This window comes from Lepidochelys kempii, chromosome 5, assembly GCF_965140265.1.
Source record: "Lepidochelys kempii isolate rLepKem1 chromosome 5, rLepKem1.hap2, whole genome shotgun sequence".
Lineage (NCBI taxonomy): Eukaryota > Metazoa > Chordata > Testudines > Cheloniidae > Lepidochelys > Lepidochelys kempii.
Window position 1 is genome coordinate 65,727,266 of NC_133260.1, and position 60,948 is coordinate 65,788,213.

A 60,948-nucleotide genomic window follows, 5' to 3' on the forward strand; every position below is an offset into this window, starting at 1 on the left:
AAACAGATCTACATGCAAACTATTTTTTTAAATAGACAGCTTAATTACAGTTTATAAACAATAGAGTGTTCAGACACCATGTTTATTATTTCATTTCTCTACAATTTAAACAGTGAACTGAAATCTGCTTAGTAAAAAGATCAAGAAGCTAATTACTAAAAGGTACTTGAAGGAAGAACATAGATATTATTTTACATCATGCATTTACAAAGGTACAGTTAGACTGCCAGTCTATCACTTCCGCTGAATAAGATAGTTACTGAACTAGGGTTAGATATAGAAAAAGGAAACATATAGTATATGTGTAGGCAGGCTAAATGCCAGATGATGAATAATGATTTCTCAGAAGGTTCTTTAACAAGCTATAAAATTACAGTAATTTACGAATGAGTGTGTTTTGCATCTACTCAGTACAATTTTGATGTAGTCAAGCCTCATCTATTGCCTCAGATACACACCTCCATTTGTTCCCAGCCAGGAATACACAAATAATGTATATAAACCAAATGGAGGGGAAGTATTTTAATAGATACCAGCCAATTTTCCAATAAAAATGGGCAGTAGAGGTATCCATAAAACCTGGTCACTACCCATATTTCATATTCTGGAAATAACTAACCCTTTGACTGCACATGGTCTCTTCAAGACAGTTTGGTTTACCTGGTTGTCCTTTAAAAGGATCACATCCATGCAGGCTACTCTCACAAAGCTCTATGTTTGTTTAGGTATAATACCCACTCTGTAACAGCTGAACCCAAAGAGGATTTAATTAACCGGATTCATTTCCTGGTGTCTTCAGTGCATACATTAATTCTATGAAAATATTACCTTGATTTATGTGTCTGGTTTATTATTTTCTGTTTTAAAATTCCTGAGAGAACTCTTGTCAATATTTTGACACCTTCTGTAGCCCCTGGTGTCCCTCTGTTTGTAGGACTGGGGCCATTTAGTATCTTTGGTTTCCCTAACTTGGATATAAACCATCTCCCAGTTAAAATAATCAGAAATAAATGGTAAATGTAATAATACTTTACACTTATATTGTACCTTCCTTTCAAAGATTTCCAAACTCTAGCTTATGCTCAAATAAATTGGTTAGTCTCTAAGGTGCCACAAGTACTCCTTTTCTTTTCTCAAACTCGTAAAAGAAATTAATGAATTCACCTTCACAACACCCATGTGGGAGGCAGTACACACACAAATCCCTTGTGTATAAACTCAGATAATCTTTATTCATGCAAGAAACTTGGGCAGAAACTAGTAGCTACATGCCTTGCACACAGTAGTAGAATAACAAACCCCAAATACATGGTTTCCATCATCAGCACCCCACAATAAAAATTGTTTCAGCACCCCTGCCTGCACAGCCTGCTAATCTGAACTCTCACTTCTGCAAACACCCACAGTCCCTTAGTTCCTTCAAGAGCAATTGTTGTTACTATTTATTAATGTACGCAGAGCTAGATTGTGGCTTCACTTATGCAGCAGTACGAAACAGTGATGGAGTATAGACACTAATGTTAACCCAAAGTGTTCAAAAATCATGAGTTTGACTTTCAAATCATGAAATTGAAAACAAACTGGGGTCCTTTTTATTTGTTGTTTAGGTATTGAGCCTTTAGGTCATTGGTGGGCAACCTGTCAGGGTAATTCACTGGCGAGCCGCGAAACAGTTTGTTTACATTTGCACGGCCGCCCGCAGCTCCCAGTGGCTGCAGTACTGCTTTAGGGTAAACACATATCAGGTTTTCCAGCTTTTCTCCACAACTATGAGAGTTAGAAACTTACTATTTTTAAAAGTTGGAAGCTGAGATGCTCACATAATCACAGGATTCAAGGCACTGGGGCTTTGAGGAAAAACATCAAATATCACAAAACTCATGTTAACATTGTGACAACACTGCATGAGCTTCTTTACTGTATTGAGCTGGTTATCTGGATTGGGTGCACTAGCATGGGGATGAGAGAAGCCTTCGCAGGGCTGCTGCATCCCCATGCACTGATGCAAGGCTCCACCACCTGTCCCCAAACACATTGACTAGCTACACTGGTATACTGGGACTAGTATGCTACTCCAGCTATAGGCCGTTGTGAAGAGTTCATCCCCCAAAGAGCAGTGGGAAACTGGGAAGCAGATTGTGATTCTGAGTCACCATCTGGACTGCTCCTGGGGCAGTGCAACAGCATGCTGCATCCTGTGCCTTTCATTAATCTCTCAATGAACATTCAGAACATGAGGATAACAGTTTGTAAATACAGTCATGTCTTAAATTTACAGATAAAGAAACAAGTGGGATTCAGAAGTGCCTGAGCAAGTTAGAAGCACAAATCCCATTGATCTGCAAAGTAACTCACTCTGCATTTTTTAAAATCCCACGCACTGAATTTTATAGCTGAGGAAGTTCAGAATGGTTAATACTTAGACTGCAAGTTCCTTGAGTCAAGGGCCTTTCATTGTTAGATATTTGCACAGTTCTTAGCACAATGGGGCGCTGGCCCCTATGTGCTGCTACAATCCAAATAAATAATAATAAAATTCATAATAATAATGTCAACAGTTCACCCTTGGTTACACAGGACATAGGGAGAGCTGGGAACAGAACCCAGATGACCTGTGTCTCCATTCACTGTTTTAACCCAAAGTACACTGTGGCAAGAACCTTTCAAACAGTCGAGTACGCTCTGCTTGTAGTAAGCTCTGGGGACACTCTGAAAATACAATCAACACATTAAGTTGTACATAGATACAACAACCCTAGAAAGAGTTAGATACAAAGGTCAACACTCCACCAGAGTCTACCTCCTGCAATCACAAGAAATTGACAACGGGTGTTGTGCCAGCCTAATCGCACTGGAAGAGCCTTTCCTAATCAGTGCTGAAGTGGAAGGTACATTTCCCCCCCCACACAGCCCCCGTCCCCAGACCCTGCCAGTGTCTAAATCTAATGACTAGTTTGCCACATGGAAGCAATATCTCATTCTCCTTCTTTACCCAGCAATGAGTAGGTGGTCCAATGAATTTTAGATCCACATTTTAGAACACTTATGCTAAAATCCATCAGCATTTTCATTGACCACTCTATTGTGTTTAATTTTTTTTTTAATGATCTGCGTCACTCAAGGTATTAGGAATATTTCATTTTTGGTGTCATTAGCAATTTTTTCTATCTTCCAGGTGCAGGCCTTCTCTAGATCATTCATTAATAAACAAATTGGAGCTGTCAGCATTTCTACTGCAGAGTCACGTTTTCATAGACGTATAGATCAGACTTAAAATTTAATTCCGTTTTTAACTTGTCAAACAAAGATTCAGTCTTCCAGTGCTTTTCAGTTGTCTTTAATTATACAAGTGCACAAAGCTATACAAATGTTTAAATAATTTTACAGCAACAGATCTTATTGGCATATTATGAGCCAACTCTCCTCCCTTCCGTAGCCAGCTCTCACATTCCTGTCTCTAAATAAAAACACATTTTAATAGGCCCATAAATTAACATAGGCTCCCATTCTCCACCTCCAGACTGTGAGAAAGCATGCCATTTGCCTTGACAATCATTCATGACTTGAAATATCTTGTGACAAAATTAGGTGGCACATACAGAATAGCAAGGATGATTTTTTAATTAAGACAACATGAAGAAAAGTGGATTCTGCAATGCAGTAATAAAACTTGTATCTCTGAAAACTAGGCTTTCATCAGCCATTCTTAGTATAACTTTTCAAAGCTGTTGTTCTTATAGGAACACTAAATCCACTAAATCCTCTCCTCCTTAAAGGCTTTGGGAGGTCAATGGGGCTTTCTAGCTAACATAATAGCCAAAACCTTGTGCTTCCTCCAGCTCCAAAAATTGAGTCTAATTCTTTAAGAATGTTTCCCTCTGCATTAAGGGACTCTTAATTCTTAAATCTAGAACAGGGCCAAATTTATGAAGTTATATGAGTGATGAATTAGCCCAGTATTGTGGACTTGGGAAGGAGGTTAATGTTGAGTATATTTTTTCTCCAGTTTCCTGGACTAATTCCAGATTTTCTTCCGAATAACAAAAGAATGCATCCATCAGATGGTTAAGAGAGGATGATGATTCATTCTAATTCAGAAATGAGCTTGTGCTCAAACAATGCAACAGTAATAGTGTTTTCTATATGCAGAGTTCTGGAGACATGTTACACAGAGATTATAGACATACCATAAAGCCATAGCATTCTGAATGGCCCTGCATCCAAGCACAAGTAATAATAACAACAACTTGCATTGTACCTTTTCTAGTAAAGGAATCCAAAGTGCGTTACACATGAATCACTAACTCATCACTGAAATGCAGTCATTTCAAGGGTGGAACACAGCAGCCATTCTCCGCCAACTGTACTACACAACCATTGCATGTCAGTACCTCATCAAAAACAAATGTTCTTTTTGATGAAAGACATCATAGAAATATTAGGTGCTTACAGTGGAAATGGAGATAGTGTAAAATTGCTACTGCTGCAAAAAAAAAGTCCTCTTGGTAATTATTTTTATTTTGAACAGGAATATATTGCAGCAGTGCTCTAAAATTGCATAAAAATAAATATTTCTCAAAATTAAATTACTTAGCTGTTTTTCTTGGGGGAAATCTTCATATTTTCATCTGCCCAGGATATTACCCCTATTTTTTCCAATTGTTCTCTGTGGCCCAGTGCCATCTTGTGCACACTGCAAATATCTAATATGAAAAACATGAAGGAGGCTAGAGAGAGGCCTTGAGACAGGAAGAATCCAGGAGTTCTGTGATTAAAACACGGAATATGGTATCATCCATTGTGTTGTTGAATGATGTGATAGTTAAATAGAAGCACATCACTGAAACCTGAGACTCCCTGTGTCCTCAAAAATATTAAATATGCAGTATTACACTTTGACTCCTAGGTCTCATATTGCAGCCACCATTCCTTTGGCAAAGAACAACTGGCACTCAGCTTCTTAATCATCCGGACGGTTTGCAATTAACCAGACACTCCCTCCCACCTACTTCCCCTGTGGCTGAGTGCATTGCATCTGGTATACTTCCAACCTCTGCTGCTGGCCACTTTTATAGTAGCACTTTGTTAAGAATAAGTAATGGAATAGAATATTGTCCAAGGAGAGTGCCAAAGTATTTATGGACAAGAGTTGCTGAGGTCAAGCCAAGATGCTTATCATCTAAGACGTGGAAAGACTGATCCCGCTACAGTGTTCTATGGAATCCTTTGGGTCATTATGACGAAATATGCATTTCTTTATACTTGATGAGAATAATGTGTTTATGTTTATTACGTGGGCAGTGGAGGACTTAATATTCATTTCCTTGCTCTTAAGTGCTTGGGTTTTGTAAATGATGTAAAAGGTAAATATGTTGTTGGTATTTTGTAACATTAACTCATTTTTAAAGACATCTTTTGGGGTTGGGATTTCTAGAGTTATTTATTTACATATTTCCCTTTGTGTAGGTAAATAATGATAGTATTAAAATTTGAAATAAATGGGATGAATGGATCATTAGCTTGTTAAATTCGAGAAGTGAGTCATGCTGACCAAATCTAATAATGGCTCCTGATGAGCTCTGCCTTGTTCAATATGCCTCTGACAATATATGTACAATCACTATGTGACCAACTTAGCCACGCACATGTGTCCAGCTCAGCAGATGGAAAAGCACTGCTAAAGTAAGCTAAAAATGTACCTATTAATGTGTCACACATACTGCAATGTTTTTCATCTGCAGATCTCAAAGCACTTTACAAACACAAGTCAGTATCATTAACTCAGTTTCACAACTGGCTTAACAAGTACAGATATCTGAAACAATTTTAAATGAGAGACATTGTGCCTTAGTGGATCAGGAATGGGCATATCAGATCAGGGTTCTGATTCTGCTTCTACCACCAACTTCCTATATAACTTTTGGCAAGTCACTTAAATGCTGTTCCTCAGTTACACAATTGTATTTGTACTGCAAGAGCACATAAGGGCCCCAATCATAGATCAGGATCCCACCGTGCTAGGCACTATACAAACCCAGAACAAAAAGACAGTCCTTGCCCCCAAACCCTTAAAAGAGAATTTGTTGATTTCTAAGCTGCAATCAGACAATAGCAGGTAACTTGCTTCCACCGTACAAACATAGGGACTTGTTCGAAGTCCATTGAGGTCATGGAAGTTTCTCGTAGACGTCTGAGCCAAAGGCTGTTGAAATCATTGGAAAAACTCCCATTGACTTCATGAGGTCGTGTGTGTGTGTGTGTGTGTGTGTGTGTGTATGTACATTTGGTCAGAGCACATTACCTGCCATTGTCTGACTGCAATTAGAAACAAATAAAGATTCTCTTTTACTTAGATTGTAAAGGCTGCAGGGCAGGGACTGTATGTTTGTTCTGTGTTTTGTACTATGCCTAGCACAATGGGATCCTGATCCATGATTGGAGCCCTGTGATGGGGTACACAAACCCCATACTACGCCTGAAGGGTTTAAAAGGCAATTCTGGACCCAGGTAGCCCCACATTTCTGAGCATGCTCTGGTTGGGGAACAAGTTAACAAGCTCCAGAAGCTCAGGCAAAGGGTGGTGGACAAGCTGCAGGAGAGATGAATCCCTTCTCTGGGAAGTCAGACAGAAGGTTGAGCCTGAGAGGACCATAGATTGGGTAAGGCCCCCAGCAGTGCCTTTTTCAAACACCCCTCCTGGCCCCATTGAGAATCAGTAGGTCCCATAGGGCTCTGCTCATCTGGATATTTTGGGAAGCTATTGACTGTTTGGACTATAGCGGCCATGCGCGACTTTCCCCTCTGGTGTTATCTGGACCAGTGATCTGCTAGGTCACTCCAATCCTTGCCTCTGGGAGCCAGCCTTATCCTGTTCAGCTGTGAGAACCCCCACTCCTGAGCTGTTCACACACAGCCTCTGACATGTAAGCTGCTTGGATTGTGCTACTGAATGACATTAGCCAATACCTCCGGTCCCAGACACAACCCTAGGATCCTCCGTCTTGCAGTGTCCAGTTATGCCCACTGGACGCTGCAACCTTATATGAGTTCATCAATTTAACAAAGAAATTGATATGCACCGGGCTTGTTATCCCAAGGGGAATCTCTGACACACTTCAAACCAAACACACTGCTTCAGGTAGAATAAACAGATTTATTACAAAGTTAGACTTTAAGTGATATTAAGTGATAGGCAAAAAGTCAGAGTGGTTACCAAAATAAAATAAAATATAAGCACGCAGTCTAAACTCTCAACCCTATTAGGCTGAGCAACATCTAGATTAAGCAGTTTTTCTTACCCCACTGGATAGTGCAGCCCTTAATATACAGGTTTGTTCCTTAAACCTGGGCCAGTCTCCTCTGTTGCAGTCTTGTCTTCTTCTCATTGTCTTAGGTGCTTGCAACAAAGGTGGGGGCAGGAGAAGGGCCCAGTATGTGCCCACTCTGTTTTATACCCTCAGTCCATGTGCTTGGGGAGCACAAGTCCAGGCATGTCTGGGGGCCATTGCTGAGTCGCCTCTCTCCAGGGGACACTGAGCAATTCCCCTGGTGTGGCCTCATGCAGGTGAGTCATTGCACTGTAGCTCCCTTGCTGGACAATGGCTGTTGATGGGTTGTTTGACACCCTGCCTGGGTGTTGGTTAGTTTCCTTGCTGTTGCCTCTGGGGAGCTAGTATCTGACTGATTCCCTGACTTACAGCATGTTTTAATGACCACCATACAACACAATTCTCATAACTTCATATGCATTAATGATACACATATATGGATAGAGAAATGACTTTCAGCAGATCATAACTTTTCCCCTGGTACCTTACAAGGCATGCTTTATATGTGAGATCATGATTATATGAAAATGAGGAATATGGGGGTAACAGTACGCTCCCCAAGGTCACACCATGCCACAAACTGGAGGAGCACATAGCTAGGCAGTGGCCCAGGGTGGCAGATTTAGGCTCTCTGCAGGGCCTTGGGCTGGGACTCCGTGGAAAGGTAATTGGTGAAAGAACTAACTATTGCGAATATTAGAGAGACAAGGGGGGTGAGACAATATCTTGCACTGGACCAACTTCGAGCTTACTGTGAATATGTTGATAGTAAATAAGGGAGAGAGAAACTAACTAAACTAACTATTGTGGGTATGTTATAGTAAAGTAGTCAGGAAACACCTTGAACTGATAGGCAAGCCTTACACAATCTGCAAAAGTGATTGATGGGTACGCAAAACAAAGCAATTGGTCTTTACATGCAAGAAGTGTGGCTGTTAGTAGCTAGGTATGTAAACTGTGTGGTGTGTGACATGAACGAGAATTGTGGTATCACCCTGTACTCAGCCTCCTGCAACTGGGCCTGACCAGCATGGACAAAAAGCTGTTATGTGCCTAAGAAAGTAACCTGAGTGATTTGCTGGAATCACACAGAGTTTTCTGGATCCCAGAGAACTGGATGAAGTGTTCTTCCATAACTGGATGACTTGTTCTGGATAAGCCAAGAGGAAAGGTCTCAGAGGAAATCCCAACAGCTCCCTTAAGGGCAAAGGCCCAGATGCAGCTGGAGGTCAAAACACTCCTGGCCTAACCTCTACAGTGCCTCCCCCTAGAGACAAGGAGCTGGAAGTCAGGTGTGCTAACTACTAAGCCACCCAGCCGTCCGAGCCCCCAGAGCAGTGCTACTGTAACTCAAGCCGCTAACCTGAGTTACTGTGCCTTTACTGCTAGTATGGTCAGTCATGCTACAAATTAAGTCAATAGCAAAAGTCTCTCTTTGATATTAGTGGAGGCATTATCAGGACCATAGTTCTCGTTGAATTAGTGGGAGGAAGTTTGGACACCGAACTATCCACACACAAAAAATATGAATAATGTTGCATAAATAACATCTATTTTCTTCAACTATAGCTGGTGCGTGTTCCTGGAGATGTAACTACATGGAAAGCTTAAAGGGGTAGTAAAAAGCAGGTTAACTATGGTAGAGAGGCAATGAAATGTTAAACAAAGGTCATTTTCAAATCAGGTTAAATGACCTGTAATTCAAAAACATGTTGTTAAGTTTTCTTCAACTGTTGCGGGTCCATTCGCCTTTCCTTTCAGTCAGTCTGGCAATTTTCAAAACAAATCTGTTTTTCAAGCCAAAGATATAAGGAAGACAAAACCTCTAAAATATTAAACCCTTTATTGAGATTATAAAGATGCCACTTGAACACCTTTATTGCTGTTTAGTAGTTGATGTCATATTAAGAAGATATTAGTAAAATGATGCCAGACTAAATAGAGGATAGTAAAAAACTTGTGCTTTTGGAAATGCAAATTTTAAATTAAAGCTGTAGAGAATCAATGGGCCACATATATAGGAATCAGTCAAGCCTCATACATACACTGTGAGGAACAGAACTTAACACCTAGCACTAAAACATAATAAAATATAGGATACACATTCATGTAAACCTGCACCTACTTTCTCCACCTGCAAAATATTTGGGAGTTCAGAGATGTTCAGTTATACAATTTCTCAATAAGTCCATAAGGAATCATACCTCTGACAAGAGATTTCAGAGTGGGAAATCTCACACACTTCAGAGACACCATGAAGTATAGGCACAAGAAACTGGGAAGTCTGCCATTGTATACAACAGTAAAAAAGCCTGCCTGTTCCTCATCTTAAAAGATTTGACAGAAGTACTATAAGCAAGTTTTGAGTGCATAGCATTGTACTTGTGAAAAAGATAGGTGCCTTACTTGCTGCTCTACAAGAAAAGGTCAAAGCAGAAGGTCAACTCATTATGACTGTGTTAAATACAAATGTTATCATTTTGTCTTGTTTATTTTACCTCTCAGAATAAAAGACACCGCCACCTGAAGTAATCCTCAGTATATCCACAGAAATGGGAAGGCAGGCTATTTAGAGCTAGCTCCTTCTTAGCTGCTCAGAAGAAGAATAAAGAATGAAGCAAAGAGATATGGTGTGGCTACCAGTCAGATTCACCATTTTATTTATTCTCCTTCTGCAGAAAGGGAAGAAGTAGTGAAGGCAGTTGCAGCTCTTCTCACTGAGAAAAATAAAACAAGGTTTACATGAGGTGAAGTAGCCTGAAGAAAAACTGCTAACACTATTCCAGTCCCTAGCAAAAGTCACTTGTGTTACAGTAGTCTGAATAAAGAAAAGGAGTACTTGTGGCACCTTAGAGACTAACCAATTTATTTGAGCATGAGCTTTCGTGAGCTACAGCTCACTTCATCGGATGCATACCGTGGAAACTGCAGCAGACTTTATATATACACAGAGAATATGAAACAATACCTCCTCCCACCCCACTGTCCTGGAATTTCAGGCTTACTATGACATTAGAATTGGAAATTAATCAGTAAAACTAACCCATTTGTCGTGTATTTCACATTTATGACGCTGAATCTTTAAGGTTAGCAGTGCAAATTTTTTTAAAGGAATTTAGTGCTGGGAAGATGCAATCATGATGGCCCTGGAGACAGATTCTCTGTTTTTCCACAACACAGTATCCCACAATGTACCTCAATCCTTGTCCTGGATGAACTACCTCTATGGGTTACAGAATAATTCAGTCTCTATATTTTATTATCCAAGATGAGGCAGTGATATGTGCAGATACAGATCTGGATCAGGTTTAAGATGAGGCTTAGTGTTTGGGCTTGAAGCCAGATCAGGAATATGGTTAGATGCATAGGCACATAAATCTGGGGAGCTGTTGTCACAAGATTTCAGCTAAAAATAACAGCCTGTGGAATGGTGGAAATCTCACAAGTTCAGACAAAAATGAATGCTGCATAAGGAGTGTATTCCCATCAAACAACAAAGAGGTTTAAGTTTGCTCAGAACTTTGGCCCTGCATCAGCAAAGCATTTAAACAAATGCTTAAGTATAACGTGATGGGTTGGACCCCACCACCCCTGTCCAGGATGCCACTTGATGTGCGGAGGTTCCACTCAGCCATCCGGCCCTGCCAGCCTGGGTTTCCCTTGCACTGGGTTGCTGTGCCAGGCTCTCAAGACCCTTTCCAGCACACACCCAGGCAAGACCACACCCAGCTGCAGACACAGACTTCAATCAGATCTGTGTGAGAGGATTCAGCCAGCACTCACGTGCACACCCACTGTGGAGAGGTAAAACCCCAGATAATATTGTCTTGCGCTATATAAAAAAGATCTAAACAGCGCAAACTCATAAAAATTTGCCCTCTCCCTCAATGGGAAGAGAGATATGCACAGCTCCTTGCCTCCCCCGCCCCCCACCCCAGATATGAATTGCACAAACTGGGTTATGTTATAAACCAGAAAAGAATGAGAAGAAATAAGTTTATTAACTACAGAAGACAGATTTTAAATGAGTATAAGGGATAGCAAACCAGATTACTAAGCAAATAAAATAAAACACTCATATAAACTTAAGATCTTAAAGAGACTGTCTTCAGGAAGTAATTTCTCACCTAAATGTTATTTTAGGCAAGTTGCAGAGTTTCTGTAGCTTACAGTTCCAGTTATCTTTTCTTATAGACTGGACCCCTATCTCAGTCTGGACTCACCCCTGCCTTTCCTTCAGGTTAGTTCCTTTGTCTCTTCAGGTACTTTCTTCTTGGGTAGACAATGGAGGAGAGTCCTAAAAGCCTTCCTTCCCAGCCTTAAATAGCATTTACATAAGGCAGGAAGCCTTTGTTTCCAGTGGAAAAGTACCAGCAGTGACTAAGGTGGGACTTACTACCTGACATCATCAGATGAGCCTGCCATGTTAAAGCAACATCCCGGGAAACTCCTCAGGATGGTGGGAGATTAGTATCTCCAAAGTTCCATTGTCCTTTAAATGGCTCATTCAGGACATTTGCTTACTGTCTGGTGGGCATTTCCCCAAGTACACACACAATTGTAATTACAGGTTTCAGAGTAGCAGCTGTGTTAGTCTGTATTCGCAAAAAGAAAAGGAGTACATAGTCAATATTCCTAACTTCAGATACAGAAATGATACATGCATGCAAGTTGGATAATTACATTCAGTAAATTATAACCTTTCCAATGATATCTTACATGAGCCATCTTTCATGAAGTATATCTTAGTTATGCCATATTCATATTTTAAGCATATTTCTATGAAGAATATGGAGTGTCACGCCACAGTAAGCATGTGTATAAGTTTGTACTTTTCTGAATGGAGATGGACTTAAGCATGTGCTTAAGTGCTTTCCTGAATCATGGCCTGATGGGAAACCAACCCAGAGGCTTCCTATGTTTTAGTGGCATGTGATCGATGCCCACAAATAATATCTGTTGTCTACTGAAAGATTTGTGACTGTCACCTTGGCTTCTGAATAATGGATAATGAGTGTAGTAATTTATGCAAAGTAGTTGAGGACAAGTATAACAAGATTTATTTTGAGAATGCTTAACAATCAAAATAAATTGAAAGAATTGTCTGTAGCATAATGCTTGTATTATAGCTCAGAGCGTACATTGATGGCATTTCCAAAGTACTGCCATTTATCCCCAAGGTTCTTTATAGCTTATACTGAGTATTCATGTCTTCTCTCTGTGGTGGTCACTACCATTTTAAAACAATGGACTGCACTTAACATGCTTGTATTATTTGTGAGTACTGGGACATAGGTCTAGGCCCATCCAAAGCTAAAGGCCCCCCCCTCTCAAACTGAAGGGGAAGAGCCATTAGACCCAGGCCACAACTAAATTCTGGGGACAAATGAAAAAAACAGAGAAAGGAGTGAGGTCAAAGGTTGAAAATCAGGATTCCAGAGGGGAACACTAAGCAGAGAACCTCAGATGGTACCCACTCCTCCTCAAAGGCATCTAAGGAGTCCATGGACACTGCCCAGAGAAACTCTGCCCAGAGGCATGATTGGATAAAGGACCAGAAATAGGCCTTACAGTCACAGAGCAACCCCCATCCAGCTTCCTCCTCCTGGAATGAAGGATGGTCATCTTGGCCAGTGCCCAGAGGAGATTGATGACAGTCTCGCGATTTTGTGGGGCCACGGATAAGGTGGGCATAAATAAGGAGGTGAGGGTAGAAATGCAGCCAGAACCTCAGTAAGAGATTCTAGTGGAGCCGTAAGAAGGGCTGCAACCTGATGCACCCTACATAGATGGGCTCCAGGGTCCCTTTCTCACTACAGAAGAAACAGGTGTCAGGGGAGTTTGTGAACTATGCCAGGTGAATGTCCATGTTATCGCTCCTTAGAGGAGCTGCCAATTAATATGTGGCCAGGAAGATTCACGGGGCAGGGGTAAGGAGGTCTGGAGGGCCAGATAAGGGGTCAGTGGGAAGCACAACCCTGCAGTACCCTCTCGAGGAAAGCAAAAGAAGCAGGAGGCAAGGTTGTCCTCACCTCTTGAAGCACTTGACAGGAAACGCACAGGATGGGCAGCCCTATGGGCTGGCCAAGCATCATGGGGCCTGCCCAGTCCCTCTGACCATAGTCCAGGAGCTCTCCAACTCTGGTGGCACCAGGCAGGACCATGCTCTGCCATACCAAGGTGGACTCCACGACCATCACACTAAAGTGTGGATTGTGTAGCAGGGGTTCTGCGAGATCATCCTCCTCAATGGCCACTATGAACCTTGTCGCAGAAACTAGCTTCCAGATCCTGAGGAGGTCCTGATAGAAGACCAGCAATTTGGAGAGGTTTTGGGGGAGGCCTCTTAGGTGAAGATAAAAGAGCTCCCAGTTACAATGGACCCCTTGGAGGCAGGTGGAGAAAGGCATGCACCAGCATGCTCTGTTCTGGACTACCTGCACTGTAAAGCAGTACCTGCAGGGCCTGGAAATGTATCAGGCTGCAGATGCAGACCATGCCCTGTCTGCCCTCCCACAGAATGAGGCTCCAAGTACCCAGAGATCCAGTTCAGCCCCTGCTGGCCAGGTTCCCAGGGGCAGGCTCACGATGCTGAACCAGTACCAGAACATGGATAGGACCAGCTGGTTGAGGACCAGCACCCTCTCCTGAAGTGAAAGACACTGGAGCAGCCCCATCCACCTGGGTCTCTAGGTCAATCCAATTCTCCAGCTGTGGGGGATCAGTGGCAGAAAGGTACATGCCAAGATAGAGCAGTGGACCTGTGCCCCACTAGATTGTTCAGAACAGAGGTGGGAGGGAGCCCATCTGTCAAACACCCCCGACCATTAGACCAGAGCTCCTGACCCAGTTGACCCAGGTGACACATTACATACTTGTGCTGCTTTAATTCTGGGATCATTCAAATGAGGGATAATAATACTTAATGATGTTGTGGATAAGCCTGTTATAAAAAGAGAAAGAGACCTGTGGCAAAGCAGAAAAAATACCCACCAGCATGTAAGGGGTTAAAGAGAGCATTTGGGCCCAGCTAGCCCCACCCCATTATACCTGCAACCAATGCCAGGCCTGCAGGGGAGAGAAAAGGAGGGAGCCTGGCACAATTCAGGGCTGACTGGCAAAGAGGCAGGAGCTAGCTACCACCCTATGTGAGGGAAGGATCAATAGCCTGGCAGCCAAGGCAGCCACTGGGAACCAAGTACTGTCTTCCTGGCCAAGAGAGGCCTAGGACTACCCAGCCTAAGAGGGACTGGGGTGCCTGAAGCACAGAGACCTTGCGGTGTTCTGACCCCACCAAACTTACAGTTGCCCTACCTGGAGGAAGCTGGGACCACAGCAGGATGCCCCCCAGGGTCCACGATGGGGCACTGATAGAGACAAGTCACTTGGACTATAGGGGACATGCCCCAAATTGAAGGGGCAACAGTAGGAAGTAGTCCATGGCAGTGGACATAGACTCCCTGCTGGTAGCTGCCCTGTTCAAGGATTGATTTACACAGGGCCTTGGGCTAGGATCCCCTACCCCACTCCCGCCTTAAAGACTGAGGCACTTTGACCATAGAAGCAGGGGGCAGGAAGTCAAGCACTCCAACTACTAGGCCAACTGCCCCTCCAAGCCTCCCTGTTACAAGGCCCCACAAAGTTCAGAGGTAGGGGCAAAAAGTCTGATATTTGGGTCCATATCTAGTATTACCTTATATATTTGATATACCAAAAGAGATATCAAATATTATCATACTAGATAGAGGTAGAAGTGATATAGCCCTGTCATAAATATAAAGGGAAGGGTAAACCCCTTGGAAATCCCTCCTGGCCAGGGGAAAGCTCCTCTCACCTGTAAAGGGTTAAGAAGCTAAAGGTAACCTCGCTGGCACCTGACCAAAATGACCAATGAGGAGACAAGATACTTTCAAAAGCTGGGAGGAGGGAGAGAAACAAAGGGTCTGGGTCTGTCTGTAGTCGTCTTGGCCAGGGACAGAACAGGAATGGAGTCTTAGAACTTTTAGTAAGTAATCTAGCTAGGTATGTGTTAGATTATGATTTCTTTAAATGGCTGAGAAAAGAATTGTGCTGAATAGAATAACTATTTCTGTCTGTGTATCTTTTTTGTAACTTAAGGTTTTGCCTAGAGGGGTTCTCTATGTTTTTGAATCTAATTACCCTGTAAGATATCTACCATCCTGATTTTACAGGGGGGATTTCTTTATTTCTATTTACTTCTATTTTTTATTAAAAGTCTTCTTGTAAAACACTGAATGCTTTTTCATTGTTCTCAGATCCAAGGGTTTGGGTCTGTGGTCACCTATGCAAATTGGTGAGGCTTTTTATCCAACATTTCCCAGGAAAGGGGGGGTGCAAGTGTTGGGAGGATTGTTCATTGTTCTTAAGATCCAAGGGTCTGGGTCTGTAGTCACCTAGGCAAATTGGTGAGGCTTTTTACCAAACCTTGTCCAGGAAGTGGGGTGCAAGGTTTTGGGAAGTATTTTGGGAGGAAGGACGCGTCCAAACAGCTCTTCCCCAGTAACCAGTATTAGTTTGGTGGTGGTAGCGGCCAGTCCAAGGATAACGGGGGTAATATTTTGTACCTTGGGGAAGTTTTGACCTAAGCTGGTAAAGATAAGCTTAGGAGGTTTTTCATGCAGGTCCCCACATCTGTACCCTAGAGTTCAGAGTGGGGGAGGAACCGTGACAACATGCTTCCTCTCTTTTTCCCTCTCCTCCTCCACATGCTTCCTTGCCTCCATTTCCCTCTTGTGGGCAGCCTCTTGGTGTTGTTCTGCCTCCCTTTCTTGTTCCTTCTTCAGCTGCATGAGTTCTATCTGTCTTTCATGTTCCCTTTGTTTTTCCTCAGCCTGAAATTTGGCTAATTCCAGCTGTAGTCGAGCTGAGGATTTGGCCATTCTAACCTCTCTGTTTTTAACTAACTTTACACCTGAGGTTTAGAAATAAACAAACAAAACTTGGCTGTAAAATTTTGCTGTGCTGGAATAGAATACCTATTCTCTGATAGTGATTGTCAGCCTACAGAAAAAGACAATTCCCTTGTCTCTGCTCTGGGCCCAAATTAAAGCAAAAACCCTCCAACTACTTGGAAACCTGCTTACCCAGCCCAAAGGAAAAAAAAAATTTCTTTTCAAACCTGTGCTCCTTGTAAAACAAAAAAAAAAAAAAAAAAATCAAAATCCTAAAAAAAACCCTGCCACTTTTGTCTCCAGGCAAATGGGTAGAGCACACCCCCCCTATTTACTTTTAGGAAGAAAAGAAAAAAAAACCTCTGGGTTGGAAGACTGTGAATTTCCCTGCAGGAGTTAAGTACCCTGCCTCCAGGCAAAGAAAACCTGCAATTCACAAGATAATCCCCTTTTGTCTCTGCTTGGCCACAAAGCAGAGAGAAACCAAGCTGCTTTCAGTTTCAAAGCTGCTTTCTGGACTTTCTTTCCAAAGAAAAAAAAATTTCCTTTTTAAAATCTGTATTTCTAGTTCAAAAAATCTCAACTGGATCTCAAATGATTTCAGGTTAATCCCACCACTGTGCCACCATGTCAAGGTTCCTCCCCCACTCTGAACTCTAGGGTACAGATGTGGGGACCTGCATGAAAAACCTCCTAAGCTTATCTTTACCAGCATAGAATCATAGAATCATAGAATATCAGGGTTGGAAGGGACCCAAGAAGGTCATCTAGTCCAACCCCCTGCTCAAAGCAGGACCAATTCCCAGTTAAATCATCCCAGCCAGGGCTTTGTCAAGCCTGACCTTAAAAACCTCTAAGGAAGGAGATTCTACCACCTCCCTAGGTAACGCATTCCAGTGTTTCACCACCCTCTTAGTGAAAAAGTTTTTCCTAATATCCAATCTAAACCTCCCCCACTGCAACTTGAGACCATTACTCCTCGTTCTGTCATCTGCTACCATTGAGAACAGTCTAGAGCCATCCTCTTTGGAACCCCCTTTCAGGTAGTTGAAAGCAGCTATCAAATCCCCCCTCATTCTTCTCTTCTGCAGGCTAAACAATCCCAGCTCCCTCAGCCTCTCCTCATAACTCATGTGTTCCAGACCCCTAATCATTTTTGTTGCCCTTCGCTGGACTCTCTCCAATTTATCCACAGCTTAGGTCAAAACTTCCCCAAGGTACAAAATATTACCCCCGTTATCCTTGGACTGGCCGCTACCACCACCAAACTAATACTGGTTACTGGGGAAGAGCTGTTTGGACGCGTCCTTCCTCCCAAAATACTTCCCAAAACCTTGCACCCCACTTCCTGGACAAGGTTTGGTAAAAAGCCTCACCAATTTGCCTAGGTGACTACAGACCCAGACCCTTGGATCTTAAGAACAATGAACAATCCTCCCAACACTTGCACCCCCCCTTTCCTGGGAAATGTTGGATAAAAAGCCTCACCAATTTGCATAGGTGACCACAGACCCAAACCCTTGGATCTGAGAACAATGAAAAAGCATTCAGTGTTTTACAAGAAGACTTTTAATAAAAAATAGAAGTAAATAGAAATAAAGAAATCCCCCCTGTAAAATCAGGATGGTAGATATCTTACAGGGTAATTAGATTCAAAAACATAGAGAACCCCTCTAGGCAAAACCTTAAGTTACAAAAAAGATACACAGACAGAAATAGTTATTCTATTCAGCACAATTCTTTTCTCAGCCATTTAAAGAAATCATAATCTAACACATACCTAGCTAGATTACTTACTAAAAGTTCTAAGACTCCATTCCTGTTCTGTCCCTGGCCAAGACGACTACAGACAGACCCAGACCCTTTGTTTCTCTCCCTCCTCCCAGCTTTTGAAAGTATCTTGTCTCCTCATTGGTCATTTTGGTCAGGTGCCAGCGAGGTTACCTTTAGCTTCTTAACCCTTTACAGGTGAGAGGAGCTTTCCCCTGGCCAGGAGGGATTTCAAAGGGGTTTACCCTTCCCTTTATATTTATGACACATGTGAAGGAGGAGAAGGAAAAAGAGAGGAAGCATGTGGAGGAGATGGAGAGGATAAAGGCCCAGCAGAATATACCAACAAACCCTAGCAATCCTTCTCCAGGTACCACTTCCCATCCCAGAAAGTTCCCCACCTACAAGGCAGGTGATGATACTGAGGCCTTCTTAGAAAACTTCGAAAGGGCCTGCCTTGGGTACAACATCTCTACTGACCAATACATGGTAGAGCTGAGGCCGCAGCTCAGTGGACCCTTAGCTGAGGTGGCAGCTGAAATGCCTAAAGAACACATGAACAAGTATGAACTGTTTAAATCCAAGGCGAGAGTCAGAATGGGGATAACACCCGAGCAGTCTCGTCGGAGGTTCAGAGCCCTAAGGTGGAAACCAGACACGTCATTTACCCGACATGCCTACCACATTGTAAAACATTGGGATGCCTGGATATCAGGAGCAAGTGTTGAATCTCCAGTAAATTTGCCCTTCCTAATGCAAATGGAACAATTCTTAGAGGGTGTTCCTGAGGAAATAGAAAGATACATCCTAGATGGGAAACCCAAAACTGTAATTGAGGCAGGAGAGATTGGAGCCAGATGTGTGGAGGTGGCAGAGAAGAAGAAAACTGGTCGCAGTTGGAGCGGAGACCAGAAGGGACCACCCCAGACCACACCCTATTACCGGGGGCCACCCAAAGCCCCACCTACCTCCCAAAGAACCCTCCAGACCCCTTATCGTCCCACCACCCCGTTCTCCAGCAACCCTCCTCGCCCCAGTGACCCGTCAGCTGGACGATGTTTTAAATGTAACGAGCTGGGGCATGTAAAGGCCAACTGCCCCAAGAACCCCAACATCTTACAGTTCATTGCACCGGAATCACACCAGAGGTCCACAGGCCCAGATACCTCCCAGATACCCTTGGAGCGGAGGGAAACTGTGAGTGTGGGCGGGAAGAAGGTCACCGCGTGGAGGGACACCGGAGCACAAGTGTCAGCTATCCATACTTCCTTAGTGGACCCCAATTTAATCAACCCAGAGATCCAAGTGACGATTCAACCCTTCAAGTCCAACTCTTTCAATTTGCCTACAGCCAAGTTGCCTGTCCAGTACAAGGGCTGGTCAGGAATGTGGACTTTTGCAGTCTATGATGATTATCCCATCCCCATGCTGTTGGGGGAAGACTTGGCCAATCATGTGAAGCAGGCCAAGAGGGTAGGAATGGTCACCCGCAGCCAGGCTAAACAAGCCGTGAGGCCTAGCTCTGTTCCGGAAACTTCTATCAGGACCCGGTCAGAGGTGATGGACCTGGACCCCAGGCCAATGTCTGCAACAGCAGTAGTGGATCCAGTCCCAGAGACCCAGACGGAACCAGTCCCAGAACCGGAACCGGCCGAACAACCAACACCAGACACCGTGTCAGCACTGAATCCAGTACTTGCAACCTCAACACCAGAGGGCCCCACCGAACCTGAACTGGCAGCAGCCGATAACCCTACACAAGAGGCTCAGCCGGAGCCTGAATCCCAACATAGTGCACCAGCGGAGAGCGGTTCACAGTCAACAGAAACAGCTCCATCCCCTATATCGCTTCCAGAGGGACCAAGCCTAGGTCCACAATCCCATGAGGAACTGATGTCTCCAACATCAAGGGAACAGTTCCAGACCGAACAGGAAGCAGATGAAAGCCTCCAGAGAGCTTGGACGGCGGCACGAAGCAACCCACCGCCTCTCAGCTCTTCTAATCGATCCAGGTTTGTTGTAGAAAGAGGACTTTTATACAAGGAAACTCTTTCTGGTGGACACCAGGAAGACTGGCATGCTCAGAGACAGTTGGTAGTTCCAACTAAATACCGGGCCAAGCTCTTGAGCTTAGCCCATGATCACCCTAGTGGCCATGCTGGGGTGAACAGGACCAAAGACCGTTTGGGGGGATCATTCCACTGGGAGGGAATGGGCAAGGATGTTTCTACCTATGTCCAGTCTTGTGAGGTGTGCCAAAGAGTGGGAAAACCCCAAGACCAGGTCAAAGCCCCTCTCCAGCCACTCCCCATCATTGAAGTTCCATTTCAGCGAGTAGCTGTGGATATTCTGGGTCCTTTTCCGAAAAAGACAGCCAGAGGAAAGCAGTACATACTGACTTTCATGGATTTTGCCACCCGATGGCCGGAAGCAGTAGCTCTAAGCAACACCAGGGCTAAAAGTGTGTGCCAGGCACTAGCAGACATTTTTTCCAGGGTAGGTTGGCCCTCCGACATCCTCACAGATGCAGGGACTAATTTCCTGGCAGGAACTATGAAAAACCTTTGGGAAGCTCATGGGGTAAATCACTTGGTTGCCACTCCTTACCACCATCAAACAAATGGCATGGTGGAGAAGTTTAATGGAACTTTGGGGGCCATGATACGTAAATTCGTAAATGAGCACTCCAATGATTGGGACCTAGTATTGCAGCAGTTGCTCTTTGCCTACAGAGCTGTACCACATCCCAGTTTAGGGTTTTCCCCATTTGAACTTGTATATGGCCGTGAGGTTAAGGGGCCATTGCAGTTGGTGAAGCAGCAATGGGAGGGATTTACACCTTCTCCAGGAACTAACATTCTGGACTTTGTAACCAACCTACAAAACACCCTCCGAACCTCTTTAGCCCTTGCTAGAGAAAACTTACAGGATGCTCAAAAAGAGCAAAAAGCCTGGTATGATAAACATGCCAGAGAGCGTTCCTTCAAAGTAGGAGACCAGGTCATGGTCTTAAAGGCGCTCCAGGCCCATAAAATGGAAGCATCGTGGGAAGGGCCATTCACGGTCCAGGAGCGCCTGGGAGCTGTTAATTATCTCATAGCATTCCCCACCTCCAACCGAAAGCCTAAGGTGTACCATATTAATTCTCTAAAGCCCTTTTATTCCGGAGAATTAAAGGTTTGTCAGTTTACAGCCCAGGGAGGAGACGACGCTGAGTGGCCTGAAGGTGTTTACTACGAAGGGAAATGTGCTGGTGGTGTGGAAGAGGTGAACCTCTCCATGACCCTTGGGCGTATGCAGCGACAGCAGATCCAGGAGCTGTGCACTAGCTACGCGCCAACGTTCTCAGCCACCCCAGGACTGACTGAACGGGCATACCACTCCATTGACACAGGTAATGCTCACCCAATTAGGGTCCAACCTTACCGGGTGTCTCCTCAAGCTAAAACTGCTATAGAACGGGAGATCCAGGATATGTTACAGATGGGTGTAATCCGCCCCTCTGAAAGTGCATGGGCATCTCCAGTGGTTCTAGTTCCCAAACCAGATGGGGAAATACGTTTTTGCGTGGACTACCGTAAGCTAAATGCTGTAACTCGCCCAGACAACTATCCCATGCCACGCACAGATGAACTATTAGAGAAACTGGGACGGGCCCAGTTCATCTCTACCTTGGACTTAACCAAGGGGTACTGGCAGGTACCGCTAGATGAATCTGCCAAGGAAAGGTCAGCCTTCATCACACATCTCGGGCTGTATGAATTTAATGTACTCCCTTTCGGGCTGCGAAATGCACCCGCCACTTTCCAAAGACTTGTAGATGGTCTCCTAGCGGGATTAGGAGAATATGCAGTCGCCTACCTTGACGATGTGGCCATATTTTCGGATTCCTGGGCAGACCACCTGGAACATCTACAAAAAGTCCTTGAGCGCATAAGGGAGGCAGGACTAACTGTTAAGGCTAAGAAGTGTCAAATAGGCCTAAACAGAGTGACTTACCTTGGACACCAGGTAGGTCAAGGAACTATCAGCCCCCTACAGGCCAAAGTGGATGCTATCCAAAAGTGGCCTGTCCCAAAGTCAAAGAAACAGGTTCAATCCTTCTTAGGCTTGGCCGGTTATTACAGACGATTTGTACCGCACTACAGCCAAATCGCTGCCCCACTGACAGACCTAACCAAAAAGAAACAGCCAAATGCTGTTCAGTGGACCGGAAAGTGTCAGAAGGCCTTTAGCAAGCTTAAAGCGACACTCATGTCTGACCCTGTACTAAGGGCCCCAGACTTTGACAAACCGTTCCTAGTAACCACAGATGCATCCGAGCGTGGTGTGGGAGCAGTTTTAATGCAGAAAGGACCTGATCAAGAATTCCACCCTGTAGTGTTTCTCAGCAAAAAACTGTCTGAGAGGGAAAGCAACTGGTCAGTCACTGAAAAAGAATGTTATGCCATTGTCTACGCTCTGGCAAAGCTACGCCCATATGTTTGGGGACGGCGTTTCCACCTGCAAACCGACCATGCTGCACTAAAGTGGCTTCACACCGTCAAAGAAACTAACAAAAAACTTCTTCGGTGGAGTTTAGCTCTCCAAGATTTTGATTTCGACATCCAACACATCTCAGGAGCTTCTAACAAAGTGGCTGATGCACTCTCCCGTGAAAGTTTCCCAGAATCAACTGGTTAAAATCGTCCTTGAGATGTGGAAAATATTGTTAGTCTTTATGTACTTGGTAGTATATTTAGAGATGCATGTGTCTTATTAACTCTGTTTTCCTAGAGCTCCAGGAAGAAATCCCAGCCAGTGTTTCACCCTAGCTGAGATTTGGGGGGCGTGTCATAAATATAAAGGGAAGGGTAAACCCCTTTGAAATCCCTCCTGGCCAGGGGAAAGCTCCTCTCACCTGTAAAGGGTTAAGAAGCTAAAGGTAACCTCGCTGGCACCTGACCAAAATGACCAATGAGGAGACAAGATACTTTCAAAAGCTGGGAGGAGGGAGAGAAACAAAGGGTCTGGGTCTGTCTGTAGTCGTCTTGGCCAGGGACAGAACAGGAATGGAGTCTTAGAACTTTTAGTAAGTAATCTAGCTAGGTATGTGTTAGATTATGATTTCTTTAAATGGCTGAGAAAAGAATTGTGCTGAATAGAATAACTATTTCTGTCTGTGTATCTTTTTTGTAACTTAAGGTTTTGCCTAGAGGGGTTCTCTATGTTTTTGAATCTAATTACCCTGTAAGATATCTACCATCCTGATTTTACAGGGGGGATTTCTTTATTTCTATTTACTTCTATTTTTTATTAAAAGTCTTCTTGTAAAACACTGAATGCTTTTTCATTGTTCTCAGATCCAAGGGTTTGGGTCTGTGGTCACCTATGCAAATTGGTGAGGCTTTTTATCCAACATTTCCCAGGAAAGGGGGGGTGCAAGTGTTGGGAGGATTGTTCATTGTTCTTAAGATCCAAGGGTCTGGGTCTGTAGTCACCTAGGCAAATTGGTGAGGCTTTTTACCAAACCTTGTCCAGGAAGTGGGGTGCAAGGTTTTGGGAAGTATTTTGGGGGGAAGGATGCATCCAAACAGCTCTTCCCCAGTAACCAGTATTAGTTTGGTGGTGGTAGCGGCCAGTCCAAGGATAACGGGGGTAATATTTTGTACCTTGGGGAAGTTTTGACCTAAGCTGGTAAAGATAAGCTTAGGAGGTTTTTCATGCAGGTCCCCACATCTGTACCCTAGAGTTCAGAGTGGGGGAGGAACCTTGACAAGCCCCATAATTTATCTTTACAGAGAGTAAAGACAGAAGAAATAAAGAAACTAACGGCAGAGACAGAGGGCATGGCTACACTTGCAGATGTAGAGCGTTTTGAGTTAAACCCGCCTTTGGAGAGCGCAGTAGGGAAAGTGCTGCAGTCTGACCACACTGAGAGTTGCAAGCGCACTGGCGTGGTCACATTTGCGGCACTTGCAGCGGCATTGGGAGCAGTACATTATGGACAGCTATCCCACAGAGCACCTCTTTCCATTCCAGCACTGTGGCCTGTAGAAAGGGGGCAGGGGTTGTGGAGCATTCTGGGTCCTGTCCCAATGCCCCGTGATGCATCGGTTCACATCCCAGCACTCCCTGTGCTTCCGTCCACGTTTGGTGCCATCTTTCAAAGTTTTTTGTACTGCGCAATCTGTCTTCCCTTTCAGTCTGCGGGAATGGAGCCCAAACTGCTGAGGAGTATGCTGACGAGTCTCGCCAGCACACCACGTTTGGCAATCGAGTTATTCTTATGATCCAAAGTGACAGTGAGGGCTCCGATGATATCGACTCGAGTAACGCATATGACATGAGTTTTCTTGTGGCATTCACGGACATACTCACCACTGTGGAACGCTGCTTTTGGGCTCGAGAAACAAGCACTGAGTGGTGGAATGACATCGTCATGCAAGTCTGGGATGACAGGCAGTGGCTGCAGAACTTTTGGATGAGAAAAGCCACTTTCATGGGACTGTGTGAGCTCATCCCCACTCTGCGACGGAAGGACATGAGATTGAGAGCTGCCCTGACGGTGGAGAAGCAGGTGGCTATTGCAATCTAGAAGCTGGCAACTCCAGACAGCTACTGATCGGTCGCTAACCAGTTTGGAGTGAGAAAGTCGACCATTGGAATCGTGTTGATGTAAGTTTGCAGGGCCATTAATCATATCTTGCTCAGAAGAACCATGACTCTGGGTAACGTGCATGACATTGTGGATGGCTTTGCACAAATGGGTTTCCCTAACTGTGGAGGGGCGATAGATGGCACGCATATTCCAATTCTGGCACCAGCCCACCTATTCTCTGGGTATGTTAATCGGAAGGGGATCACCGTGGGCATTTCATTGACATTAACGCAGGCTGGCCTGGAAAGGTGCATGACGCACACATCTTTCAGAATGCTGGCCTGTTCAGGAAGCTGCAAGCTGGAACCTTTTTCCCAGACCAGAAGATCGCCATAGGGGAAGTTAAAATGCCCATTGTGATCCTTGGAGATCACGCTTACCCTTTAATGCCATGGCTCATGAAACCCTACACAGGGAGCCTTGACAGCAGAAAGGAACAGTTCAACAACAGGCTGAGCCGGTGCAGAATGACTGTGGATGGTGCTTTGGGCCGTTTAAAGGGCCACTGGCATTCTCTGTATGGGAAGCTGGACCTGGCCGATGACAGCATCCCCATGGTTATATCCGCGTGCTGTACCCTCCGTGATGCTTATCAGCCAATCCTTGCTTTGCTGCCGGAGCACTGCGCTTTTGTGCTGGCGCTCCTTATTCTGCTAGCGGATCCTCCTTTTACTGTCCCGCCACTCCTGCACTTTTTGATTTTCATTACTTGAATGCTGCATTACTTCATGCAACGTCTTCTTTGTTTCTACGTGGCCTCTTTCTGATTCTTTGGAGTCTTTCGGCCTGTGGTAACATGGACGGCTGAGATCTCAAGGTTACATCTGTAAAGGCAAAATGCAACACTTAACAGAGGCAGCATTGTTCACACCAGACAGAGCAATGATTCCGCCATACTTAAAGGCAAGCAGTCTACACAATAGCATAATTTGCCCATCCCAAAGTGAGCACACATAACCCATGGGAGCCCCGTGGTGAGTAAGCACAGGATCAAGAGTGACTGATTGTTTCACGGCTGTACTGTCCTCTGGGTTTCTGTGCCTTGGGGAGAGCCAACAGCAGCAGATGGCCCCTATACTGAACACTGTCCCTAAATTTTCCATAGGAGTTCGTCCTGGAAGATATCTCGCTGCTAAGGGTGACCTGGGAAGCAAGGGAGGGTCTTCTACTGCAATGCAGCTTCTGCCCTGGCCCATATGCAGCTTGCCTGTGTGCAGCAATGGTCCCCCGGCCCCTCACGGCACAGTGGAGCAAATAAGTTAGCCTTTCTGGGTGTCAGGGTTCCTTCCCCACTCTGAACTCTAGGGTACAGATGTGGGGACCCACATGAAAGACCCTCTAAGATTATTCTTACCAGCTTAGGTTAAAAACTTCCCCAAGGTACAAACTTTGCCTTGTCCTTGAACAGTATGCTGCCACCACCAAGCGTTTTAAACAAAGAACATGGAAAGAGACCACGTGGAGATGTCTTCCCCACAAAATATCCCCGCAAGCCCTACACTCCCTTTCCTAGGGAAGGCTTGATAATAATCCTCACCAACTGGTACAGGTGAACACAGACCCAAACCCTTGGATCTTAAGAACAATGAAAAATCAATCAGGTTCTTAAAAGAAGAATTTTAATTAAAGAAAAGGTAAAAGAATCACCTCTGTAAAATCAGGATGGAAAATACTTTACAGGGTATTCAGATTCAAAACACAGAGGATCCCCCTCTGGACAAAACCTTAAGGTTACAGAAAACAGGAATAAACCTCCCTATTAACACAGGGAAAATTCACATAAAACAAAAGTTAAACTAATCCGCCTTGCCTGGCTTACCTATACTGGTAGCTATATTGGAGACTTGGATTAGGATGAGTTGCAGAAGATGGATTAATGTCTGGCCTCTCTCTGTCCCAAGAGAGAACAACCACGTAAACAAAGAGCACAAACAAAAGCCTTTCCCCCGCCCCAAGATTTGAAAGTATCTTGTCCTCTTATTGGTCATTTGGGTCAAGTGCCAGCCAGGTTAGCTGAGCTTCTTAACCCTTTACAGGTAACAGGATGTTGCCTCTGGCCAGGAGGGATTTGGTTACCCTTCTCTTTATATTTATGACACTGGGACAAGGACCGCAGTGACTCTCCTGAGAAACCTGCGAAAGCGCATTGCCCAAGTTCTGGATGAGACCTTTGAAGAGATCACTGAGGCTGATTACCGCGGTGTGAGAGAGCACATCAATGTCCTATTCTGCATCTAGGCATGCATGCAGCCCTAACCCTCCTCGCCCCAAGAGCCCACACTGAATAACTTCCTACCCAAAATAAAAGCTGCTTACCCGGAACCTCCTCCGGTGTTTATCCTTCCCCAAGCACCCGCCGCTGAGACTGGCTACCTTCCTCCTGGCTTGAGAACAGCTCCTGGCTGCATGCATCTAGGGATTCTAGGGTGTCTTCCTCCACCTCAGCACCCTCGCTCCCGCTTACCTTCTCCTCCTCCTCCTCCTGCCTTGTTGAACTGGGCTCTGAAGTGTCCATGGTGGTACTCGGAGTGGAGGTGGGGTTGCCCCCAAGTATCGCGTCCAGCTCTTTGTAGAAATGGCAGGTCGCAGGGGCAGCACTGGAGCAGTTGTTTGCCTTGTGAGCTTAGCGGTAGGCATTCTGCAGTTCCTTCAATTTAATCCTGGCACCTTTCCATCATGTCCCTTGATATCTGCCCGAAAGTATCGTAATTCCTACGGCTGGAGCACAGCTGGGACTGGACAGCTTCCTCCCCACAAACACTGATGAGGTCCAGCACCTCGCCATTGCTCCATACTGAGGATCACCTGGCGCGTGGAGGCATGGTCACCTGGAAAGATGTGCTGAGAGCACTCCACACCTGGCTGAGCAAACAGGAAGGGGATTTTCAAAATTCCCAGAGAATTTGAAGGGCAGGTCTGACGGTTGGTCACCTGAGTGCAGGGCAGTAGAGTTCAAAGTGATGACCAGAGTGGCTAGAACAGGCATTGTGAGACACTTCTGGAGGCCGATCAGAGTGCACTAACACACCAGGTCTTCCACACTGGCACCATGGCACTCCAGCGGGGTCGCACCAAACGTTATTCCACTTGCCGAGGTGGAGTACCAGGAGCACTCTAGCCGCGGAGTCAGAGCACTCTATGTGCCTTGCCAGTGTGGATGGGTAGTGAGCTAGCCCACCCGAAGCTCCTTTAATGTGCTCTAATTCGCAAGTGTAACCAAGCCCAGAGCTGACTTTCTCAATAACAACAAAAGAGGGGAGGAAAAGACGTGACTGCTCACTGAATTCCTCAAAGCACTATAAACAAGTGCAGCCTCATATAGAATAATTTTAAAATATAGTAACAAAATAAATGATGGGGTTTTCACACAAAACAAATCACACTAAAAAAAAAGAGGAAAGGAGTACGAGGAAAAGAAATCATATACCAGGGAGCTCTGTTGATTAGGAAGTGGGCAATTTAATTTCTTGAAGCGTATAAAACTCCAGCATGAATTAATTTGCTTCATGCAGAGCCCTACTGTTTTCTCTTCTGTCCTCAATCACTGTTTATTTCATAATATCGCCACTCACCTGTCTTCTTTGAGTATTTAATTTCAGCAGGATTTTCTTTTCACAAGGTTGTTTGTACAGCTAAGCCTTACTCTGCATGTAATATGTATACACATTACTTTGGCCCATAGGAGCACTGGGAGTATTTCAAGTCTGAAACAATATTGTTCCAATAATCAACCTTCTTATTGAACAAATCATTTCACTGACTTTTAATGAGCTAGCATGCCGTCTCAGGGCCTGATCCTCTTTTCCTGTTGGAGTCACAACTCTCATTGTCTTCAGAGGGGGTACTGGGTGAATAAGGAATGGAAAATTAAGATCCATATGAAACCAGGGCTCGTGTATGTAGGATGCAGTACTAAATGCCATGGGAGGAGTCTAGAGGACTAGACTGTGCTTTTAGGTTGAGGTGGCAGGAATCCTTTAGTGCTAGATAGGTATAGAGGCACACTAACACAGGCAGAGCACTAGAAGGCGCTGTGCTTTGGAGAGGTGTGAGGAGCATAAACTTACTATGGGGAATTAGTCAGGCTTTGGGCTGACTGGCTGGCATCTACCCCAGGTCTGCAAAAGTTCTGAAACCTACATTGCTTATTGACAGAAAATGTCAACATATAAGTCAAATTTCCTGCTGAAGCTAACAGTGTTCCTGCTTGGTCACCAGGTATGGGAGGATTATAGAGCAGATCTAGCTCAGCATCCCCAGGAGGCTGAAAGCTAGCTTCCACAGCACCACCTTGCAGCCTGGCATAGGGACGTGTTCTGCAGATGGGGGGGTTGTGCAGGAGTAATAGCTGCAGTGTCCGGCACTCTGGGTATTCTCACAGTCAGCTGGTGAATATTACATCAGCCCCCAGGCTGCTTTAACCTACATCCAAAACTGGAGCTGAACAACGAAGTAGACAACTGACTATCTGATAGTCCCAAAGCTGGCACAAGGTGAGCACAAGTCTGGTCCAAAGTACTTTTTATCCTTTATTTTACACAAGATGGATAACACTTTAAAATTGACCAATAAATTGTATAATGCCCAGGCTTCCATGGTAAAGGCTTTATGTAAATTGCCAGCACTTGAATGACAATGGCTTCAGAAGCAGAAGTTGAAAAGAACCACAGAGTCACCCTTTTCCAAGGTGTCATGTGTTCTCCTTCCATGAATGGCCAGATTAGCTGGTAGAGGCAGAGTGGGTGATAGGGCCATGGCCCTCTCTGAGACAGGAGGGTAGGTAGTACCAATAGTGACATTATTTTACAGAAGTGCTTGAACCTGAGCCAGCACAAGGGAGTCAAATCAAGTGTGCACGAAGAGGAGGAATGCTCTAGTAAACCTGCTCCCAGCTCCATTCCAGCCAGGTTAAATGAGAGCTGCTCCATTTCTTAGCACCACCTTTGCATACACACAAATAAAAATAGGATGTAATTATGAAACGAAACACCGTGTATCATAATGCACGTGCACAAGGGAATAAAATTAAGTTTGCACAAGCAACCTTAATTCTGACAGGCCCTAACTTTTGAGTGCTTGACTTTGCAATCTGGATGTCCTTTGAATATAGATTTTTAAAAAATGTAATTATATATAATCTTTTAAAAATATAATCACTGCTGATGAATTATCTGCCAGATCCATTTCTAATTCTCTACTAGAAGGTTAATTCTGAATTTCAGAATTCTTTTTCAGCCAACAAACCTAGCAATTATGATGGATGCATTTGTTTCACACTGAAAATGAGGTCTATGAATAAACAGTTGGTTATATTAGAAGTTATGACATGGCACAGGAGTAGTTTTACCCTTTGGTCACCTTGCTTGTTTTATTCTCAAAATGGAAAGAGGAAGAATAATTCACTTGAGCAATGCAGCCATTAGGAGTCCACAGCAAGTGCCAGAAAAGGATTAACAAACTCCCATAAATTAGCACATTAACTATAAGATTTCGTGGGTAAAAAAAACCCACTTCCTCAGATGGATGGATGCACTTCTTCACTTTCCATGCATCTGAAAAAGTGGGGTTTTTTTACCCACGGAAGCCCAAATAAATCTGTTAGTCTTTAAGGTGCCACCAGACTCCTCCTTGTTTTTGTGGATACAGACTAACACGGCTACCCCTCTGATACAAATTAACTATATCTGCCTAAAGGAGAACCCTTGTAGAAATAGCATAATATGCCTGTAAGGATGTTTTCAGGCCTATCAATAGGCCTGTAGGGTACCTTATTAACCTAGCAAAGCAGACAGCCACTGACTGCTGTAGCAGACGAAAACCATATCTAACTTCAGAGTTGAAATCCTAAGATCAGGTTTATTTCAGCATAGGTACAAAGGGCCATACCCCAGTGATCAATTGTGATATGTCAGGCCAATGATTCGGCTGAGTATATACAGACAAAGGCTGCTTATAAACAAAGGCAATGACTTAAGTCTCCATAAACCCTTTTATACCCAAGATGACACCATGCTTTTTATAAACATCATTCTCCTTTGGTTTGTTACATAATGATAATTAATAACAGTTCTGACCAAATATAAGATTCTGTATTATGTACCAGTTTATATAGCTTGTTTATTAACAATAACAGAACTATCATTCTTAATATTTGACAGGGACTTTGGGGACTTTCTTTGTTTATCCTGATTATATCTGGCGAGTTCATTATAACCTCTCATTAACTTCATCCTTGTCCTGTACCTACATCCAAGGACATTTCCAAAACTGAGTAACTGGATACTTAGTGAGCCAAAGCCTAGTAAGCCAAATAGCTTTATTTACACTCCTTACCAAAAAGGGTTATTCAAAAGCCATCCTAAAAATTAGGCCAACATAACATTGGTTATGCACTTGCTTATATAGTGCTAGCTATAATATGATATATATGATCCATTAAATACATGATTAAATACACTTAGGCCCTTACCATTTTACCTGAAGTAAGTTCACCTAATCACTGTCTCACTGTCCTTACAATGTCTCAGGATGATCCTAAATAGCAGGTGAGCATCTTCTTGCCATCTGCTGGCTTCCTAACTCTAGAGCCCTTGAGGAAGTCACTAATGTAATGGTACACAGAATGAGTAATTATGTTGCATTAATCAAGGACCACACAAAAAGAGATAAAAAGAAAAGGAGTACTTGTGGCACCTTAAAGACTAACCAATTTATTTGAGCATGAGCTTTCGTGAGCTACAGCTCACTTCATCGGATGCATATCGTGGAAACTGCAGCAGACTTTATATACACACAGAGAATATGAAACAATACCTCCTCCCACCCCACTGTCCTGCTGGTAATAGCTTATCTAAAGTGATTATCAGGTTGGGCCATTTCCAGCACAAATCCAGGTTTTCTCACCCTCCACCCCCCCACACAAATTCACTCTCCTGCTGGTGATAGCCCATCCAAAGTGACAACTCTTTACACAATGTGCATGATAATCAAGTTGGGCCATTTCCTGCACAAATCCAGGTTCTCTCACCCCCTCACCCCCCTCCCAAAAACCACACACACAAACTCACTATCCTGCTGGTAATAGCTCATCCAAAGTGACCACTCTCCCTACAATGTGCATGATAATCAAGGTGGGCCATTTCCAGCACAAATCCAGGTTTTCTCACACATGTATGGGGGTGGGGGGTGTGTGAGAAAACCTGGATTTGTGCTGGAAATGGCCCACCTTGATTATCATGCACATTGTGTAAAGAGTTGTCTATCACCAGCAGGAGAGTGAATTTGTGGTGGGGGGGGGGGGTGGAGGGTGAGAAAACCTGGATTTGTGCTGGAAATGGCCCAACCTGATGATCACTTTAGATAAGCTATTACCAGCAGGACAGTGGGGTGGGAGGAGGTATTGTTTCATATTCTCTGTGTGTATATAAAGTCTGCTGCAGTTTCCACGGTATGCATCCAATGAAGTGAGCTGTAGCTCACGAAAGCTCATGCTCAAATAAATTGGTTAGTCTCTAAGGTGCCACAAGTACTCCTTTTCTTTTTGCGAATACAGACTAACACGGCTGTTACTCTGAAACAAAAAGAGATGAAATACTGTTTCTTAAGTTTTTGTTGTGCAATCACTTCTGTTGCATCAACACATCAGGATTTGCCTCACAGTATCTTAAGTGTCTTTCCACAGAAATACTAGTTTTGAGTAACTTCCCTTTCTGTTTGGCTTGCAAAAGAGAGGATAGTCAGTTAGTCTTCATTTCATCCAGTGTTTAACAGTCATGCCACAAGGAAGGGAGAAGAGGAGAGTAAACTGGAGTTTTGTCTTCCCCATTCTGAAATTAACTACATAAACTCTCAGTTTATACTTGCAGAGCTTCTGTACGGTCACTGCATCAGGTGAGAGCATTTGTTCAAGTAGTGATAGGGCCCGCCAAACCTGTACACATTCCTAGAACCACACACGTGATGGGAGACACACATATCTTGGGCCATATCTGCAGAACTCCTTGACACACTCCCTTTCTCCCATAGAATCATAGAATATCAGGGTTGGAAGGGACCCCAGAAGGTCATCTAGTCCAACCCCCTGCTCGAAGCAGGACCAATTCCCAGTTAAATCATCCCATCCAGGGCTTTGTCAAGCCTGACCTTAAAAACCTCTAAGGAAGGAGATTCTACCACCTCCCTAGGTAACGCATTCCAGTGTTTCACCACCCTCTTAGTGAAAAAGTTTTTCCTAATATCCAATCTAAACTTCCCATGGCAGAATAGCCCCTCAAAAGCCATGCATCCCCGCACCCCCCTCCACCTTTGCCTTTAAAAACCCTTCACAGCAGTTTGCTAAAGGAAGGAGAGACAAGGATCATCATTAACTTATGCATCACAGCTCTTGCAGGGTCATGAAGGAGGGATGCTGCCTCACGACAGCTACTATCCCTATGGCCTCACCCCTCCACAACTCAGAGTCCTCTCCCTTCAGGGCACCTGGCTTCCAGGGGATTCTGTGAAAGAGTAACTATTTCCACACTCCAGATGAGTCCTATCTGGCTTCCTTCTGTGTGCATTGGCTGAGAGGACAATCAGGCTCCTCATGTTGATTTCCCTTCATGGGAAACAGAGCAGTCAACTCAAAACTCCAACAAACACTAGATAAGCCACACAAAATTAAAGACTGCCCCTCTGTAGTTCTGACCTAAACTTCACAAACCAGAACCAAGTAGTCAGCTCCAGCTCAGGTATCTTGGTGAGAGAGTTAGGAGAGCTGGGTTTTAATTCCAGCTGTGCCACTTAACCACTGTGTGATCTTGGGCAATTAACTTAATCACTCTGTGTACCTCAGTTTCAGTATTTGTAAAACAGGAATAATAATACCTATCTGATAGGGCAGCTGAGGCCTAAATCACTGATGTATAAGCATTTTGAGAGCCTCAAAAAATGTTGAACAAGTATGATGTGAGAAGTATTTGTACAGTAAATAGTAGAGCTGGCCAGAAAATGGAAATAACTTCTGTGAAATTGTAACACTTTTGAAAAAAAAAATTGTCCCAAATTTGGTTGAAATGTTAAAACTACAAAAGTTTTCATAGGAAGGGTTTTCAAGAAAAATTCCATTTCACTTGTGAAATTAACAAAGTAGTTCTATCCCACCTTCTGGAGAGGCAAAGAGCCCCCTGCTCAACCTTGACCCAGCTCCCTCCCGAGCCAAAGAGGCTGAGGGGGATGGCAAAGAGGCTAAGCAGCCTTGGCAGCCTCTAGGAAAGCTTTTGTCAGTTTCTCTGGTGGACAGTGAAATTGACAGTCTTCCAGGCAAGCAGCTGAGGAGCTGTCATTTTGATATTTCTCAACTAAAAATCAAAATTTGTCAGCGAAACTAAAAAAATTTGGTTTTGCAAAAAGGGCACTTTTCATTGGGAAATTGTTCTGATGAAAATTTTTTGACCTTCTCTAGTAAATAGTTTATAAAGTATCACGTGCTTTATTAGTGTTTTCTCCCTAGCATGAAACTGATTCTCAAACTGTTCTTGGCTCTTATATGGCTTTGGTTTGAAGCCAAAGACTCACATTTTTCGTTCCTGTTTAATTTGTTTTTTCCCATTCACTGTAAGTCTAGCTCTTCTGCATGAAGTTTCATCTGAGAAGTCTATAAAAATGTATCTGTTCCTTATTTTTCTCCTGCGATAAAGTTAGCTGGGTAAATGGAATGTTATGTCTGTGGGCATCATGCCATTTAGTGTGTGGGGATGCCACATACTTGGCATCTAAACTGCTTCTGTCTTACTTAGCATGGAGCATCTTATTCCTATATTTCATTAAAACATAAAAACAATAAACAAAACTGTTTAACTGCAAAAAAAATCAGTTATATTTGGCACACCTCTTTTAGTTCTGCCTGAGTATCATACAAATTATAGAACAGTGTGTACTGTTACCTGTCATCAAGGTGTGACACATGTTATCCCTTCATCAAAATCTAGGCACAACAGGGCAAATGAGTAAGAAAGAGTGATAGGCCATTTTCTGAGCTGCGCCTCTGAGCACGGAGGCAGGAATTCTGAGCCTAAATGGAGACCTGCCTGGCCTCCTACTTGAGTTAGAGTAGTCTGTAGAACAGCTGTTTAAGGGCTGCTAGCGATGCAGACTACCCAGAGCACTCTGGAAACACCGCTTACATTGTAATATGCCCCTTATTATCCTAGCATGCTACTATGCTGGAATCTATGAAGGGAGGATTGCATAGGCCCACTTACACTGTCCTTTTGTCACCTGGTGTTATGTTCCACCAAAATTTGGCTGGGGGGGGATCCACAAGGTTCTGGTCCTGTATTTTGTTACCAGAGCACTGTAAAGCAGCCAGAACTCATCCCATAGTTGGGGTCTGAAAATTCTTCTGTGCTACTCTGCATCATCACCTTGTGCTCCTTCATCGTTAACATGGCAGCTCCCATAGAAACCATTCACACTATTCCCAGTTACGGAGATGACCGCTATTTTTAGAAAAGATTTTGAAAATTAATGCTCAAAGATCTTTGAAGTAAATAAAGTTAGTCTAGAGTTACACTCCTGTAACAAAAAGCAGGATTTGTCCTTAAATATGCAGATAATTTAAAAACCCTTATTGTATTAGCAGTCACAGAACATCAGGGTTGGAAGGGACCTCTACTACAACATGATAAGTCTATGATATGAAATCATTATGAGGCTAACATGGATATGGATGCTAACAAAAATGAATAAATTTTACTGTACATGCACAATAGCCAGCTACAGCATTTATTTCAAATGTTAAAATGTAAGTATTCAATTTAAAATGTTAACTACTAACCCCTCTGCCTTACAAAAACTTAGATGTGTGCTTAACTTTAGCATTCATCTAAGTATTTTCAGGACTGGGTCATAAAAGGGTCGATTCATGTCCATTTATTAAGTAGTAAAGACCTGAAGAATTTTATGTTTTAAAAAATGTTTATTTGTGATGGGGAAGGTATCTGAAACCAGTGTAACTAGTATTTTTTTTCACATTCTTCTAATTTACAAATTATCAAGTGAATTAATTTCCAAATGTTCTCATCCTTTTCATTTTGATATTTATTAAGGTCAGGCGGTGATACAGCTGGATGAAGCTGGCAAAATGCAAGTGCTCAACAGATATTTCCACCTATTATTATCATCATGTTTATTATGGTAGACCCAAAGGCCAACCAAGAAAGGGCCCCCATTGTGCTAGGCACTGTACAAACACAGAGTAGTAAGTGGTCCCTGTCCCAACAGCTTATAATCTAAATAGCCAAAACAGACACAGGGTGTAGGAATGGTTAACACACACAAGCAGACTGAACAATGGGATGGTGGCAAATGGCATGTTAGTTACATGGGGTTTTTGTTTGTTTGTTTGTTTTGTTCTGAGTGGGTTTAGAAAAGGGAAGAGAGGGGTACAGGGTAAGGGAGAAGCAGGTAAGAAGGGCACTTGTGGAGTGAAGCTGAGAAGTGGGGGGGAGGAGCGGGAGAGTTGGAGCAAACAGCCAATCAGCATGGGGCAGAGAACATCAGTCAAGACTGCAGAAAGTTCTCTGAATGTCTCCAAGTCCCTGCTTTGGCTGCTTTTGTTTCTACCAGCTGGAGTCTTTGGCCAGCTCCTGTCTACAGTTTTCCCCCAAGTCCACATCACTATGTCAATGCATCTTACTCATGACCTGCACTCACTGCTGGCTGCTTCCAGAGCTAGCTGGAAAATAAATTTTCTGTCCCATGAAAAATTTCAATATTTTGAAAAAATTTTGTCCAGATTCTTTCAATATAGTCAAAAACAGCATTTTCCAAAGGAAAACTATTTTGATTAAAATTTTCTGACCAGATCTAGTTCCAGGCTAGATCCAGTCTATTTCCAGTCAGACATGTGTTAGTAATTCTATTTTACTGGCAACTCTGCATTAGGCACTATATTAAAATGACCAGATTTATTTTCAGGTTTGGTCTAAGGAAGGAGTTGGAATTGTGACTAACATTAACACTAGTCATCAGGAGTCCTGGGTTGTAATCACAAGCTCTCACACTGTTCCTCTGAGACATTTAAACCACCCTGTGTCTCTGTATCAGCTGTAAACTGGAGGTAATATTACTTACTAGATCTGCCTTAAAGCAGTGTTGGGAAGTGTAATCAATTACAGACACATTTTCAAAAATACCTCCTAGGTTTTGAACTTTTGATATTTATGTCTTCATAAAACAAGGGAACATCTTCACAATACATGGACAGTCCATGTTTTCAAAAATGTTCCATTTTTTATGTATACATGTATATGGGGATGGAGGCCATTGCTGGCTTCTCAGCTACCATCCAGAGACTACTTTTGTACAATTCCATGCTATACTGACCATGCTTTCACTAAATATCACACCCCCCTGTCTCCCCCCCCACATACACACATACGCACTCACACTTCCTTCTAGTGACAAGAACTACACCACCCTTCTCATGGGTTGCCTTTGGCCCAGTATGGCATCCCAAGGATCCCAGTGGAAACTGCCATGAAAGAAACCCCTACTAAGGGAAAGTGAAGCTAATGAATTCTCCTCATGTGCTCTGGTGAATTACTGCATTTCTTGCCTTATTGTTGTAGGCACCTGTATCCGGAATGACTCCACACTGATATTTTTTAAATACAGATTCTCAAAACATCATGCCTGAGATTTTTGCCCCCGTAGCTGGGAAGCCTCAGCACCTCGGCTTTTCAGTACGTGGAGCTGTCCCAATCATGGTGAACAGCACATTCCAATTCTCTTTTTTGGAGGGGTAGGGATGGGGAATGGGGGATGGGTAGCAAGACAGGTAAGGCCCTCATGCCAACACTCGCTTCCTCCAGGTACTTCATGGTAAAGAGGAATATCAGAATGACACACAGCTAGACAGCACAGTTCCGAATCTTCCCATAACAACAAGCAAATGCCTGGCCAGCATGTCAAACCCTCTTTGAAGTAGTCACTGGAGCTGTTCAAGAACGTAACATCCTCTTCCATTATACACCAACAGATGGGAGCCACCAGTTGTTCGAAAAAACAGAGACAAACTTGAACTGGAGGCCATGTTGGAACAATGGATTTTTGAAGGCTTTGCAACCCTAAAAACTTCAGCCAGAAGCAAAATTGGAGGAAAGATAAACAGATGTGGGTGGATGGCGCCCTATCCCAGCTTCTTCTGAAGCATGAGTAACATGTAGAGAAGCCAATACAGGTCTGCTGGCTAACCAGCTTCATTTGTGCTTCCTAGCTTTGCTATGCCTCAATTACTACTACACTGAGGGTAGCAGGACCTGACTGTTTTCCCCACCTCCACCACAGGCCTGAAAAAAGAACTTTAAATGTCAGTCAACCAGACCATGGCCCCAACTCAGCAGCTCAGAGCATTCAAGCCCAAGGATGTTATGGCAACCCAGATGCGTCACGCTACTCCATTTGAAGATCCTCAGGATGGTCATCCTCTTCTTGCCCCCTAGATGTCTATCCGAATGACTGTTTGCGTCCAGACAAGCTTTTGAAAAATTTGACCTTATGTTTGTGAAATATTTTCATATCTTTGGATGGAAAAATCACTGTGAAAGTGCTTTGGACTGAAAGTTTCCAGAGGTGAAAGGCCAGGCTATTAATCCACTGCATTGTCTAGTGCCCTTGTCTTAAAAAAATATAAAGAAAATCTCTTCTGAGCTTTTTTTAAGATCAAGTTTCTGCTTGCAGAGAATTTTTATATCCAAGTTATTAACCCCAGAAAAATGTGGTTGAAAATGGAAATATGGACAGATCCTTAAAAGACAGTCCTGGCAGGTGCCCATATATTACCCTTAATGGTGTCAAATTACAAAACTAAAGCAATTGAAAACCTACCAATTTATACATAAGAGTTTCCTGCTTCATTAGCTTCCTATGCCTTCTTTATTTGAATCATTTTCTCAGACTGTTTTAAAAATCAGTTACTCATATTTATCAGGATGAGAGTTACTTATTGTAGGTTTTTATGAATGTCAGGAACTGGAATCATCAACTTTAGCTACGAATTTTTGCTATTTGCAAGAAATCCTCTGTGTTCCTTGGCATTTAGTCTGCTATGCCTAATTTTTGTCCTTATATGCAGGTGGCTCTTTCAGTAGCTGTGGGTGATACAGTATATGTTCATGAATAAGGGGAAGAAAGCATTCTGTGGCTAAGAAGACAGTGTGCACTGTTAGAAGAATTACCGTTGGATGCCAGACTTTCATTGGCTTGATCTTGTTACATAACCTACTCCCTTCAACTGTCTTCTGTTGCTGCCTTTTTTATGCAATGTGACAGCCCTGATGGGGTTGTAGTAGTAAATACATGCTGCCAATGCTTAAGGAAATTTTATCTTATTATCATCATGCTTATCAGACTAAATGTGATGCCAGATATATTCTCCTTCCCAGGCTGATGATACCAGCAAAGCAGCACAAATGTCACTCCCTCTGCCTCAAGGGACTATTCTGTAGCACACATTTGGCATTTTAAAAATTTGTTTCACATGGCTGAATAAGTCCAGACACATTCTATAATGTGAGGCAGCAACTTGGATAACTATTACAGCATAAAGGGTTTCATAGTATAGTATTGTTCATAGATATTCTACATATGGAGCTGCCTCCCACTCCGTAGTGGTAAGTAAACACAATGGAGCAGCCAAACTAGGCATGTTCATGGAATCCAACCCACATGTGAAATAAAACCCTGTATTCTACTGGAAAAAAAGCACAGATGCCAAGCTAAGGAAAAATCTTATGAGTACATAAAGCAGTCACACCCATAACTTTCTTAATGCAAATAAGACAAGTATACTGTGAAGGAGAAATTCTCTTCTACATCAGTTGGTAATATGCAGCAAGAACCACAGCTAGCACCCAGCAGCCCTACAGGAAATATTGCCCTTTGGGAGATAGTCCGATATATTTTAAATATTCTGAAAAGCTGGTCTACGGCATTCTGTATGCTGACAAAGACCAACCCATTGTTTAAAAAATATTATTTAGTTTTATTGATTTATTTCAATTTACAAAAATTCACCTATCCAGTATTCTGGGTTATATCAATTGCTGACCATTGTAGGCCTATTGTATTTAAGTTGATCTTTATTTAAGCTCTATTTCAGTTACAGTTATAAAAAATGTACTTCTCTGTAAGATGGAAGGCTGCATAACTCTTATTATTTTATTAATATATGTATTTATTTAAATATGCCCTGGAGGCCCCAAGCAAAATCAAACCACCTTCGTGCTAGATGCTATACAACACATAGTAAGAGTTCATCTTTATCCTGAAGTACTTACTGTCTAAAGAGACAAGACAAACGAAGAGGGAGAGAAAGGAAATATTATCACAATTTTACAAATGAGGAACCAAGACAGAGATTAAAGGGTGCTCAAGATCACAGTGGAAGTCCATGGCAGATCTAGGAATTAAATGAGGCACTTCTGTGTCAAGTCCAGTTTACCAAAAGACCATCCTTTGTCTCTGAAACACATCAGTTAAGTTGGCCTTAGGGTAGAATCATTGCATTGGTCACTGAAATAATAGCACAGTCAGGAATTGCAAAAGTTAACATTCCTTCAGTGATGGAAACATTACCTCATTTCACGCAGATTGACCCAATTCTGGGTTCCAGGGTGAGTCTTTTACATGGCCTGCACCACCATAAAGGGTGCAAAGCTTGCTAAACTAGCTGCTTGAGACTTCCCTGGATGCAGGGGGATTCCCTTGATGCCCCTTGCAGTCTCCAGGATAAGGGTGTGTTTGAGGCATAGCTGGGGTATAGAGATGTGGACAGAGCACCTCCACATTCCAGCCATTCTTGTCTGCTATAACTGGTTTGGGGATCCTTTTCAGCCAAGCATAGTTTATAGTAGCTCTCAGGCTGCTCTAGTTTATACCAGGAGTGAGATCAGTTCCTGGCTGACCACAGAATCCAGAGAACTGAAAAAGTGGATACATCCATCTTGTGTTCTCACTCCTCCTGAGCTTAGCTTGTCCTCTGATCACATCAGTATTTTCTAGTCTTGTTTGTCTTGTTAAATGGATATCTTACTGTATTATGTTGTGTTGTTCAATGTATTTATGTATAATATATGTATAAATTACCCTTCCCTTGTTGGAGAGGCAAAGTAGAAGAGTTACTATTTAGCCATTAACTTGGCTTTGTACTGACACACTTTCATTTGCGGAAGCCATTTTTATTTGGGCGGGTCCCTGTCAGTGGAGCTCCTGGAGAAATGGTGGGCAAGAATTCCTGCACTTTATCACTACCTTACCTAAGTTTGTTAGGGATGTCAAAGAGAAGGGAAGCTATCATACTACTGGGGATAGTTTTGGTAGTCCTGGATTTCATAAGCAGAGTGCTTACCTACTTACCTCCAGAACTGGACACAATACTCCAGTTGAGGCCTAATCAGCACGGAGTAGAGCGGAAGAATTACTTCTCATGTCTTGCTTACAACATTCCTGCTAATACATCCCAGAATGATGTTAGCTTTTTTTGCAACAGTGTTACACTGTTGACTCATTTAACTTGTAGTCCACTATGACCCCCAGATCCCATTCTGCATTACTCCTTCCTAGGCAGTCATTCCCCATTTTGTATGTGTGCAATTGATTGTTCTTTCCTAAGTGGAGTACTTTGCATTTGTCCTTATTGAATTTCATCCTGTTTACTTCAGACCATTTCTCCAGTTTGTCCAGATCATTTTGAATTATAATGAATTGAATAGGCAGCCCAATCACACTACACCATATGCAGAATCTACTGAGCCAGTCTGGGCCTATCTCCAAATGTCTGCTCAGTTCTGATTCAGTGGAAGTCACATCAGATTGTGTCAGGACTCCGGAAGAAGACACGGACTTTGTTTCTGAGAGAGTGGATGAGGAGGATGAAGGACTAAAGGAGGAGTGGGAAGGGAAGATCAGAGGAGCAGATACTGGGGAGAGAGAAGAGGAGTGAGCTGGAGAGTAAGCCAGCCAACAAAAGTGATCTTGGCAACTTTGGCACAATTCTATAGGCTTATACAAGAGTATTTATCTATGCTAGCTAGCTGCCTCCATGCAGAACAAACCTAGGACTATGATGGAAATATATAATAGGTTCTTTCTTTTGCACTTATCTTGACTGACTTTTGGCGTTATTCTTGTGGCTACAGTAAAAGTATTACCAAAAGATCCAGTCAATCAGACTGCATTATGTCACCATTCCAGAGAATAACAGACATGGCCTAGACAATTACCTGAATTGTCTAAAACAGAAAGAAACATGGTGGGTAGGTGAAGACCTACACTACTGTTAAGTAAGGTAAGTCTATATCTAGCATTATCTGAGTTATTTATGTTCTCATATCTCATGTCTTTACATCTATCTTACAGAAGATCCGTTTGCTTCTGGGGTAAATTGTGGCATATTGAGGACTGTATTGGAATTGTAAACTATCACTTTAAGAGGAGGGGAGGTGGGGGGGGCATTTCTGATCCTGCTTGCAGGCTCAGGGGCTCTGTAGGGAAGGGTGCAACTAGAGTGAGTTCAGCAGACAAACAGCCTAACATAAGGTGGCTAAGTTATGACTGTTTTAGGGTGCAGCTTACTTTGTCTGTCTCTGGTTTGGGGTTCTTATGTGTTCCAAATTCTAGGAAATGAAGAAGAGTTACATAGCAGTGTTTTATCTAACCTTCCAGTAGGAGTGTTTTATCTAAATTCTCTATGCATATGCCATGAAACACAACATATGCAAAGTTGCTTATCATGCCATTTCTTCTATTACAACTCGAACAGAAGCCTCCCTGTGCAGAACTAAATGGCAAGTTTAGAAAAATTACCTGTTGGAAGACTATTTCTGCTTTATCCTCTGCAATTCCTAGTCAAGCTGCACAACCTGGAAGTGATTCAAATAGTAGATGAAAACATACCACCTTTTTCACAATATTCCTCAGTCCTTTCCTCCTCCATATTAAAACAGTTTAAGAACATGGCAATAAAATTAAAAGAAGAGCATAAAAGCAGCATATTGCAGCCAACACAAAAAACCCCGCAGTCGTTCAGCAAGAAAACAGCAAATCATATCTTCCCTCATGTCCCATTCACCTGACCCATTGCTGGGCATTTCTTTGCCTGTCATAAATACAAAAGGAAGGGTAAACCCCTTTAAAATCCCTCCTGGCCAAAGGAAAAATCCTCTCACCTGTAAAGGGTTAAGAAGCTAAAGGTAACCTCGCTGGCACCTGACCAAAATGACCAATGAGGAGACAAGATACTTTCAAAAGCTGGGAGGAGGGAGAGAAACAAAGGGTCTGTGTCTATCTGTTTGCTGGGGCTAGAACAGGAATGGAGTCTTAGAACTTTTAGTAAGTAATCTAGCTAGGTATGTGTTCGATTATGATTTCTTTAAATGGCTGAGAAAGGAATTGCGCTGAATAGAATGACTATTTCTGTCTGTGTGTCTTTTTTGTAACTTAAGGTTTTGCCTAGAGGGATTCTCTATGTTTTGAATCCAATTACCCTGTAAGGTATCTACCATCCTGATTTTACAGAGGTGATTCCTTTACCTCTATTTACTTCTATTTCTATTAAAAGTCTTCTTGTAAGAAAACTGAATGCTTTTTCATTGTTCTCAGATCCAAGGGTTTGGGTCTGTGGTCACCTATACAAATTGGTGAGGATTTTTACCAAACCTTTCCCAGGAAGTGGGGTGCAAGGGTTGGGAGGATTTTTGAGGGTAAGATGTGTCCAAACTATGTTTCCCAGTAAACCCAGTTAGAGTTGGGTGGTGGCAGTGGATATTCCAAGGACAAAGGATAAAATTAATTTGTACCTTGGGGAAGTTTTAACCTAAGCTGGTAAAAGTAAGCTTAGGAGGTTTTCATGCAGGTCCCCACATCTCTACCCTAGAGTTTAGAGTGGGGGAGGAACCTTGACAGTGCCATTTTCCAATCAATTCCATATTTTCTTCCACACCCCAGAACTGGTGAACTGATTCCTGTGTGGAAGAATAGGTGAGCTTTAGGACCAGCTGCAAAACCAGCTGAGGTTACAGGGGGATGAGACAACTGACCCCTTTCCCCACATAGGAAGGGGGAACTCTGAGGGTAAGGATGCCCTTTTGTGCAAATCTGGTGGGGAGGAGGGAATCAAACACTATTTATATAACATACACCCATTTTTCCTTATTTGTTATAGCAGTATTATAATACAAACCAATTTTATTTTGAATAGTCTTTCACACACACTGAATCCCCAAACGCATTACAAGTATTGTATTATATTCAAAGTACAGCAGCAGATTAAGTATGAGCGCTCTCCATTAGTTTTTACAGGTGTTCCCTTCCTCACCCTTCTCTATGACCTTTGAGATAGTGTCCAAGGCTTTCTCCACAACGAATGTTTAAGTAACTCTTTTGTGGTTTCCTAGTCTTTCTCTTGAGTCTTTTTAAAATAATGGAGTTATACGTTCTACTTTCCAGTCCTCTGGAACAAATCCTATAGCAAATGGACTTTTAAAAACATGTCAGTTAAAGCTTTCCTTATTTCCTTGTTTATGTCCTTAAAGACTCACGGATTCATGCCATCTGGATGGGGTGCTTTGTCTTCATTAAGTGTATCTAAGCTCTTAAGAATCAATTCTCTAATCTCTACATGGTCTAGTTCTTTCTCTGTCATTACTAGTAAACTGATCTCTGACTTGGGCTGATCTGTACTGTGTTACTCTGTAACTAAAGACAAAAGCAACTTTTGAACAACTCTGCTGCTACATTATCTCCTGATTGTAAAATCTCCAGTATCAATTTTAAGTGGCCAAGTGGTTTCTTTAATGCTTTGTTGATTTAATCCTTTCCAGATAAAATATCGAAAGGTACAGAGGGCCATGTTCATATGCAAACATGATACACCTGCCACTCTACTTCCATTAAGGACAATTACATACACAAAGAAACCACATTAATGTATAAATGGTTGAATGCAAAAATGTCTTGCTTTCCATTCACAATTGTGGTTGCACTTCTGCAAAAAGTTTTTGTATCTGTGGCGTCCTTAGGCATCCATTTTTTAAATTCACCTTTAATGTCTATTATGTATTGTGACGGGGCAAGGCCAGATAGCTATGGAAAAGTAGTGGGAGATAGATATATTAGCTCCAAGCTAAACAAATCCCAATAAGGCCAGGATAAGTGAAATGGCAGCTGCTCCAGGTCAATTAAGACACCTGGGGCCAATTAAGAACTTTCCAGAAGGCAGGGAGAAGGCTAGGTTGATTGGGACACCTGAAGCCAATCAGGGGCTGGCTGAAACTAGTTAAAAGCCTCCCAGTTACTCAGGTGGGTGTGCATGTCAGGAGCTGTGGGAGGAAGTTGCGCTGGTGGAGAGGCTGAGTAGTACACACCATATCAGGCATAAGGAAGGAGGCCCTGAGGTAAGGGTGAAGTGGAGCTTGAGGAAGTGAGGGCTGCTGTGGGGGAAGTAGCCCAGGGAATTGTACATGTCATGTTTCTAAAAGGTCTGCTACCATAGCTGATACTATTAGGGTCCCTGGGCTGGAGCCCGGAGTAGAGGGTGGGCCTGGGCTCTCCACCCTTCCCCCGCCTTTGCCCCTTGATTAATCACTGAGACTGGGAGACAACAGAGACTGTGCAAGGAAGGATAATTTCTCCTCATCTCCCTTGCTGGCTTATGATGAAAATGGCTCAGTAGACTGTGACCCTTCTTTCTAGAGAGAGAAGGGTTACGTGCAGGGTCAAAGTGAGCCTCTGAGGTTAGCGAAATCCACCAGGAAGCACGGGACCCATGGAGGCAAGGACAGAGCTTTGTAACAGTATATATCAGGAACAGGGACCTTATTTTTATTTGAAGTTGTTGCCTGAGATCTATACACTTGTAATGGAGAGAGATATAATGAATTTTTTGCAATGAAATGTCAGAGTGAAATCACTCATTTCGAATGTGCTTTTGGCTAGATCACAAACAGTCATAAAGAGGTAGAGAGGAGAGAAGGTGGTGCCAAAACTGATTTTTTTTAAGCGTGATATTTTTGTTGCTGTTAACATACAGGTTTCTTTAATGTCCTGAAAAGGTGACTATGGTGATCCTGACCAGGACTTTGTAAAAACTGAAGAAGAGACAGCATCCATCTTCTATATATAATTAAATGTAAAAGTTCTATATTTTTGCTATTTGTGCTGTACTACTGCTAAAACTATGGCTTTTGTTTTCTATATTTTTAGTGCTCTACAAGGCTGAAATGGTTCTTGCCTACTGTGAAGCCAAGGTCTGGCATGTATTTTGCAACACCCAAAATATTGCATCTGTAACATCTTATGTCAAACTAGATATAATAAACATATTTGCAAAACAGACAGTAAATGGATCAATACATGACTGCCATAGCACACTGAGTACCATTTCAGAAACTACTGGCACTGACATTTGAAAATAAGATTGATTCTGTATTAAATGTTTGTGAAGTTTACCAAATATGTGTGTGATATCTTTGAAGTTCTGGTCTTGTTATCCTTGGTAAGGAGAGCCAATGTTGAAAGAACAGTGCAAGAAGACCAACTTTCATAGGTTGTATATTCTGCATATTCTCCGTATTGGCTGGGGCAAGAGTTCTCTTAAGAATGAGAACATTGAAAAGTAACTTTTTGAAAGTGCAAAATCTTTCCAAAATGTAGTTGCTCAGGACAGACACAGCATTGTGCAGGAATGGGACTCTGCCTGCATCGTGCAGTTTTGCAGGGCTGTGGTGGAAAACAGAGGTGTGCCACTTCACAGGAACACAGTTTTTTAACAGGCAGAAATGTAGGTAGAATTGTAATCCAGGTGCTCACTTTTCCCCTCTGAAGATTTGTTAACTCCTTGTTTTGAGTTCTGTAGCCTTCAAAGGAGGCATCACATAATGCCACTGAAAACTGGGCTGTCACTCATAAACCCTTCCCTTAGTAAAGCATATTTTAACTGCATAAAGCTAAAATAATTCTTCCCTGAAGTGAGCAGATACTTTATGTACAAATACACCAGCAGCTGTGACTTTTTCCAACATGAAAGCGTCCTCCTGTCACATCTCAGCAAAGCTATTTCACTTGATCCAAAGTTTAAAAAAAAAAATTTAAATGAAGCCAATCTGCATAAATTGAAAGAGAAGCTGCTGAATAAATAGGGTGAGGCAGGTATGCAGAGAAAAACCAAACTAATATGGAAGAGAATGGTTGTGACGAAGGGCAAACCATCCAAAAAAAGATGAATCTTGTTTCTTTAACTGCTTCCAGAAACTTCCTTTGTAAATTGTTGAGCCAGAGCTTAGAAGTATAAAATGGAAGCTGAAAATATCCAGTAACACACACAGGCTCTTTTTTAAAATAAGAATAAAATGGTAGCAGTGTGACAGAGATACTTTTTACATGCAGGTTTCTGAGACAAAAAGTACAGAAATGTAGTGTGAGATTCTGGCACAGACTAACCAAGTAAGATAATTTAGGTAGGGGCTTATAGAAGAAACGTAACTAGGATCACAATGTGTCCCTGAAAATCAGGATTGTCCTTTAATGCCTCTGTTTTACAAAAATCAGTGCTTTGCCCTGTTTTTTGTAAATTCCTGCAGACTGACCACCTCCAGAAAGAACTGCTAGGCATCTGAGTAGTGGCATTAATAGCAGCTGGCTGAGTGGATATGTGACCCATAAGGCTTCCCAATGAAGTCCCCTCTCTTCTGCATCAGACCTTATTAATTATTAGTAGTAGAAGAAGTATTACTGAACCACGTAGGAGCCCAAGTCTTGTACCAGGACCTCATTGTGCTCGGGGCTGTACAAACACAGAACAAAAAGACAGTCTCTTCCCCAGATTCCTGTCTAAATATAAGACAAGAGACAACAGATGGAGATAGACAGACAAGGAAACAATGGTACTGAGCCTGCATACATGCTTCTCCTCACCTCCCCTGAACAAGAAGTAAGCTTTACATTGTGTAAGGGCACAATAGGTCAAAAGGAAGTCTGATTTGTTGTCTTGCAGGATAGTCAATAAAGGCCATATGTTTTCCTTTGAAGGTCTTCTTTAAATAGCATTCAGGGCTAAATTTAAAAGAAACAAACATATGTGAAAACATACACCGATGTAAGAGAAGTTGCCAATATTTTGGAAAATTTAACCCCTAGTGGCTTTCATCCATTGTTCCTCAATTAAGATTCTGGGTTTCACCCCAGTTCTGGCAAAAAATAAAATAAAGAGAAAGATTCTGCTTTGGCTACAGCTGCTGTAAAGGTCCCTGTTTTGCATCCTTCATTCACAGCTCATTAATACCACTGAGAATGTCGTTACTACCTTGTGACATGGTCTGTATACTCACAATGGAAAATGACTAGAAATCATATACTGTACAGTAAGTAAATATGGTAACTAATCTTCCAGAAGGTGCTGCTGCTGCACATACAATTCCTGACATAGACTGATGAGCATTATACCGCGTAAATTGAAGATGACAGGCTACTATGTCAAAAAGAATCCTATGAACATTAATTCACACACACTTGCACCTGCCAATGGCACCACAGCATCAATTAAACTGCAGAAATGACTACATAAAATAATCAGAGGCAGTATCCATCTTTTATAAAACTATTTTATTTTTTAACAAAGGCTTGCTCATTTGGTTTCCTCCTACCCCTTTAATTGGTAAAGCAGCCCTCCAGATCTTGGTGGGAAAAACTGTTCCTGGACAGAAACACCCCATCCTCTATACTAAGGCATATCCTCACATCCTTACAAATGTTCTTGAGATTTTGCAGGCTACCCTAACCAGCTATTGCTGCCAGGGGCTCTTGAAGACTTGTATTAAATCCTGATTTGGATGCTAGACAGATCTTCTGAAGGCAGAACTCCTAGAGAGTAGGTGTGATGGGAAATTCTCCTTTTGTCTTGTGTGAGGGGAAAAACATTGAGACTCCTGACTAAACCAGTCATTTAGGACAGGCAACAGTACTGCATTAATTAAACAAACCAATTAAGGTAGACTCTAAATAAGATGTCTGAGAAGGGGTAAAAAGAGATGGAAGGCTCAGACACCTCCAGGAAACTGAACTGTGGACAGTTTCTTTTCTTGATTTAGTTCTAGGTTTTGGTAAAACTGTATAGGGAATAATATAGCCCATGACTCTGCACAGTGCTACACTTTATTTTTAGGTCACTCAAGCTGTGAATAAAGCAAGAAATCCTGGAGAGGGTTTTATTTGTATTTTTCAAACTTGGCCTCCTAGAAAATATTTCTGTCCAACTCTGCTGATGTGTGCTTTCCATAGGCCTCTATATTTGGTTCCATTTATTTTATTACAGGAAATTATATTGATTATGGATATGGGAAGATACATAGCAGCTGCCATAAGTCACATTTAAGGGAAAGAGAAGGGGGATTTGAGGAAGCCTTGACAAAATATCAAGTTGAAAATGATCAGTTAAGAGTATCCTATGTGATAAGGAAAGGGTGACTGGGCCCCTGGCCTGATCTTGATGCACTTTAGTTCTTGTGACATAACCCTTTCCTTCATATCTGTGACTAGCATAAGGTTCCATTGAGTTTTCCTTGGCTCTTTTTCATAATCATATTTACTGGTCTAATTTATTGCCTTCTGTGAAATTCTCCATTGATTTTAATTTGTAGCTAGTTCTTTCCTATTATTATTATTAATAATAATAATCAATAAAAAGGTGAGGTTAATTTTGTCAGCTTCATGTAGAGGTATAATTACTAGGGATGGGTGAATCAGGTAGTACAGAAATCTAATTGTCAGGTTTGAAAAGGAAGAAGCTGGGATTGCCTGCTGTAGAATTCTAAAATATAAGAGGGAGTAATGTCATGACAACATCAGAAAGCAAAAGGAAGACTGGTCTCGTGTCTAAGACACTGGTTTGAGAGACATGATGTTAATTAAGTACAATAACTGATAATAAAAAATCTAAATAACAAAAGCAAGAAGACAAGAATAACTTCCATCTCCATATGTTAATACACCAGAGTAAAGTTGTCAGAAAACCTTTATGCCTCAGTTTTTCCCAAACCTCAGCCTGCAGATCAGTGGAGGCTGCATGAATCAGTTTCATCTACCCTTTTTCAGATTTCAACAGTCTCTACTGTCATGAATAGCAATGATGGATGATGCAAAACAAAGAAAACTTAGTAGTACATAAACTCATGGTTTGGGCAAAAGTGAGAGTGGTATTGCTAGTAAATTGTATAAGCATATCCTGGTTTACATACCATGGATACGAAACCTAAATAAAATAATCTGACTCTGCGATAGCTAAAATTACATCCACAGTTATGACTATGTTGTGTGTGGATGACATTTTTTTGGAGCCACTGCTGCATGTACACATAAGAGTATGTTCAGTCTGATAATATAGATTTTATTTGACATAGCTGTCTATATATATGAGAATACTGTCTTTTTTAAGACACTTCTTTATATAGGACCAGATATGAAGGTCCTATATGCAGGGGCATGGAGGTGGGGAGAGAGAACATGCAAGGAGCCTCCCCTCACTTTTGGCGCTCCTGAGTGCCCATGAAAGAGCCATTACAGCTGGGCTCTTGGAAGCGTACCTGTGGGCTCAAGGAAGTGCAGAGACGTCTTCGATGTACTCCCAGTCACAAGGCAGGCAATGGCCTAAAGGGGGCAGAAAAGAGGCTGGGCCGTGACCCTGCTAGGTCCACTGGATCTGATCAGACTATACCATACTGCAGTTTGCCCAGTGCCCCTGTGCACAGGGACTCTCAAAGCACAATCCCTCTCTGAGCCTTTCTGGAGGGCAGTACAGCTCTCTATTGCACCCTACTCAGGCCAGTGGATAAATGCTACAACTTAGCATATATGTGTAAAATTACTGCGAAAACAAAACATGCTCCAATTCCATAAGCTGGAGGATGTGTTGGCTGGCTATCAGCTAACACCTTATTTTCCATCCTATCTGCAGCTTATGAGGACCCCTGTTCAGTTCTAACCTCGTTTATTAAAACCTCACTTTTGACTCTCTTTTATTAATTCTTAGTTTTCTTTTAATTTTTCATATCTCATATTCCTCTCTTTTTTGCCTTAGAACAGTCTGTGCTTTGTTCTGTAGCAGCATGTGGTTCAGACTGATCCTTGGAAGCAATGTACTGGTATGATTCTTATTGTCAGTCACCAGAAGGAGGAATGACTCCTGATTTCTCTGGAGATCAATACCTTGCACACAAGCTGGCATAGCTGCAGATTTGCAGTGCTCGTGAGGGCAGCCCTCTTTCCCATACTGGCCACAAGCTCTAACTTGGTTGGTACAATGGGCTTTGTCCCACTAAAGACGAGGTAACATTTGACTGTCAAAGTAAGGTTTTAATTTGCTTTTTGGCTGCAATCTGTCACTAAATATGGTGCAGTTTCAACAACGATTAATTTCAAGTTATTTCTGAATCACTGATATTTATTAGGGGATCAGAGTTTATTTTTTAAGTACAGTCTCTTTCCAAACACTGTAGGCATACCAGCAGCATAACAGGGATGTAATTACTTGTGAGGGAAATGTGTTTGTTATATAAGGTTTCAGAGTAGCAGCTGTGTTAGTCTGTATTCGCAAAAAGAAAAGGAGTACTTGTGGCACCTTAGAGACTAACCAATTTATTTGAGCATAAGCTTTTGTGAGCTACAGTTCACTTCATCGCTCTTCTAGATTATTTAAATTATGCATCCATACTATAAAAGCCTTTTAAATAAATAGTAAATAAAAGCTATTACATTTTTATATAACTAAAACCCACATGTAGTAAATGGTGTAATATAATTACTGCCTAATCTGTTAAATTAACCAGTTTTATAAGTGAGTAAATCTGCTGGGTGTTCATATATTGCAAGGCACATAACTTTGTGATTATATCGTTAAGGTTGAGAATATATTCCCTTTTAAATCAATGTTAATAGAATGTTTGTTAAAGTTGAACTTTAAATTTCCTGAGAATCTGGCATCATATTACCATTCAAATGCCAACTTTAAGTCTGCCCTTATACCCCCATCCATCTTCCACCCACAAGACACTCTACAACATCTATATTTCCAACATGGGCCCCAGATACTAGTGCTTTTTTTTTTTTTAAATTTCTCCTACTTTCCTTAGCTGATAATTGCATGTTATAACAACATAGACATACTATACAATAAATTTTTGCTAAATTTAACACTTGTTCACATTTTCCTATTGGTCTTCCTTTTCAATAAAAGCCGCGTTTTGCCCAACTGCGCGTGCTCTACAAAACAGCAGTTGAAAATCCTACATTCCTTTAAGAAGTAGTGCCCTGAAAAGCTGTGGTATGAAAATTAGCATTCCAGGCCTGCACCAATTTAAGTAAATGAAAAAACTTCCATTCACATTAATGGGAGCAGGAGCTGGATCCAAGCAAGTGCCAAGAATTTTAACATTAACATATGCACCTTTGTAGGTATATTGGATTGTCCATCACCACCAATAGCAATTCCAGTTCCAGAGTGAAAGCAGATGGAAAGTCCATCTATGAAGCAAAAAGGGTCTTTTAAGTTTGCATTTTCTATTTCATATCCTGTAAATACAAATACAAAACACATTAGTTATGATTCAAAATTACCATGTACACATATATTTGATGAGTGAAACAGATAAAAACCTATGATATGAAGTTGTACTATGCTGACATATACTCAGAAGAATCATCTGTTTCATATCAGCTTAAGAAATAAAGAACAGATCTCTGTATTCTGTTCTTTGAAACTGCTATCTGTGATCAGGCTCCTCCCAGTCTTGTGGTATTTTTCCATTCAAGATTTTCCAGTTGCAAAGAATCACCTGAAGTGAAGGAAAGAAGACAAAATTAGGTAATTTAATTTCATCTTGACTCCCTTTATTAATGCTGATGAATCTTATTATTTAACATTGATATAATGGTAGTGCTCTAAGACTCAGATCAGGGTCAGGGCCCTGTTGTGCTGGGCACTATACAAATATAGAGCTAGAAATCATACCTGCCCCTGGATAATCAGTTAAACAAATTCAGACCTGCTGACTGGTTTTGAAAACTTCATATATGATTTTCAATTTCTGTTATCCAAGGTTAAAAATTCTCACAGAACTACCTTCCTGTCTCTTACACTATCTACTATGGGGTGGGGGGGGGGGGGGGGGAACAAAACAAAGTAGATATTGAGTACTGTGCATAATGCTGTAGGCTCTGCTGTTGCAGTCCCCAATTTTGGTCTCGAGCAATAAGCACTTTTATAAATCAATTTAATATTGAGCAGTCTAATGCTAGACCCTGAGATGTAAAATCTTGCAAATAAAATATAATAAATTTAACTTGCTTTACTAGTGCTTCTTGGCACATTGTGGACCAAAATGTTAATGGAATAAGCAAAATCTAAATTATTGAGCCATTTACAAAAATATGCATTTTTTTCATGCTCACTTATATTGAAGGAAGATAATAGCTATTTTACTGTTTTGCCACTACAGTTATACTTAGATGTAGATTTCAGAAAACAAACACATTGTCCCTTTGATTCTAAAATAAACTTGCAAGAGCCTTAGGAAACAAATGTCATTTCCAAATAAAGTCACCAGGAGTGAAAAATCACTACAAAACTGTAGGAGTCTCTACATGATCCTGCATCAGTTAAACCCCTATGTAGAAGCAGGTTTCAGAATAGCAGCCGTGTTAGTCTGTATCCGCAAAAAGAACAGGGCCAACCCTAATGGCCCTCCAAACAAGCTCTTGTGAAGGTAAAAAGGGCACACCAGGGTGCAGGATTGCTGTAGGCTCATTTGTCACTCTCAGAAAGTTACTACTTCTGTCCCTTTAAATTTCAGACAGCTGCTGTCCTCTGGCACTTGCCTAACTATTTGCATTGCGAACTATACACATTCAAGCCTGTAGCTTCCTGTGTTTGCATGTCAATTATGCTATTAGTATTTCTGCCTGCCAATGTGACATGGTAAAGATGTGCTTCTCTTAGCATCTTTTCTTAGAAATTAAATTAAAAACCAAAGCTCATATTGTGTTGATGAAGCTAGCTAAAAATCCCCTATATTTGACTCCATATGGGGCATTAATCTGTCTTGGGGAAACAGAAGGAATAGCCAGCACAGCTGTAGTTAGAATAAAAACCACAATTATATTAGAGGAGTTGTAAAGCATTAAGAACATTTCTTCAAAAGGCTCTTTTTTTTTCCTGATTACAAAGAACAGTGTTATGACAGAACCATTTTCTCTACTAAGGGGATTCACCATTATCTGACATTTTATCAGCTGCATCAAAATAATTAAGGTTTCAGAGTAACAGCCGTGTTAGTCTGTATTCGCAAAAAGAAAAGGAGTACTTGTGGCACCTTAGAGACTAACCAATTTATTAGAGCATAAGCTTTCGTGAGCTACAGCTCACTTCATCAGATGCATATCGTGGAAACTGCAGCAGACTTTATATACACACAGAGAATATGAAACAATACCTCCTCCCACCCCACTGTCCTTGAAAGCTACAACAACAATGTTGGATTTAATTATTTAATTATTTTGCAAAAAGAAAAGGAGTACTTGTGGCACCTTAGAGACTAACCAGAACATCTGGGTGGGGGGGTAGGAAAAAACAAGAGGTACCTTGCAAGGTAGCCTATTTCCTCTTGTTTTTTCCTACCCCCCCCCCCCCCAGATGTTCTGGTTTAACTTGGATTTAAACTTGGAGAGTGGTCAGTTTGGATGAGCTATTACCAGCAGGAGAGTGAGTTTGTGTGTGTGGTTTTTGGGAGGGGGGTGGGGGGGAATGTGAGAAAACCTGGATTTGTGCAGGAAATAGCCCAACTTGATTGTCATGCACATTGTGTAAAGAGTTGTCACTTTGGATGGGCTATCACCAGCAGGACAGTGAATTTGTGGGGGGGGGGTGGAGGGTGAGAAAACCTGGATTTGTGCTGGAAATGGCCCAACTTGATGATCACTTTAGATAAGCTATTACCAGCAGGACAGTGGGGTGGGAGGAGGTATTGTTTCATATTCTCTGTGTATATATAAAGTCTGCTGCAGTTTCCACAGTATGCATCTGATGAAGTGAGCTGTAGCTCACGAAAGCTTATGCTCAAATAAATTGGTTAGTCTCTAAGGTGCCACAAGTACTCCTTTTCTTTTTGCAAAATAATTAAATCCAACATTGTTGTTGTAGCTTTCAAGTCCAATTTTAACAGATAAGACACATTCCGGCTATTTGAATCTAGAACCGTAGTCATTCAGCAAAAAACAGCATTTTAGAATTACACGTTAACTAGACTATCTAGCCTATACACTTTCTTAACTGGAAATCAGAAAGTCCGTACAAACACAAACAGCTATAAGAGATTATTTTTTATCATTTATTAACTGCTGACATTGTAGAGATTGAGAAATGGTGTGTAGAAACTGATGAAAAGACTGAGAAAGGGAATATATAGGAATGAACAATTGTTTTGGGGTAAATAAAGGTGAAAGGTGAAATGGAAGAAAAAATGTAAAAGATGAGGTGATGTGGTGAACAAGATAGCGGCTGGTGGTAGACTTGTGGTGTTTGTTAATAGTAAGGTACATTTTCCCATGCCATTGTGCCTGGTGCTGCAGGTTTCTTAATGTATCATTTGGGGTACACTCTACCACTCTGTAGGGACTATTTTGTATTTTCATTTTATCTCTGATGGATAGAAGCCAATGTACTGAACTGAAAATTATATTTCCATTTGTTTAGGAGAGGGTTCAGGACATGGATTGCAGAAAGTGTTGAGCCTCTGCCAGCCAGTATCTGTGAGCATTCTAGCTTTTAATTTTTCCTTTCATTTTTAATGATAATTCTATTCATATTTACAAACATATGTCACGTGGATAATCAAACAGAAAAAGAGAGTTAAAAACCCACAGAGAGTGAAAATAATTCATTGAAAAAAGAAAACAAAATGGAGTTAGGAAAAAGTAAAAGGAAATGGATGTCTGGATGGTGCAACACTTCCTTGCAGTTATGATCATGCATATATTTCTTCACCATTATATTTCCAAAAATTCTGCCCGTAGCTCCTGAAACCATTAAACTGATGTATCAGCCTCTCGAAATAGGTTATTTCTTTATGCACTGAAACAAATTCTTTAATATCGGTAGATCTGGATTTCACTCTTTTCATAGTAAAAACTTTTTCACACATTATGGACCAAATTTATGATGCCTGTAAAACAATGCAGCTCCATTGAGGTCAAGAGAGCTCTGCCAGTTTACACCTGCTGAGGGTCTGGCCCTGTAGCACTATCTGCAATTCACTTCAGTTGTGATGTGTTCTGAATTTCAGTGAAATCATGCAAGAGTATTCGGGCAAAATTTTGTAATCCTTGCATTTGCTCATGCTAGTATCCATGTTGTAGTAAACAGGAGTACTTGCATGAGTAAGGATTTCAGAGTTGGGTCCTTAGTTTTCTGGACTGAGAAATTACTGTTCCTCTAGCGTTTCCATGATCTGTACCATTTTGTGCTAAACAACCTATATTGGCAGGTATGTCCACAGCACATGCCCAATATCAGAAATGTCTGCTCAATACCTCTGCAGTAGATCATCCTCAGGACATGTTTTAACAATCTACTTTGAATCCAGTACATCATTTTGAACTAGACTCTCTCCAGCTAAATTCTGAGGTGTTTGCAGAAATCTTTCCCACTATTTGCTAGTGAAAGTTATATTTAAAGCAATTTCATATTTAAGTCTCCTATTAATCATGTTGTTGAGTATATTCATTACAAAACTAAGTTATGTGCTTCAGAAACTGAGTTCCCCCAAGCACTTTTGTAACAGTGCTGAACAAAAGACTACTGTCTAGTGCAAGGTTGTATCTGTGACGACATAGCAAAATCTGAAATATGATGAAGAGGGGTGTATTCATAATATGTTCATTTTACAAGTTTGATCTAAAGACATTAATAGATTGTGAATTGCTTAGTCCCAACGGTGATCTCATTGGAAGTAGTCTGGAAAGAGACTTCTGGAGAACAACTCAGGAATCACTGATAGTGCAATTCTAATGGAGTTGAATTTTCAGTGAACAGGAGGGCAGTTTGGGGGTAGAACTGCTGCCTGTTTTATGTGAAGAAAGAATGTTCTCCACCAATGGAAGAAACCCAGGAACCCTAAAGAAAATCTTCAGAATGCTTTTTCCTCAAAAGCTCTCATGGAGGAAGGTGATTCACCATCTGATAAGGATTAATTAATATTGTTCAAAGATAATAGTAAGGATTCATATTTGCCAGAATGTTGCCATTGATTATGCTTTACAGTGTTTCTTCCCCTCTATTTTCCCCATTATCTTTTTCTTCTTTTTTGGAGGGGCGGGGGTGGGGAGAACTTTCTTAGATAGGAATGTTTCTGGATTGAAAAATTGTGTATGTATATATACTCGAGTCAACACTAGATGAGTTTCTTCTGCTTTATTTCTCATATACTAGCTGGCGTAATTGTTGGCTATGAATAATATCTATTCTTCAACAACATATTCCCACTGCCCCTTCCCCTGCTGTTAAAATGGAGGGTTTAATGATAGCTTGTTTTAATTATGTTACTCCACCCCTGCTGTTAATAAAGTTGAATGGAGATTTAGCCACTTTGGTGTTTTAAGATATATGGCATCTAGCTCACACAGGGACTGATTATCCTGGTATTTTGTTACTGTGCCATACCAAATATGTGCACTCTTAAAAGATGTGGTTTTCACAGGATTAAATATTGTTATTCCTAAAATCCTGATTATATCTATAGTGTGATGAAAAGTTGAGGTGAATGAAGGCTGGCTGAGAGGAACATGCAGATATACATTATTTTATGGGATTAATCACTTGCACTGGGGCAAAGTGATATTACCAGTGAGTAGAAACAATAACTCTGATCCTCAGATGTGGCCAAGGGACCTGATCCTACACTGCATTATACCATTTTTTAGGTCAGTGGAGCCATACCAGCAGAAAACTGCTGTAATGGAGTGGAGATTCAGGCCCAAGGAGCACAAACTGGAATTCAGGAAGTGGGTAGGGGAGGGGGGGGAGTGGAAAAGTAGTCTACGCAAACAGATGCCAGTGGGCCCAAGAGATTGTTACTGGAGCTGGAGATTGCTGGAGCACAAGGAACCCCAGCTACACCTCATGTGCTGGCCTCAGCATGGAGTGGCATAGACTTTATTACACTGGCTCTCTACTTAATTTCTTAAACTATTAATAAATTGAAGTAAGATATTATAAAAAAGTTTACATCCATAGCTTAGTCAGCAAACTTTCTATATAGTTTTAAAGCTTTAAAAAAATAAAGATTTTAACTTATAAGGAAGTTTGTTCCTTTTGCTGATGGATCTCAATGATTAGCTATGAACTCTAACCTTGAAACAAGCTATTCAAAGTTCTCAGTTTTGCCTCAGTCTTCTATCTCCTTCATCTGTGAATTTGGGCAAACAATAGCACAGCTCCTCGCTCTTGATTCCTTAACCGTGTAAACACACAAACTCACAGTGAGCTTTCCAATACCTGGCTGACTTTGGATCACTTTGGACTCCTGGAGGAGATGCTTTAGAATGTTTCTTTCTTGGTTGCCTTAAATGTCATGTGGTCAATTCTTAAAATTCTGTAAAACCTGGAAGAAATGGGAATACTTATCTATTTTGCAGGGCTGTTGTAATGATTAATTAGTTAGTCTGCACTGTGATCAGAAGATATAAAGCACTAAGTAACGTTAACTATAATTAATTTTCTTTCACTTATCTTTAATACCAATGCTGTACCTTGTTCCTTTTTCTTTTGAATCTCTGTTTATTGGTTAGGCTTTATCTTTCAAAAACTGCTTTTAGTATAAAATAAATGAGCTCCAAAGTAACCTTAGGAATCATTAATTGTTTGCTCAATAGATTTTGCCCATGTATTTAAATAATGTAAATGTACATTCAGCTAGGGATGTTATATGGGATAAGGTTTGTGTCTGGTCTAGTCTTTTCCTCTATCTTTAATTCTTTTCCTCTTCCCTCATTCACAGCTAACTATCCTACCTTCAAGACTTCATAATTGAGTCTATCAGGACTCCACTCTATGCTGGGTGCAGGTGGCTACTCCATTGAAATATAATATACTTATGGGATTTCCTCATGAGACTCATTGACAGAGAAACCTAAAACACAAAGGGTACGTGCACACTGCTTATGGCAGCAATTGGCATGTACAGCACATACACTGCATATTCCCCAAGCCTGGATATAAATAGCATTTTAGACAGCGACACACTGCTTAGGCAATTAAAGACATGCCTGGACTATAGGGTATGTACCCTACATTGCTTTCTACACACCCAAGCAGTGCCTCCCCCATCTACACTGCTGTTTTTAGCAGTGTAGGTCCTGCTGCCGCCCTACTGACTGAGCCTTTCCCCATTGCATTCCCCCTACCAGAGCCTTTCACTGCTATGTGTTTCTACACACTACAGTACAGGTGCACCTCGCTCTATGCTGTGGTGGGTAGATATGTGTGTATGTAGTGCTCGTACCTTTCACAACGCTGCTTCCGCCGTTGTAGACAAGGCCTAAAAGTAGCAGACCCCAGGCCTATCAAGGAACAATAAAAGACCATTAGGAGTTAAAAAAAAAATCCCTTTTTTGTAAACAAGACTAGCACTATTAAAAATAAACCATGTGTAGTGACCCATATCTCTGCAAACTGAAGCTACTACCCTGCAGCCCTTACTCAGCTGGGCCTTTCGTGTAAGGGCTGTAGAATTGAACAATGAGCTGGGTACTTACTGTAGTCACTACTTAATGTAATTCTGTTCACTGGGTCAACATTTTACTTGTTTTTTACACTTAAAATTCTTAAGGCAATTTTAGAAATACAATCTTGGGTCTGATTCACAATTGCTTGACACAGTGCATAGGCTTAGGAAATCTCTTACATTATCATCATTAGGATATGTGGAATCTTCTCCACAATAAAGAAAAAGAAACTGAGAAGTGTGTGGAAAAACTCTAATTGAGTCAGGTGTGTATACTGAGTCTGCAAGTCAAGGGACAAGGATGTATTTGAAGTCATGGGAAGAAGCCTAAGAAGGAACTTAGATAATTTCACAGAAAGAGTTCTGTTTGGGTTGTTACATACAGTAAACCCATAACTAACTGTATGATCTGCGTTTGGGCCCAAAAACTCACTACTATTTGTTATATAGTTTATGTAAGTGAAGTTAGGGTGCACATCATTGTGATGTTATTGACATAAGCTATTACCATACAGATCATAGTTGCAACCACTGTTATATATTTGCAGCAAATATTGTACAAAGGTTGTCATTTGAAGTATCTATAAAGAGGTTATGATTTGCTGGTTATAATTATGATAGTTGTAAGTGTGTACCATTTTTGTATTTGAAGTTATGAATATGGGCTATGTACTTGAATATCAAATGTGTTTGATTCCAAGTAGCTTCAGTGAAGCATTTGGTCAGCTTCTTGAGAAGGGACTATTCTCAGTAAGTGCCCAAACCAGAAACACTTAACTGACAATGGACTTTGGGAGATGCCAATCCACATCTGAGCTTTCCTGGGAACGTTCAACCTAACACGTAAACAATGGCGTCGGCCTGTAAAGAACTGAGTCATGCATGGACATGTGGCTTGCCCATGTGACTCCAACCTCCATCTTGCTGCTGTGATTTTCCACAGTCAGAACAAAGAGGTGTCCTTCCATAGGCAGAGACTATAAAAGGCTGCTGCATCTCCTCCATCTTGTCTTCAATCCTGCTTCTTACTTCTGGAGGAACCTTGCTACAAACTGAAGATCTGAACAAAGGACTGAATGACCCATCCCAGCTGTGGATGTACTCCAGAGACTTGATTTGAACCTGCAGTTTATTCCATCACTGCTACAAGCCTGAACCAAGAACTTTTCCATTATTGTATGTAATTGATTCCATTTAACCAATTCTAGCTCTCATCTATATCTTTTTTCTTTTATGAATAAACCTGTAGATTTTAGATTCTAAAGGATTGGCAACAGCATGATTTGTGGGTAAGATCTGATTTGTATATTGACCTGGGTCTGGGGATTGGTGCGTTGGGATCAGGAGAACCATTTTTCTTTTACTGGGGTATTGGTTTTCATAACCATTCATCCCTGTAACGAGTGGAACTGGTGGTGATTCTGGAAAACTGGAGTGTCTAAGGGAATTGCTTGTATGACTTATGGTTAGCCAGTGGGGTAAAACCGAAGTCT

The 60,948-nt window shown here is 42.0% G+C and overlaps 1 long non-coding RNA gene across 1 annotated transcript; it reads right to left on the reverse strand.

Moving 5' to 3' along the window:
- Window positions 1-51,394: 51,394 nt before the first annotated feature.
- On the reverse strand, window positions 51,395-59,345 carry LOC140911482 (uncharacterized). The gene is made up of 4 exons (XR_012158987.1): window positions 59,234-59,345; window positions 58,228-58,333; window positions 52,335-52,513; window positions 51,395-52,250 (listed from the first exon to the last, which is right to left on the reverse strand). It is a non-coding gene; the product is annotated as an uncharacterized lncRNA (long non-coding RNA).
- Between the last annotated feature and the right edge of the window lie 1,603 nt (window positions 59,346-60,948).